The following is a 51,845-nucleotide window of genomic DNA, read 5'->3' on the forward strand; positions in this document are numbered from 1 at the left end:
GGTGAGCGGATTCACCAAAGAGAGTGGGGAGCAGAACAGGAAGCTCTACAAAGTACACTGCTGAGGGACACAGTGGGGGGGGAGGGGTCAGGAGAGGTCTGCCATGCCATGTGGTCACATCCTGGGCAGGGATTGAACTCATGGTGAAGTGGCTTTAGCTTCTTAGTGCTGTGTTTTAACTCACTGTGCCACCAGGGAGGGCCCCAAATAAATAAATTTACCTCTTATCTTAAGGAACTAGAAAAAGACCAAACAAACTAACAAACAAAAAAATACGAGAAAGAAAAAAAAATAGAGTGCAAATAAATGGAATAAAAATTCAAAAGTCAGTTCAAAAGTTCAGTAAAACTGAAGCCTGGTTATTTGAGAAAATAGAGGAAAACCTAGCTATTCTCACAAAGAAAAAGAGGAAGAAAACTCCAGTAAATAAGAGTCAGAAATGAAAGAGAAGTTACAATGACTTATCCAAAATACAGAGATTACTATGCAAAGAAGTTGAAAACCCTAGAAAAGATGGACAAATTCTTAAAAAAAAAAAAAAAGCCCCTGAGACAATAAGAAATAATAAACCTGAAGATAACAAGTATAAGCATGGAAATTGACAGTAATCAAGTCTTTTAGACTTCTAGGGGACTAAGCACATGTCATCTTCTTTTTCTCATCAAATACAACCAAAAGCCCTGGAGAGAATGCACAGGAATCTATATGAAGTCCCTAAAAAAGAATGGCTTAGGCAGCTTTGGGTATAAAACCCAAATCTGAAGACCAATCTGGCATTCCTGAACATCCCTGTGATGAGAGTGGTGGTGGCTGAACAGGCACCTGAACCTCTGAGAGAGGGAAAACTATATCCCTGTTCAGAGAGACTATGGGCCAAAAGGTTGGAAGGATGCCCACTGTTTCTTTTCTCTCATGATCTTCCTGTTACTTAACATGTGCTTAGTCCATTAAAGTGAAACTATAACCAACCACGAGTTTCATTTCCAATGAATTCATTCCTAGAGAATAAACTCTCAAACAGAAAATCCATGAGAAGATAAAGAATTTTGACTAAAAGTTTCATATTCACTAATTAATGCAATCACTTTTTTTTTTTTAATTTATACTTACAGAACTGGCGTACAGGCCAGAGATGTGGTGGTGAGAGGATTCACCAGACATGATGGGGAGCAGAACAGGCAGATCAACTGAAATATACTGCTGAGAAGAACAGTGGGCGGGTCAGGAGAGGTCTGCCATGCCATGTGCATCAGCTCCCTGGCTGGGGATTGAACTTGTGCTGCAGTGGCTTTGGAGAGCTTCATAGTGCTGTGCTTTAAACAAGTTGTGCTACCAGGGAGAGCCCAATTAATGCAATCACTTTTTACATAACTTTTATCAAAATTTTAAACATACATAAATGTTTAAAGGATAACTAATGAACAGTTTTATAAATAGCAGACTGAATATTTTATATATTTATTTGAAAATATGCCATAATTATCATTAATTTTCAACTTGGAAACCTGCATTTATCTCCTAGGAGAAAGGGTATAGTCCTATATATCTCAACAACCTCTTTACCTAATAAAAATACCATTTTTTTCTCAAATTTCCCCAAATATCTCCCCACACTCCAAATGTCTTTATTTTTTTTTCTCAATCACCTTTGCATTTGATTACTGTCTCTTGAGTACCTTAATCTAAAAAAGTCTACCTTTTTTAGTCTTACTATACTAGCTTTTAAAAAAGTTCAGGCCCTCCCTTGTGGTGCAAAGTGTTGAAGTGCAGCATTATGAAGCTATCTGTAGCCACTGCAGCACAAGTTCAATCTTCGGCCAGGGAAGTGACCCACTCGGCATGGCAGGCCTCTCCTCTCACCTGACGAAGTATATTTCAATAGATCTGTCTGTTCTGTTCCCCACTCTGTATCTAGTGAATCCTCTCACCCCCTCATCCCTGCATCTATGTCCTACATCCCAGTTCTTTTATGTATAAATAAATAAATCTTTAAAAAATAATAATTTTAAAAGTTCAGACCAATTTTGCAATGTTTTAAACTCTGAGTTGGTCTATATCCATGCAGTATAATTCAACTTGTTCTATTCCTTGTATTTCTTGTAATTGGAAGTTAAATCTACAGATTTAATTAGAGTTTTGGTTGAGCATTTTAGGCAAGAAAATATCACAAATTATATATCACATGTGCATCTTATCAGCCTTAATATCAAGTTGTTCCACTAAAAGTAAAACTTGCTGAACAGCCAGGTCACTATTATAAAGTCCCATATTTCCTTTGCAATTGGTATCTGATCTTTTCATACCACATAAATAATACACTTAAAATTCTTTCACCTAATTAGTCAGTGTTACCATCCACTGAATTTCCCTAACTTAATTATATTAGACTTATAAAGTAGTGATTTTTCTAAACCCAGTATAGTTGTATTGTAAGTTTGTAGTATTTTCATACCCTGCCCCACTATTTTTTCATTATGGGCTTGGTTATTTTATTTGTATTTAGCATGTTAATAACCAATTACAGTAATGATTCTTTTTGATGTTTATATACTCCAAAATTTGACCAGTGGGAACAGCTTCAACTTGGCAAATTACCCCAAAGGAGGGTCTTCAAATGCTTTGAAGCAAAATGTTTCATAGAAAGACATTTCAGGTAAACCTTTCACTTTACAGTTTCAAGTAAGAAATGAGTTATTTCTCAGGTCCTCTTTTTTAATAGAGAATGACATTTGGAGACCAAAAGAAGCAGACTTAGCATGCTCACTGCTATTGGGTAACTGTCGGAGACCAGCTCCAACTTTTGAGGTGTCTGGAGGCAACACAGGCAGGACCCTAAGATGGGAAGGCGTAGGCGTGCAGAGATTCCAAGAGGGGGAGAGGAGTGGGAGTGAGGAAGACACGGGAGTCGGAGTTGGGTACAAATCTTCCTGCTCTGCCTTCAGCAGAGGTTTATTTTATACATTTCCAGCAGGCAGGGGGATGGCATTAGCATACGAAAGGGGTTAAGATCACAATCACCTTTTTTCTTTTTTTTTTTTTTTTTTAAGATTTATTTATTTATGCATACAGGTACAGGCCAGAAGCTCAGGGGTGGCGAGAGGCCTCACCAGAGACAGAGTGGGGAGCAGAACAGGCAGATCGACGAAGTACACTGCTGAGGGGAGCAGTGGGCGGGTCAGGAGAGGTCTGCCGCGCCATGTGGTCACCTCCGGGGCAGGTGGGAATCGAACTCATGCGGAAGCGGCTTTAGTTTCTCAGTGCAGTGCTTTAACCCGCTGCGCCACCAGGGAGGGCCCACAATCACCTTTTTTCTAAGAAAATGGTCTGGGGTCGCAGGAAGAGGAAATTTCTTGCTAATCAAGAAAATCGCTAAAAGGTTTTTTTTTAAATTTATTACAAAGTTTATTTTTACATCATTCTGCACATTTTTTTTTCCATCTCGATTGTAATCCCCGCGGGTTTCCCATCACCAAATCACCCCTGTGCCACCACCATAGTCCCGTGCATTTCCCTCCCTTCCACCCCCCATTTTTTATCCCATTCCCCACTCCACCCCCACAGAATGTCTCTGGTATATGGTTGTTCATTATTTTTGTTATTTTCTCTCTCTCTTTTTTTAAAGATTTATTTATTTATTCATACAGAACTGGGGTACAGGCCAGAAGCTCAGGGGTGGCGAGAGGCCTCACCAGAGACAGAGTGGGGAGCAGAACAGGCAGATCGACGAAGTACACTGCAGAGGGAGCAGTGGGTGGGTCAGGAGAGGTCTGCCACACCATGTGGTCACCTCCGGGTCAGGCAGGAAGTGGCTTTAGCTTCTTAGTGCAGTGCTTTTTCCGAACTCAAGCGGAAGTGGCTTTAGCTTCTTAGTGCAGTGCTTTAACCGGCTGCGCCAGCAGGGAGGGCCAACTGGCTAAAAGGTTTTAAGTAAGTTTTCTACTTTGAGGAAACTTGCTAGAAGGTTTCAAGTAAGTTTTCTACTTTGAGGAAACTTGCTAAAAGGTTTCAAGTAAGTTTTCTACTTTGAGGTCTAGGCAGTAGAAAGCATAATTTGCTCTGAATAGGAGACATAGGTGAATTTCCTTATCTAAAGACTAGATAGTAGAATCCTGAATGACTAGCCAGAAAGACTTTTGTGGATTGCTTTGACGTGTAGCAGGTAAAAAACTTGACTAGCTCTAAAACAGGCAACCTGGATGAATTTCCATATCTAAAGCCAGACAGTAGGAAGTTTGAGTAATTCTGTAGAAGCTGAATAGGAGGCTAGGTGAGATAGTAGAATAAGATTTGGGTTTTCCTCCATCTGGCAGTGAAAGACTTTGCAGAAACAGCCCTTTTGCTTTTATTGATCAGCCAATTGTTAAGTCACTTTTGACTTCAGAGTAATTTCTCACCCTGGTGCAGTGCTTGCTTGTCAGGGCAGGCAGGCCTTATGCAACTGAGGCAATCCAATTGTAGGCTGAAAGTTGCTCAGAATATTTTGATATTACGATCATACAAAAAAGGGAGGTCGTAACATAAGTTAGCGTGGAAAGTCTGATCTTTCAGAGCTTTTCCCCGAGCTACCCGGAATCTGTCAGAAGATAGCTGTCGCATAGCTTGTGTCAGGTAACCAAACATGTTTTATCTTGTAAAAGGCACTGATTAATGTTAAATATCAAGGTGGTTTAAAAGCTTCATTTGTTTTATAAATATACTTAAATATATACAAATACTTTCTAAAGAACCAAGACAATTCAAGACAGACCAATAGAGATTATGTGAATGTTTGAGTTTAACTCTGTGTCTCAGACAGAAAGTTCTGACTCAATTTAATAGAACAATTTGAAAATGTTGTCAATTGTTAAAGAAATACACAATAAGAGGAAGGAGGGCTTGGAGAGATAAACAGAACTTAAAACATGAGAAATATCTGGATAACCAGTTTAAATGGTTGACTAAAATATTAAATATTTTACAAAAGAATTCTTTACAAAAGAATTCCTAAAAGTTATATAACAAAAGAAAGAATCATTGTTGTATAATTAGGAATGCATAATATGCCTGTGGGTCAAATATTAAGATTAAAAGGCATGGAACCTGTTAAACATTAATGTAAAACTAGTGAAATTGCAATCATGTCCACCAGTTTACAAAAACAGTACTCAGAATCTGAAATTAGAATTAAATATATAATTATCACAGAAAACCAGATTCTAGTCTGGAATCCACCTAGGAAGTTCATTTTTATTAGTAAAATTATTTCAATTAGTAAGAGGCAATAAGTGAAATCTTTCCTGGGTCTAATGAGCTATCAGCTACATAGTCAGATTGCATCAACTACATACTTTCTGCAGCAGATATATGACCATTTGCACAATAGACTCTCCACTGTTACTTTTAGTAGCCACCTTCTACAATAGTAAAATTTTATTGAATAATGTAGAATCATGCCAAGAAATACAGAAGACACCTCATGTATGAATTTCTAATTCTCAAAACTAAATTCTAATTCATACAACTACTTTTGATAATCAAACTTTTGGAAAATGTATATACATGCAAATGTGCATTATGTAAAACTTGCTGGTGAGGCAGTTTATATAAAGTGATTATTTCCATATGAAAAGAGAATTCCTTTTCATCTAAATTTTTTTTTAAAGATTTATGCATATAAGGTCTGGGGTATAGCCTGAGGTGCAGGGGGTGAGAGGACTCACCAGAGACAGAGTTAGGGAACAGAACAGGCAGACTGACTGAAATATGCTGCTGAATACTGCTGATGAGAGCAGTGGGCAAGACAGGAAAGGTCCTGCTGTCCCTGTGGGTGACTTCCCTGCCTGGGGATCCAACTGCTGCTTCAGGGGCTGCTGATGGCTTCATAATGCTGCATTTTAACCCCTTGTGCCACCAAGGAGGCCCCATCTAGCTTCTTTTTCTGAAAAAAAACAAAACAAACAAACAAAAACACTTACTATGTTTGCCTGACACTTTAGAAAGGTCCCACTTATTCATATTATAAATAACTCAAAAAGATTTTTTAAAAGAAATTTTCAAGAAATGGAATAAAGTATAATGAATGAAATCATACATTCCACATTTTTATTTCATTAGTTTTTAAAAGTTTTCACTTTATTACCTTTAAAAATTGCCTCTTAAACGTTGTTTTTGAAACCTTCAGATTTAATGGTTCCTGCAAATTTTGAAAATTCAGTGCTCTTCATGTTTTCATTGATCAATTTTATTGTTAGCAGTAACTGACATCTTTTGAAGTGAAAACACACTTTAGGGCCCTCCCTGGTGGCACAGTGGGTTAAAGCACAGCCCTAAGATGCTAAAGTCACTTCCACAAGAGTTCCATCCCAGTCTGCGGGGGGGGGGGGGGGGGTGAGGGGGTGACCACACCCACAAGGTGAGCCACAGGGCAGCTCAGTAGACCTCTCCTGACCCACCTGCTGCTCCCCTCAGCAAGGTACTTTGAAGATCTGCTTGTTCTGCTCCCCACTCTGCCTCTGGTGAATCCTCTCACCACCCCTGCGCCTCTAGCCTGTACCCCAGTTCTGTATGCACAAATAACTAGAATTTTAAAAAATAAATAAAACACACTTTAACAGAAGTCAATGTCCCATTAATTAGCCCAATTATTCTCGGAATTTTGTTGAGAGAGGAATTAAACCTTTTAGGACCTATCCCCCCCCCCTTTCTTTTTTAAGATTTATTTATTTATGCATACAGAGCTGGGGTACAGGCCAGAGGTTCAGGGGTGGTTAGAGGATTCACCAGAGAGGAGTGGGGTGCAGATCAAGCAGATCTTCGAAGTACCTTGCTGAGGGGAGCAGCGGGCGGGTCAGGAGAGGTCTACCCTGCCATGTGGTCACCTCCCTAGCAGGCAGGGATCAAACTCATGCTGAAGTGGCTTTAGCTTTTAGTGTGGTGCTTGCTTTAAATCTGTTGCACCACTAGTGCAGGCCCTGGACTTATACCTTTTAAGAACTCTCTGCTAGGAAAGAGTTATCAATAAAAGGTTTCCCTTACTCCTTCAATTCCCAGACTTTTTCTTATGAACTTTTTTACATTTACAAAAGTTTGCTCTTTAACTATAGGCTTTACCACATTCCATACATTTAGAGGGTTTCTCTCCCATACGGATTCTTTGATGTTCTGTTAGGAATGAATACTGGCTGAAAGCTTTGCCACATTGACTATAGACGTTTTTCTCCACTATGAATTTCCTGCTGTCTATAAAGTTTGGACTTGCGCTAAAAACTTTCCCACATTCCCTACAAACATAAAGTGTTTCCCCACTATGAATTTTCTGATGTTCACACTACTTGAAGTATTTTCCACATTCACCTCAGTGGTAGTTCTGTTCAGAATGAATTCACCGATGTTCAGTGAGGGTTGGAATTTGTGTAAAGGTTCTCCAACATTCCAAGCATCCTGTATGAAGTCTCTGATATACATTTAGGTATGTACAGTGGCTATAACTATTACCACATTCACTACATTTATAGGGTTTCTGACCTGTATTACTTCTTTGATGTCTATGAAAATTTGCTCTACAATTAAAGGCCTTTTCACATGTGCAACATTTATAGAGTTTCTCTCCTGTATGCATTCTCTGATGTACAGTGAGAGCTGAACACTGGTTAAAAGCCTTACCACATCCTCACATTGATAGGGTTTCTCTCCAGTATGTACTCTCATATGTTTCATAAGGACCAAACTGCTGCTAAATGTTTCCTCAACATTCATTACATTTGTAAGGTTTTTCTCCAGTAAATTTCTCTGATGGGTAAGAAGGGATGATCTGTAGACAAAAGCTTTACCACATTCATTACATTTGTTGGTTTTGCTCCAATAAGAATTCTCTAATGCCTATAAAGTTTCGACTTGGCACCATAGGCTTTCCCACATGCTCCACATATATAAAAATTTTCCACAGTATGAATTTTCTCATGTTCCTTTTAGTATGAATATGAATATTGGTTGAAGGTTTTCCCACATTCATTCTGTATCCAGTATGAATTTGCTGATGTTCAACAAGAACTGTATTTGTAAATAAGTCTTTCCCCAATTTAAGATTTGTATGATTTACATAGGCACTGCTTTGTGTGTGTGTGTGTGTGTGTGTGTGTGTGTGTGTCTACTACCATTTACCAAAAATGTTTCTTCTATTTCTCCTGTTCTCAAATTCTAAAACTTCTCCAAACATCTCCAAATCTGGTTTCCTTATGACCAGACTTAATAGATTTTTTCTTTATTATTCTCTGAGATGTTCCTTTTACAAAAATATCCTGTCTGAGAGTCAATACTTCTATTTCAGGCCAACTCTTGAGATGTGGGAAGAATCAGATGAATAATGTCTCTGCTAGAAGAGATAAAAATGTATTAATGGGACAAGCAATTGGTAATAATGCATAAAAAGAGATTTTTATTTCACCTGGTCTCAAATATGGACCTACATGTGGAGAAAACAAGGGTGTAATGGAAGAAAAGTAAATAGGCTAAAGAGTGGTGACAGAGAATGTCACTAAAATAAGGTTAAAGAGTGGTGACAGAGAATGTCACTAAAAACTAAAAGACTGTTACATGAGAGAAGTAATGGCAGTTACAGAAGTTGGTAGAGCAAAAGATGTGTGAATCAGAAAAAAAAAGTCTGTTGATTAGCTTAAGTAGAGTATTACAAATTATTTCAATTTGTCATCATCTTCTATTCTTATTAAACAAAGCAATGAACCAGGTAACCTGTCTTTACTTTCTCTTTCCTATATGTTTTTATTGGGAAGTAGGGGAAGGGGGGGGGATTGCATGTTTCTACTTAAACTTTATATACACAATAATTTTTAAATATTTGCAGCATTTTTGATTTGTATGTATATATGATCTCATCTTGTACTGTGTGACCAGATCACACAGTAAAGGGGAAATGTTCTGTTGGAAAGGGAGTTCAGGTTTTAAAACTGACAACAGCACTGAAATATGATCATGCTGATATCTGATCTTAGTTTAAGATGCTAATTACAAAGAGGAAAATATGGAGTAAATTTAGTAATGTGCAACAATTTATCTCATGTTATTAGGAGAATAACAATTACCTTGCTAAACTTTTCCCCTCTTTATTTGTTTATGGTAAATAGACATATGCAATTTTTCTAGTAATCTGCAACCAGAAGACTAAACTCTCTTTTGGAATCTTTTGAAACTAATTAAAATATGCAAGAGCAATGAAGTCGTTAAATAATGAAGTTCTGAAACATGCCCAAGCATCAAGCACAAATCTGATTCTAAATGAAAATATTTAGCCTGTACTGATTCTACCTGATTTAAAAACCTTTCTTTTATTCAATTCATGATTAAATACAGATTATAATATTTAGATAACTATATGTATAGCTTTTCTATTTATGAGGAGGTTATGTCCCAATAAACCCCACCCAAGTTGCAAACACCCTGTTGAAATGCACTCAATACCTAACATAGTTTTGCCTAGCCTACCTCAAACACGCTCAGAATTAGCCTACATTACATTAGCCTACAACTTACATTAGCCTACAACTGAGCAATCATCATGAGTTGCACCTCAAGAGTTACTGCCTTTTATTTCCTCACCAGAAGCAGGAAGCACAGATACATGATGTTTTGAAGACATGATAGGACACAAAACACAAAATACAATATTAAGCAAACACTGACAACACAGTACACTGTAGAATATCTTGTTTGCCCTCATGATTGCTAAGTGGGAGCTCTGGTTTGATGCTACTGGCCAACATTATGACACAGTATCATAAAACAAATGGCTAGCACAGGAAAAGATCAATATTGGAAGCACAGTTCCTACTTAATGCACAATTCTTTCATATCATTGTAAAGTCACAAATGTATAAGAAGCAGCATGGTAATAGGGGCTGTCTGTACTTAAACTGTATAACTTTAAAAAATGTAACTGGACTATATGTTAAAGTGAATTCAATTTTAGTAATATATTTTATTGACATTAAATAACATGACAAACAGGCTATGAATCTATAAAATTATGGACTGTTGGGACCAGTCCCAACAGGCTGTCAAAGGGCAGGGCCTTTAGGTGGGAAGGCATCGGTGAGCGCAGATTCCACGAAGGGGGAAAGGGGAGTGGGCATGAGTAAGAAACAAGAAGCAGAGTTGGGTACAAGTCTTCCTGCTCATTGTCTCAGCATGACTTTATTTATACTATGTAGCAAGTAGTTAATTACAATAATGCATAGGATAAGTTAATAAGAAATCACCATAAATTGTCATAAATGTTCACAAGGAAGAGGGGAACAATGCATATTTTCCCTGACACTTTATAGTATAATAAATTATACACATTTGTGATAAGTTATGTATATAGATGTTTAACTGTAACTCAAGGGAAGAGGGGTATGGGGGAAGATGAGCTGTTAGCAAAGGATTGTTAGGGGTCTTAGGGAAGGAATAAATTGTGTTAACAGAGTCATCAGTGATTGTCTAAAGAGAAGCTAATAGCTAGCTTAAGGCTGGCAGAGAGTAGTTAGGGATTGTTTAAGAACAGGGTAACAGAGAATAGTGATTATTTAAAAGGAGTAAATTAAGAAGAAGCTATACAGTCATGCATCAAGTAACACATTTGTAAACAAGGTTAGAAAATTGTCCACAAGTCCTTTTGCCCTGGGAGTCTTATCTGAGATTTGCTTTTTGTTTCAAAACACCGAGGAAGCTTCCCAGAAGTCTTTATGCCCTGGAGGTCTTATTTCTCTTGGGGCTTGCCTTTTGCCTCAGGAGACAGAGGAATTGCCCACCCTGCTTGCCTGAGCCAGGCAGCTGCCTTAGGAGGCTAAGGCAATCCAGTTGTAAACTGATGGTTGCTCAGAATATTTCGATATTATGATTATACAAAAAAGAGAGGTCATAACATAAGCTGGCAAGGGAAATTCTGATATTTCAGAGCTTTTCCCTTCCATCTGGAATTTGTCAGTTGACAGAAGTTGCATAGCTTATGACAATGGACTTTACTTAGTGATGTCCATGGAAACCAGGGATTTTTTCAAGGATCATGTAGTGCTATTTTCTGTTATTAATTTTCCACAGTAAAACTAATTTCCCATGAAGCAACTTACCCTGCCACTCTAATTCCATTTCTCTGCAGAGAGACTTAATTAAGCCTGAACTGACCATCTGTTTCTCAGAATTTCAAAACATATTTTACTTTTTATCACTTGACTTACCCATATAAGGTTTGTGAAAATATTGCAAAGCATCTTTTAAGGGAAAACATGCTATGTCTTATGATCATTTGTTAATTCCTTACTGTGCATAAGACAAGTGAGCATGTAGAAAGTCAATAAAAAAAAAAAAAAGGACTGGGCATTGTAAGTTGAAAAAATTATGAAGGGCAGGTCAAAAAATGAAAAAAGATTCTCTTATCTCATACTTGACTTCTGAGATTCAACAATGATTTATTGAGACAACAGTGAATCACTGGTAATGAGAATAGGTAATAATGACCCAACAGTAACAGTTCATTTCTCCACCATGTAAGCCACCTTGAGTGTACAATTCAAGTTTGAAGTTCGTAAATTCAAGATAGCACTATCAACTGTATTAGTAAAGAACGGTTTTATAAAGAAAGTTGGGCAATAACAATAGTATAGATTTCAACAGAAAAAGAAAAGAGGATTCTGAAGTTGAACATTTGATAAAAGTCCTATGTGGGAGAGATTTAACTAAAGAAGGAAATCCAGGTTGAGTTCCTGAGCAACAGGAATTTAGAATAGTAATAATATAGGTAACAGAAAGTGTTATAAGTCAAGTACTAAGTAAAAAGTCATTTTTGGCAAAGTGGGCCACTTGCATCAGAGAAATGACAGAAATGAACTGAAAAATTATGTAGCTGCAATGGGTTTAGCATGACTGAACAGTTGATTTGAGCCTCAGTGGCACTGAGCTAGCAATAGATTGACTTCAATTAAATTTAAAAAATATATCAACTACATACAATAAAGTACATGCTAAATGCACAGAATTCAAAGACCTGGTGTCTCCCTTAAGTATTTGTGATCCAAACTTAAATAAATATTACCCAAAAAAACCCTGTAATTTGGCCCTCCCTGGTGGCACGGTGGGTTAAAGCACAGCACTGAGAAGCTAAAGCCACTTCTGCATGAGTTTGATCCCCGCCTGCCCCGGAGGTGACCACATGGCGCAGCAGACCTCTCCTGACCCACCCACTGCTCCCCTCAGCAGTGTACTTCGTCAATCTGCCTGTTCTGCTCCCCACTCTGTCTCTGGTAAAGCCTCTCACCCTCCGCATCTCTGGCCTGTACCCCAGTTCTGTACGAATAAATAAATAAATCTTTAAAAAAAAAAAAACCTTGTAATTCATTACGATAGACTCTGTAATGGATATGTTTTAAGTATGCTGGCTGAGATTCTGGAAAGATAAAGAAAACAGACCAGATGGATCTTGAAAGATAAGCAGATTTCTAATTGACAAGATGAAAGAGATAATTTCAGTTAAAGGAATAATCCAAAAATGTAGATTTGGATAACATGTGAGTGGCACTAATAGGACTGAAAAGGAATATGCAGACAGGCTATGAAGTAGATTTAATGTCACATTAAATGAGAAAACAATTTTAAGGCATAGAATGGACATCTGTATTTATATCATCTTCATGAAAGGTGAGGGAAGCAAGGCTCAGAGTATGTAACTGTTCCATAACTCATGAGACTTGTAAGCAGTAACAGGGAAAGCTGAAGTTAGGAACATCTAAATTCAAACCATGATATTAAATGCCATAATGTACTATTAACTATTCTGAGAAAATTTTATTTCAATAAAGGTGAAAATAATCTGCCTGGAAAATGAGTAAAAAAGACATCTTAGTTGAAGGCAAGACTTATAAGCAAATTATTGACAAGTCTGTATCACATGGTGAAATGACACTGGTGACCTGTTTCTGTCATTGCATTTCTACTTTCTAACTCTGTGACTAAATTATTTTAAAGTCTCAGATGGTCTGTTTTTTTTAAAATATAAAAACAAGTACTAAATTTGATCATACTTAAGTTTTAAGTTTTGTAACACCCTACAGGGTTTTTTGTTTGTTTTTGTTTTTTTTTTTAGATTTAGTTATTTATGCATACAGAACTGAGTGAGGTACAGGCCAGAAGTGCAGGGGCAGCAAGAGGATTCATCAGAGACAGAGTGGGGAGCAGAATAGACAGATCAACTGAAGTACACTGCTGAGGGGAGCAGCAGGTGAGACAGGACAGGTCTGCTGCACCATTACCTCTGGGGGCTGGGACCAAATTTGTCCTGAAGCAGCTGCGGCTAGCTTGCAGTGCTGTGTCCTAGTCCATTGTGCCACCAGGGAAGGTCACAACCTACAGTTTTATGATAAGAATCAAATAGATTAGACTACACTAGAAAAATGGTTGGCGAGCTATGGGTCTTTGGTTCAAATACCACCTGTTTTTATAAAGTTCTACTAGAATAGTTACATCTATTGGTTTAAATATTGTCTCTGGCTGCTTTTTACAGTACAAAGCAATGTGACTACAACAGACCGTATGGTCCCTGTAGTAAAAATAATCACTACCTGACCCTTTATATAAAATTTACCAACTCTAGCCTGTAAGTGCTGACTCATTATAACAGAGGGCTAAATTCCAGGTGATAAAAGGGAACCATAAATTTAAAAGTCAGACATAAAGGAGAATGACAAAACTTTGAAAATTCATGGTTATGAAAAGAAATGAAAGCAATTATAAAGAATGCAAAACATGGCAGTAGAAGGTATAACACTTAGATATGTCACACATGAGTGTGTGTGAATGCAAACACAAAGAAAACTATTGGGGTGAGAAGTCAAAGATGGCTAGAGAAATGAGAGAGGATGTAAAAACAGGAAAGTGTCCAAGAATGCAGGGAGTGGTACTGGAAGCAAGATGTACCACTCAAGACTGGCACTTCATGCTCCAAAGAAACCACTACAAATAAGGCTTCTGTTATGTGGTCCTGAGCAACAGGGTTCAGAATTTCCAGAACACTGCCTCCTCATGACCTACTCATGTATAAAAAATTCTGTGCCCATTTCCAGTCATTCACTTACCTAGAGTATCTTGCAAGCTTTCTCTCTCCACCATTTAGGGATCTTCTTTTTGCAACAGGCAGATTACCTTTGGTGTTGAAAATGGAATCTCTGCTCATGAAGAGGGAAATGATGCTTGAACAAATGCATGAAGGGCAACTTCAAAACACACACACCAGAACCTACAGGGCAGAGAAGGCAGCACTGGCACTTTTGAGGGTAGAGAGGCTCTCAGAGGCTGGATCAGGTGATAGGTGTTGGGTTCAGAAACAATAGAGGACCCTAGTTACAAAAGCTCTAAGATAGGGTCCATAATCTAAACTGGAATCTAGTCATTGAAGTTGGAATAAATTTTGACTGGGAAATAAGAGTGAGAGGAAGGAGAAAAGAAAGAATGAAAGACAATGCAACACAACAAAAATGTGCATTTTCAACTCCACAGAGATTCAACCATTCTCAGGGGTGTAAAGTGCTTAAATGTGTCACACAAGAATGTGTGCAAAACCTTTAGACTCAAAACCCCAGAAAGGCTACTCTAAGGTGTTCTGACAACAGTTTTTTCTTCATTATAGGAAAGCCTCTTTACTAAGGGAGACCTGGGTGCCATAGTTCTCTGGTATCACTTCCTGGGATAAGGTTCTCTGGGCAGAGTCCAGGCACAGCCACTAGTATTGGCTGAAGAGCATGGCTATGTCCCTAAATATCATTGACTCCTGTAAGGACAACCCCTTCCTGCTCATACCAGAACACCTTCTTCACTGGAAGACTCCAGGGAAGGTGACAGTGGGATGTATAACAATCAATCCTGAAATTTTCAAATCAAGTATATTATTTTTGGAACCCATCAACTATTAATTATTTACTGAGTACCCAGTGGGAACAAAACCTGCTTAAACAGAAGTGGGTAAAGGACAAAGTCCCCCAAGTAGGGAATTAAATCCTAGCCTAGGATCTGTCAAATAACTAAGCACAAACATCTATCTCCTCACTCCCACTCAAAATTCCAATTAAATGGGAGAAAAACAAATCAGAACATATTTTGAGCTATTTTGGAAAACTGGGGAAAATACCATCAGCATGTCAAAAGCATAAAGGAATTTCTGAGTCATAATATTAGTTAACAATTATTAATATGTAACATATTATGATAGGAAATTTTAAATATAGTGTGTCATTTAGTTTCAAAGAAATCCTATGAGGAAGATACTAAAAGCATTTTCCAGATGAAGGAACACTTCAGAAAGGTTCAGTAAATCTCCAAAGTAAAAAATTAGAATGTGGTAGAGCTAGGATCAAAATTCAGGCAGATAGCTAGACTATCCTGTCAGATGCATTTCCACTGACTTTGAAAACTGAATGAACCAAAAGGTATGCAAGACTACAGAGGTGCAAGAGGGAACTGTTGAGAAAATAAGTTCTTCGAGATCCCAAGTTATACTTCCAAATGTGAGAAAACAAAGACTGGGCAGGCAGCAACTTTGTATAAAAAATTAACAAGCATGAAAAATGGTTCAGTGCTTTTGGGAACAATTTTACTGAGAATCTAGAAGAATATACTAGAATATAATAAGATCTTTTCCTTGAGTCTTCTTGGGTGTTTAATCACTTTCTAACATCAGTACTATGAACTCCTCGAAGGTAGAAAAACATGTTTTCTCTTGTATTCCCAGTGCCCTGCAGTGTCCTAAATATAGTCAATGTTCAACAGAGCTTTGCGAGGCATTTCCACAGCCATGGATCATCTAATGACTAAGATACATCCTGAGACCTATGTAATATCATCTGTAAAAAATAATTTTTAGCACTTCCAGAGAGAATGAAAACTTTTATTTGGATCAAGGCTAAGCACTGCAGCCTGGAAAACAGTTTTCAAGTGAACTTTAATCCATTAGAAAAGGATTAATAATGGCAAAAAATCTTGAGGACTTTCCAGTCACATAAAAAGTTGTCAAAATAATGACTAGTTAATGACTGGCTACTATATTTCTAAGCAGATATGTGTACTGCTTAGGTTCTTACAGGATGTAGTCTTTTTTCTTAGATGTTCTTTTAAACATTTTTTCTTTTCTCTTGGGTGGGAATGGCTTAAATGTCAATTATCCAATGGCTCCCTTGCCCTATTTTTAGGCACACTATTCAAAAAGGGCTTCTTTTTCTAATTCTCCCTTCCATTATGGTATATATAGTCTACTACACACTTAGGATATATGTAGGGGCCACAATGATATATGTGCTCCAATATCATTTAACACGACTGTATATCCCTCATGAAAACAAAGATTATCTAATACCCAGCACTCCTCACCAAGCAGCTACTGTAACGAAAGTATATTCAGAGGTGACACAATTTTTGATCAGTGAGCTTAGACATTCCTTAGCAGTCCCTCAATAAATCCAGGGTCCAAAGAACAAGGCTGTAGATTCTGTTTTAATTAGGAAGAAAATTATCTGGACAGAGAATGGAGATATGCTGACATCTTTGAACTTAGAAGATAGTTTGTGAAAAAGACAAATTTCACTTTCTGTCAAATGAGCAGGAAGCAAATGCATGGCTATCCATCCCTTCTTAGTTCTCCACTGAAGGGAGTGCAGAGTGCTGAAGAGGTAGTTTGGAGATGAAAAAGGTGTCATGTGTAACTGGTGTCAAAGAATGGCTCAGAGAAAATTATAACCACTACCAAGTCCACTGGGACAAAATAAAACCACTAACATAAAGTAAAAAAGCATGATTATCAAGCCAACAAAGCTCTGAGTCAATTTGCAACTTCCATCTCCTCCCTGTATTATTCAATCTTCTAATTTCTACAAATTGATGTTTCAACATCCATGTAAGGGTCTATTCTAGGTCTAAGTAACTGTGACTCACCCATAGGTACATGAACTCCTTTGACAAATTTATACTACACATTCTAAGTCACAATGAACATGAATTTCCAGGGGCTGCCACTTTCAAACATATCTGGCCAATCCTAAATCTGTCTTACCATACCCCTTACCTTCCTGAAACCATATAAAGGCACTTGTGCCCACGTCCCCTCTCCCAGCTACATGATGGACCCAGGCACTTCTCCTGTCACTAATGTGTTCTATGAAGGGAACGGTGACTAAAACAAAACTTGTAAACTTTCTCCCCATCTGCACTTGGCTTTAAAATACCTCACCCATATTCACAAAACACTGCCTCATACAAGATGCACATCAGATTATTCCAGTGCCTCTCCTAAACACAAATTCACAGGGGCTGCTTCTCACCATCCACAACTAAAAACAGCCCTCCAAAACCCACACACAAACCTCTTGGGGATGTAGTAAAGAGGGTTTGTGGAGCAGCCAGACAAGTGTCACAGAAAAGTCTTGGCCACAACTGCCTGCACTGGTTGCTTGAGTTTGCATTGGGCTCTGGAACATGCAGCAGCTGGCATCAGAGCTCAACACGTTAAATTTGGGCTATCGGCTCAGGTTGCAGAATGAGACAGCTGCTGTTGAAGTAATCAAAGACGAAGTCTGATGTACACCTTCACCAGGACACTTGAGAGTTTTACAAATACTTTTTTTTTTTAAAGATTTATTTATTTGTGCATACAGAACTGGGGTACAAGCCAGAGGCTCAGGTCTGGTGAAAGGATTCACCAGAGACAGAGTGGGGAGCAGAACAGGCCGACCGACGAAGTATACTGCTGAGGGGAGCAGAGGGCGAGTCAGGAGAGATCTGCTGCACCATGTTGTCACTTTTGGGGCAGATGGGGATCTAACTCATGCTGAAGTGGCTTTAGCTTCTTAGTGCTTGCTGTAACCTGCTGCACCACCAGGGAGGGTCCACACAGTATTTTTAATCCTCAAGGTAATACTGAAAAGCAATGCTACCCTGTTTCCAGATGTAAGGGAGTCAGAACTAGGGAGATATAAGAATGCCCCAAAACCCAAAAATGGTGAAACGTAGAAGCAAGAAGGAAATCCTGATTCTAGCTCGTGACCCCAGTTAATGTAACACTGATGTCTAAGTGTCTCAGTTTCTTCATCTGTAAAGTGGGGGTAGTGTGTGGCCAAACTGCCCCACTACCTGAGGATCAAATGAGTTAACTGGATGACATGATTTAACTAATCCAAGATGCTAGATGCTAGTACATAGCACATGAAAGTTCTCTGTAGGAATTGGCTATTGTATGTTTCACTTAAAAATCACAGAAAATTCAACATAACATTGGAAGTCCTAGCCAGAGCAACAAAACAGGAAAAAGATATACAAGGAATCCAAATAGGGGAAGAAGTAAAACTATTTTTATATGCAGGTGATATGATAATTTACATGGAAAACCCTAAAAAATCTATAGAGAAACTAATCAAAACAATCAACTAGTTTAGTAAGGTAGCAGCATGTAAAATCAACACACAAAAGTCAGAGGCCTTCTGTATGAGCTCAATCCCCGCCTGCCTGGAGATCCACATGGCGCAACAGACCTCTCCTGACCCACCTGCTGCTCTCCTCAGCAGTGTACTTCATCGATATGCCTGTTCTGCTCCTCACTCTGTCTCTGGTGAATCCTCTCACCCTCCGCATCTCTGGCCTGTACCCCAGTTCTGTATGGATAAATAAATCTTAAAAAATTTATGTTGATCCCTAACTCCAAAGGTGATAATATGTAGGGTTTGTGGAAGATAATTGGCATGAGGCCCCACTTCCTTCTTCCCTGTGAGGACACAGTGAGAAGGTATCAGAAATAAACCAAGGTTTGACAGAACACTATCATGTTGCTATCTTGGCTTGGATTTCCCAGCCTTTAGATTAAGAAATGAGTTTCTGTTTATAAGCTCCACAGCCTCTGGTATTTTGATAGAACCCAAATGGACTAAGATTTGTTTAGTAAATCTCCCACCCCCAGTAACAGAATTAAAAATCATTGTGTGGCATTGTGTTACCATTAAATGACTGTAAGCTTGTGTGGTTGGTTTTTCTTCTTGTAATGCCCCTATGGACCTCTCCCCCTATGGCATTGCTGTGGCTCAGGTATTAGGCATGTAGGGCAGGGAGGGCAATGTTTAAAGAAAATTAAATGTGGACTATACCCAAAAACCCAGAAACACTTGCCAGAACTAATACAGCCTGGGGAGAGCCAAGAAAAGCCCAGAGGGGTGAAAGGCAGCCATAGCCATCACCACCACAAACTACAGGCAAGCTGATAAAGCTCAACAAGTACTGGTGGGGCAGAGGAGAAAGTACATTCTCAAAATTGTCAGGTCTTATGCCTTATCCCTCCCAAGAGAAGGGTCAAGCTGGAGAACACCACAGCATTTCTGACATAATGCTCTTCCCAGTCCCAACCTTCCTTAGCGGACACAGCTACACATTGGAGCACAGGATGGGGACTTAAAAACTCGGCCTAAAGCAACACCCCAGGGGCATCGGCATAGTACACCCCAGGAAGGGATACAGTAAGCAGTTCTCATACCCCATTTAAGACGAAGCCCCATCTTCCCCAGCAGTTGCTCTCCTAAAGGACTCTGCCCATTCAGAGACCACTGCCTGGGTATTCTTTTAGTTTGTCTCCAAATGACATTTGCTAATATTAAACAGGCACAACTTTGGATTATTTCATACCACAGTCAAGGGCTAAGGGGCCTCAAAATCCAGTAAGCCCCAAACCTGACGACATAGGTGTGTTGTCTGATTTTCAATTTTTGTATGTCTATTTTTTCAAAGTTTCCTGATGGTTCACTGAATGGCATCTTACAAATGTAAGAATCCCCAGGTACTAAGTAAGTAAGCTGTCATTGATTCGAAAGGTAATAAGTCTATGGGAAACTCACCAGACACTTCAAGCTGACAGGAGTCTTAAAACAATAGCTCAGAACTTTGGTTCTCACAAATTTTAAACAAGTAATCTGATAATTCTAAAAGACAAACACTGAACTGCTTTGCTTACTCCACTTTTTTTTTTTTTTAAGAGTTCCTTGGCAAAAATAGGGAACAAACACCCTTTCAAACAGAATGGGCTTTTGATTCATTAAGCACTTGTCTAATGATAAATGTGGCAACACTAGATGGTGATGGCCTTTGTAGAGCTCATAATTTTAAATTTTACTTGTGAAAAATTTGTTCAGTTTTGCTTATTCTCGGTTTAATTCTAAAATGGGTTAAACAACATAACAATCCATTATGGGAAAAAGCATCTGAACTGAGAACCTGAATTTTTCTGTCTACTGGCCTTCAAAGGGTGAGGAGGATAAGCATACCTAATGGAGAAGGAGAACCATACAGGTTGAACTCATACAGTTCATTATACCTCCTGGGTGATCATCCAAGCTCCTTATTGTTCCTGAGTATTTCTGGAAACCAGAGTGCAAGGAAGTAGGCATAACTTGGGAGCCAAGAGTTGTACTCCCTCGCAATTTTAAACAACATTTGTCAGTAAATTAACTTGCAAAAACAACTGTTGTCTCAACAGTGTTTAATTCTCAACACAAAGGTAAAAACTTTTTAAGGAAAACTGAAATACCATGCATTGTGTTATTTAAAGTGAAGTGCCTTTAGTTCTGACACAGTTTAAAAGGAATAGGGAGAAAATGGGCAGAACTGTAAACCTGCATGGAACAGTGACTTTCTTTTCAGATGAATCTTTTAGGAAGGTGAAGAGAATCCCAAAATCTTAACAATCACCAAATACAGAATTTGCTTTAAACTATTAAAAAAAAATTTCACTGTCTGTGAGGTAGTTACAGGTTACCTGCTTACCTTTCTTTCACAAGACATGTTCCTCAGTAGAACTATAGACTATTTAAATGTAGTTTCAAAAAAAACTTACTACTGAATTTTTCTATTGGCCTTTGAAGTGTGAGGAGGAATAAGCCTTGCTGATGGAGAAGAAGAACCATACAGGTTAAACTCATACAGTTCATTATACCTCCTGGGTGATCATCCATGCTCCCTATTGTTCCTGGGTATTTCTGGAAACCAGAGTGCTCAAAGGAAGTAGGTGCAGCTTGGGATCCTGAAATCTGAGACTTATGGCTTATTTTTACATACTTCAATATGCTCCTTCAGGGTGCCTGTGAAAGCTGGTGACTATTATGTATTGCCAGAAAGAAAATATAAACTTACTAAACTTTATGAGTTTATCAAATCTCAACTGTACAGTCTTCTTCAGATGAAAAACATTTTACAGACCCTTTTGCAGTATTCCTGAAGTTATTCCATACCACGGAGTCTCTACCATTTAATGAGGTCTAAATTCTGAATTAATAGTTCTTCCCAAGATGAATCTTTGACATTAAGTATGGAATGAACTAGTTGGAAGATTTGCCACATGCATTTATGGTTTTTCTCCTGTATGAGTTCTCTGGTGATTTGTAAGGGATGAGCTCTGACTAAAAGCTTTCCCACATTCTTTGCATTTATAAGGCTTTTCTCCCGTATGAATTCTTATATGTGTCATCAAGGATGAACTCTGTCTGAAGGCTTTCCCACATATTTTACAATTAAATGGTTTCTCTCCAGTATGAATTCTCTGGTGCTGAATCAAAGCTGAGCTTTGGTTGAAGGCTTTTTCACAATCATTACATTTATATGGTTTCTCTCCAGTATGAATTTTTCGATGAGTATTAACTGCTGAGTGGGAACTGAAAGCTTTTCCACATTCTTTACAATTATATGGTTTCTCTCCAGTATGGATTCTGTTGTGTATATTAAGCCGTGAAATCCAGGAGAAAGCTTTCCCACATTCGTTACATTTGTAGGGCTTTTCTCCAGTATGAATTCTTTGATGCTGTATGAGAGCAGAACTTTGGCTAAAGGCTTTCCCACAGTCTTTGCATGCATAAGGCTTCTCACCAGTGTGAATTCTCTGATGTATAATAAGGGCTGAGTGGTAACTGAATACCTTCCCACACTCATTACAATTAAAGGGTTTCTCTCCAGTGTGAATTCTATGGTGTCTACTTAGCCGTGATATTGAAGTAAAGGCTTTCCCACACTGGCTACATTCATACGGCTTCTCTCCAGTATGAATTCTATGGTGCTGAATAAGAGAAGAGCACTGGCTAAAGGCTCTTCCGCATTCATTACACTTATAGGGCTTTTCTCCAGTGTGAATTCGTTGGTGATTATTAAGGGATGAACTACCTTTAAATGTTTTTCCACATTCATTACATTTATAGGGTCTCTCTCCAGTATGCATTCTCTGATGTCCAATGAGGGATGTAGTGAAACTGAAAGCCTTTCCACATTCACTACATATATATGGTTTCTCTCCAGTATGAACTCTCAGGTGCTGAGTTAGAGATGAGCTTTGGCTGAAAGCTTTTCTACATTCTTTACATTTATAAAGTTTCTCTCCAGTATGGATTCTCTGATGCTTACTCAGGGAAGAATTGTGGAGGAAGACTTTCCCACAGATATTACATTTGTAACACTTACGTACTGTATCAATTCCTAGTTGTTTAAATAGTACTGAAAACTGTTGTGAATAGGGTTTCTGTCCTCTAGAAACAATTCTGGGTTTTCTAGTAAGTGATGGCTGTAAACCAGTATTTTGTGCAAGTTCAATATCTGTAAAGCTCTTCTCTTTGAAGGAGGTTTTTTTGATGGTAACTAGTATTTTCTTGACAGGTTTGTCCTTTTTGCCTCGTTGTCTTTGCAGTTTGTTCTCATCTATGTAGGTTTTTCCGAAACTCAGGTCAAAAAGACTGTCACCTATGAGTTTATTCATTATTTTCTGATTTTCTTCTTTGGAAACTCTGGTTTCAAAGAGATGCTCCCACTCTAAAATAAACAAAACATGTCAGTCTCTCTTTTACTGGAAATAAAGAAAAGTGATAGTAAAGTATACAAGGCTAGCTAACAAATATGTCTTTGGAGTCTTAGGAAAAGACAGTAAAAAGGATGGGAGGTTCTCCTAGATGGGAAGGATGTGAAGAAACCTCTATGCAGGTTGGCTGAGGAACTCAAAGGCACTCTTTTATTAATTAAAGAAGGTGGCAGGGCTTGTCTAATAACAGCACAGTTCAATGAGATAAAGCACATTACTACATCATCAGCTTGTGCTATTCTTCAGCTTAATGTCCTCAATTAGCCACCAGTGCACTCAAGGTAAAGCCAAGAAAACTGCAGAGAAGATATAAATAAAAACTGGAAAGGCTGTTGCCCTAAAATATTTTTGAAACATACCCTCAATTACTGCTGTTTGGGACTCACCTTAGACCTATAAATAATGTGGTTAACATTCACTGACTCACTTAAGACAATAATATAATATTTACTAGGTACCAACCATGCATCAAACAAAGGTCAAGGCTGGATTACAGAGAATCAGTGAGGCAACAGTCAAACTTCCATAAACTTCACATTTTACTAGTAGGTTTTGACAATAGCCAAGTAACCAAATTAAAGTAAGTTCTACAAATGAAAAATATGAAAACAATGGCAAAGCCTACTAAGAGCAAAAAATTGATTTACTAAACTAGGATATGAGAAAATAAAGGCAAGATCTACATAAAAGCTGACCATGTAAAAATGTGGGTACAAGATGATTTCAGTCAAAAAGGGCAGCTGGCCCTCCCTGGTGGCGCAGCGGGTTAAAGCACAGCACTGAGAAGCTAAAGCCACTTCCGCATGAGTTCGATTCCCGCCTGCCCCGGAGGAGACCACATGGCGTGGCAGACCTCTCCTGACCCGCCCGCTGCTCCCCTCAGCAGTGTACTTCGTTGATCTGCCTGTTCTGCTCCCCACTCTGTCTCTGGTGAAGCCTCTCGCCGCCCCTGCACCTCTGGCCTGTACCCCAGTTCTGTATGCATAAATAAATCTTTAAAAAAAAAAAAAAGGGCAGCTAATTTGAAGGAATATATTTTGGGCATTCTAGGAACATAAAGTGTGGCCTAAGCAAGAGTGAAAAAGGGGAGTGTGCTACAAGGAAAGAAAAGAAGTGTCAGTAGTCATACCAAGTGTAAAATGATAAGCTATAGGAAAGTGTTTGGAATTTCTTCTAAGGATCACGGGGAATTAGAAGGGTTAAGATGAATAAGCTTTGTTTACAAAAGGTCACTGTGGTTGTGTGAGAATGGACAGTAATGGGGTGGAGGTAAAGAAAACAAGGCAGATAGCAAAGCAGCCAATCTGGAGGTTGTCCAATGTTCCTGGATTGAGATGATGGCATTTACATTAGCATAATAGTGGAGGTAAGAACTTTAGGGTATTTTGGAGGTAGTGATGACAGGTATCTTTACCTCTGAACACTGAAAGAGAGCAATCAAGGATCACACCTCATTTTTGTCTTAGGCAGCTTGATGGAGATGGTGCCATAGTATGATATGGAGAATAGTGACAGAAGAGTACATTCTTGAGAGTATTTTTTATCTACTTTATTATCATTTAGGTTACAGCACAAGAAACTGAATAATAGATTCAAAAGGAATAAATATACATTATAAAAGGCCACTTATTTTCATAACTAAAAAGGAAAACAAAAAATTGGGAAAATACAGAAAAATACAAAAATGAAAGCAGATCATTCGTGAATATATGAGATAAATATAATTACTGGTAAATGTAAAGTTTAGTGCACAAGAATTTTTCTGTATATAAAAAAAACCCTTTTACTTAAAAAAATGAGTTGCAATTGAGCTTTCCTCTTACCTCCACTTCACTTAAAAGAAAAAAGTGGGCCTCTCTCCATGTCAGTAACTGTAAGCTGATAGCACCACTGTGCTGACTGTATCATATACCAATGCATTTACACATAAAAAAAAAAACCCTTCTGAGGCATTAGCTATCTTTCTTCCCATTAATATTTCATATGATGACAGATACACATTTACCCCATACTGCAATTTTTCAACAATTATGGGATTATTTTAAGATAAATTTATAAGTCAGAGTATGATTTTAATAAAGCCATACTATCCTTCAGAAAGATTATACCAACCAAAATCCCACTAAAGATACTGCTTATCACTCAGAGTAGCAGCATAACACTGGGTATGTATTCCTAATATCTGTAAACTTAAAAAGGAAGAAATGGAATCTCATTGCTAGTTTGAATTTCACTAATGATAATGAAGCTGGAGAGTTATATAAAAATTCTGTGTGAATTGTCAATTTACAATACTTACCTTTTGTATCACAATCTTTTGTACTGTAATTATTTATCTTATGAACTGTTTCACTTTATACTATTCATTTATGTTACATAGTCTGAGTAATAATATTAACTGGATAAAAACTGGAAACTAAAATTTCAAAAAAACAAATTGCTTAATGAAATATGATTATATTACATTACTAAATAGTTGGAATAATTCTTTCAATAACACAGACCTCTATTAGGGGAGCCTGTAGCACTGAAGGACATTCCAATTCAAAAAAAGTCTTGAAAACAGTATGTATAGTCAAACACTGTTTCCTTCTCGCTTTCTACATGAGTCTGTTCATCATATAAAAGTATACTTAAATATTCATAGTCTAATAGGATAAGTGGAAAAATATTAAGAAAGGTTTATGATGGTAAAATTTCAGGTAAATCTCCTGTACTTCCTAGCTTATCTCTTTTTTATAATACCATGTATACTGTATATAAATTTAAAGTAATTTTTAACTACTTGAAAGTCAATATGATAATAAAGATTTATGTGCTATTGCTAACCAAACAATATATTGTTTAGTAGCTATTAAATAAGAGGGGGATTTAAAATGAAATCAAAAATACCTTGTATTTAATGGAAATGAACATACAAGTTACCGGAATCTATGGGTTGTAACAAAATCAGTCCTAAGGGGAAAGACAATTGCCATACAGGTCTACATGACAAAAAGGAAAAAAAAAGGAAAAGAGAAAAGCACCCAAAAATTTACTGTCATACCTAAAAAATAAACAATAAATAAAAGAGCAAAATAAACGGCAAAGGAATAGTTTCACTGAAACAAAAAGTTGACTCTTCAGGAAGATAAAACAGACAAATCTTTTGCTAAGCTAACAGAGAAAACATTAACAAATAGAAGTAGATATGAAACAAAAATCACTACATAGTACAGAAATACAGAAGTAGATATGAAACAAAAATTACCACATGGTGCAGAAATACAAAAGATTATAAGACATTGCTATAAACAACTATATGCCAATGAATTAGAGAACACTGAAGAATTGGACAGATTTTTAGATCAATATAGTTTGCCAATACTAAACCAGGAAGGAACAGAAGAACAAGACAAAGCACGCATGGAATTGAAACAGCAATGTAAATTCTTTCAAAAAACAAAAACCTGGAACTAGGTAACTTTACAATTCAATTTTATCTAGTTTTGAAGAACCAATGCCCAAGGTACTCCAATTGTCAAAAGATGGTGTTCCATAATACATTTTGTGACATTAACATGACTCTAATACTGAAATGGAAAGACAGAACAGGAAAACTAATATCCCTGATGAGTACTAATGAAAACAATCCAGCAAAATACTACCAAATTAAATTCAACAATATTTACAAGGGTTATATACTCCAGAGAAGCAAAGAATAACTCAACATACATAAATCAATGTAATGTAATATATAACATCAATAAAAATAAAGATAAAAAATGTAATATCCACAGAGGCAGAGAAAGCACTTAAGAATAAAAGGATCCTACCATTAACATAGTAAAAGTCATATATCACAAACCTAGGTAGAGTCAATATAATATTTAATGGTGAAATACCTAAAGCTTCACTCTTAAGATCAAGAACAAGACAAGGATCCCCACTATCCCTTCTGTTTAGCATAGTATTTTATTGGTCACAGCTTTCAGTTAAACAGAAATAAAAGAACTCCAAATCAGAAAAGAAAGGAAGTAATCACTATTCACAGGTGATCTTGTATCTAGAACACCCAAAGGTAAAATCAAAAGGTTATGAGAAAACAATAAATCAATACAGCAATGAGGCAAATTACACACAACATCAGCATACAAAAACCCACAGCATTTATATATATATATATAAGGAATGAGAAGAAATCAAGAAAATAACTCCATTTACTATTGCCTCAAAAAGAATCAAGTACATCAGAGTTAGCCTAAATAAAGAGGTGAAAGAGCTAAACAATGAGATTTCAAGATGTTATTAAATAAATAGTAGTAACATAAAGTGATGGAAAGATATCCTATGCTCATGCATGTGGAGAGTCAATATAATGCAAGTTACTATCCTGGCTAAAGCAATATGTAAATTTGATACACTTTCCATCAAAATACTCACAATATTTTGCAATGAAAATTAGTCAAATTCATATGAAATCATAAAAGGCATCAAATAATAATACTTAGGAAAAAGGAAATGGAGGCATCATGTTACCCGACTTAAAACTTTACTACAAAGCAGCAGTCTTAAAAACAATATGGTATTGGCACAAAAAATAGATACATAGATGAATGGATGAGAACCAAAGTCCAGAAATAAATCCATATACACAGCAGTAACTAACCTATGGTAAAGCAGCCACAACCACACAATGGGGAGAGTCTCTTTAATAAGTGGTGCCAGTAAAATTGGAAGGCTACACATAAAAGAAAGTTGGAACACTCTTAAATTTCACGCACAAAAATAAATTCCCAATGGGTTAAAGATTTAGATATAAAACCTAAAAATGTAAACTTATAAATTTAAAGATTTAAAACCTGTATATGTAAACACTGACAATATGTTCCATGACATGAATGATAAAATTGGAGACTCAATCACTGTAGCAGGAGAAAGAGAAGCAAAAATAAACAACTGGAATTACTTTCAGCACATAACTGACAACATGTAATGAGTTTAAAAAGATATCCTTCTTAATGGTAGAAAATATTCACACAATATAAAACTGACAAGAAGTTAATACCCACAATACATAAAAAATTTTCACAGTTCAACAACGGAAAAACAACTCAATAAACAGGCACAGATAATTCACTAAACAGGATAGCCATGCCAATAGAAAAGAATGTTCAGCATTGCTTGACACAAGCTATGCAACCTCTATCGACTGACATACTCCGGATCGAGAAGGAAGTACTCTGAAAAATCAGACTTTCCATGCTAACTTATGTTACGACCTCCCTTTTTTGTTTAATCATAATATCAAAATATTCTAAACAACCTTCAGTTTACAACTGGATTGCCTTAGCCTCATAAGGTGCTGCCTGGTTCAGACAGACAAGCACAGCACCAGGGCGAGAAATTCTTCTTGAAGTCAAAAGTGATCTTACAATTGGCTGATTGATAAAAGCAATTGGCTGTTATTGCAAAGTCAATATTGAGGCAATACTGGAATATACTCTTACTGCCCGGATGGAGGAAAACCCAAATCTCATCACTCTACTATCTCACATAGGCTTCTATTCAGTTTCTAAATAACCACTCAAACTTTCTACTATCTTGTCTTTATATGGAAATTCACCAAGTCTCCTATTCAGAGCTAATTAAGTTTTCTACCGTCTAGACTTCAAGGAAATTCACTTAAACTTTCTAACAAGTTTTCAAAGACCTTTACTGTAATTTGATTTATAAGAAATTTCCTCTTCCTGCCCTCACTTTACTTTACCCCCTTGGATGTCTCAATGAGAATAAAAGCCATTAAGTAGTAGATAAGGTTTAGGGACTTTATTTTGGCTAATCTTCACTGTGGTAAATATAGTAATATTAGCCTTAAACTTTGTGAATCTATGTACCTGATTTAACCTTGATAGACTGATTTTTAAAAAGTTATAATCTCAACTAAAGGTCAAAACAAGGTGATCATAATCTCAGTCCATTTCATATGCTAATGTCATCCCACTGCTTGCTTAAAATATATAAAATAAACCTCTGTTGAAGGCAGAACTGGAAGACTTGCACCCAACTCTGATTTCCGTGTCTTCCTCACGCCTGCTCCCCTTTTTTCCCCCTTTTTTAGAAATCTCAGCTCCCCGATGCCACTCCCACCTTGAGACCCTGCCTGTTCTGCCCCCCAGTAATGCATAGTCAGGGACAAAGAGTCTCCAACACTTGCTTCCAATGCAAGTTAAAACTACAAAGAGATATAATCTCACACCCATGAAAATGGTATATTGAAAAGATCCCCCAATAAGTGCTGGAGGAGATGTGAAGAAAGAGAAACCCTATCATAATGCTGGTGGGAATATCATTGATGCAACCATTGAGGTGAGCAATCTGGATTTACCTTAAAAAACTAAAAATGGGCCCTCCCTGGTGGCACAGCAGATTAAAGCACAGCACTAAGAAGCTTAAGCCACTTCTGCATGAGTTCGAGTGCCGCCTGCCCTGGAGATCCACATGGTGAGGTAGATCTCTCCTGACCCGCCCACTGCTCCCCTCAGCAGTGTACTTTGTCGATCTGCCTGTTCTGTACCCCACTCTGTCTCTGGTGAATACTCTCACCCTCCGCATCTCTGGCCTGTGCCCCAGTTCTGTATGAACAAATAAATAAATCTTTAAAAAAAAAAAAACTACTAAAAATGGAAGTAAATACTCTATGATTCAGCATCCCCACTCTCAAGCATCTTGGCCAAAACACATTAAACCATTAAGATAAACACTATATGCTATACTATGTTTATGGCTGCACAATTTATAATAGCTAGGGCATGGGTACAGCCTAAATGTTTATCAACAGATGACTGGATCAAGAAAATGTGGTATATCCACATTGTGGAACACAATTCTGCCATAAGGAAAGATGCAATGCAGTCATTTACAGCCAAATAAAGGAAGCTTAAGGGAATAATTGAAGTAAAGCAAGTCAGAATGTCATAAACAAATACTAGACATTATCATACAGATGATCTAATGAAAATACTTCATCATTCTTCAAATATTCCAGTTAAACCAAAAGGGAAACTTTGAAAACAGAGTTCATGAATGAAGACTGAGCTGAAAAAGAAAGCCTGTTTCCTGTCATCCTGAAATAAATGCTGGATAAGAAACAAAACTCGAGAGCCATCCTCTGATGTCAGATACAGACAATATTCTAAATAAACAGAAATCACAGCTGATGATGTAGGTCACAGCCTAGCAGTCAATTTTGAAATTTTTCACATGAAAGATTTAGAAAGATGGCACAATAAATGTGTGCATACCTGCCTAAAATAATTACCATGTTGTTATCAATGTTCACTCTCTCACACATGTGTACGTAACTAACATACATAGGCTTTTTCTTTTCGCTGAGTCATGTACATTTCAGATAAAATACGTAATAGCAAAAAAAAAAGGTAGAAGGAACTGAGAAGGATGTATCGATAGTACAGTGAAAACTTCAAGGAAAAAAAAAATAAGAAGCTATGACTCACCAACCTTTACACATCTTTTATGCTATATAAGCTGCACTCAAATTGCAGGGACATATGACAAAGGTACACCCACAAAGGGTGAATTCAATTCTCCCTCTGAATCTCATGCAATAGTCTAAAAGTCAGAGAGGCTATGCCCTTTCTAGCATCTCCCACCAGGCCTAGTCAGTGCCAGCTGGTTAGAAAATGCTGTGCCCATATCCCAATAACTCTGTCACTCACCTAGACATGTACCTTGAAAAACTCCTTTTTTCACCATGCAAGGATCTTCCCCTTGTTGTAACTGGAAGATAATCTTTGGTTTGGAAAACAGAATTCCTGTTCAAGAAGAAAAAGAATATAAGTCTGCAGAACAGACACCAGTGGCCTTTCTGGCACAGAGCTATGTCCTGGGGTAGTGGGGCTGCTGAAGGAGAGAGAATAGTTTGTTCTAAGAGGAACTTAAAAGTGGATTTTCAGGGAATGGCCAGGACATGTCTTAGGAAGAAATTTAGGACTGGTTGGCATTCCTCTAAGCTGGAATTGCTTGTGAGATCCAGGACACAGCTCAAGAGACAGAAGATGGGAAAGGGATAGAAAAAACTGCCATTATCAAATCAAATAGCCAAGACTTCCCCAGCAGCTCGGAATAGCAGCTGCTGCTCCCCTGGCCCACCTGAAGGCTGCACTTCGGCAAGCTCCCACAGCAGATTCTCATCACAAAGAAAAAGTCTCACCCAGAGAGACTAGGGTGCTGTAGTTCTCCAGCATCACCTCCCGGTACAGGGTTCTCTGCGCAGAATCCAGGCACCGCCACTCATCCTGACTGAAGAACACGGCCACATCCCTGAATGTCACAGACTCCTGTAACAGCAAACCCATTCTTACTTACTGTGGACCATCCCCACACTAGATGACTGTGTAGTAACCCTGTCACCACACAAGATCCAGAGAACAAGCTGAGTGCTTCTTGCTCAGTAATGAATATATTGTGTACTCTCAGAAAGGTTAAGCATAACAGCGACAGAGGAAAAGCACTTGAAATTAAACCTGAATGATGGAGACACAGACTTTTAGATTTGATCTAAAATATTCAATAACCTAGAACAAACTCCCAATGTACAGGTGAGACATGGCAATCAGGTTATAGGAGGTTCTCAACACTCACATCCAGGAAGGAATAAGTGTCATCTCCATGGGTCATCTTTGCATCCTAAGGGACAGAGATCAGCATTCCAGTAGGCAATGCTCTCAGAAAGTAGACCACTGTCCAATAGTCAGGTGAAAAGGCCTGGACTGGGATTCACCCTCTCTACCCCAGAAGCCTTTGTTCCTCCACTTCTTTCCCACTTCATTGCACTACAAGATATCTTGCTGAAACCAGTGGTCCCTTTCTTTAAGTATTAAGAATCTTTTATTTTGTTATTATTTTTTAAAGTTATTTATTTGTGCATACAGGAATGGGGTACAGACCAGAGGTATGGGGAATAGAGGGTGTGAGGAGTGACCAGAGACATAGTGGGGAGCAGAACAGGAAACAGACAGATCTACTGAAATACACAGCTGAGGTTAGTATTGAGCAAGATAGGTCTGCTGTGTCCCATGGGTCAGCTCCCTGACGGGGGATCAAACTTACGTTGCAGTGTCTGCACACAGCCTCACAGTGCTGCACTTTAACCCCTTGTACCACCAGGGAGGCCTTTTTATTTAATTTTTTAAAAAATATTTATTTATTGGCCCTCCCTGGTGGCGCAGCGGATTAAAGCACAGCACTGAGAATCTAAAGCCGCTTCCGCATGAGTTTGATTCCCGCCTGCCCCGGAGGTGACCACATGGCGCGGCAGACCTCTCCTGACCCGCCCGCTGCTCCCCTCAGCAGTGTACTTCGTCGATCTGCCTGTTCTGTTCCCCACTGTGTCTTTGGTGAAGCCTCTCACCGCCCCTGAGCCTCTGGCCTGTACCCCAGTTCTGTTTGCACAAATAAATCTTTAAAAAAAAAAAATTTATTTATTTATGCATACAGAACTGGGGTACAGGTCAGAGGTGCAGGGGCAGTGAGAGGATTCACCAGAGACAGAGAAGGGAACAGAACAGACTGACAAAGTACTGAGGGGAGCAGTGGGCAGGCCAGGAGAGGTCTGCTGCGCCATGTGGATCACCTGTGGGGCAGGGACTGAACTCATGCTAAAGTGGCTTTAGCTACTTAGTGCTGTGCTTTAACTGCTGCACCACCAGGGAGGGCTGAGAGCCTCTTATTTTGATAGCAAACCAGGAAAGACCAGCAAACAAAATAAAAATTAATCTAACTTTCTACTACCAGAAGCAAGTTTTGTTAGCTTCTTGCTATAAGGCTCTTCTTACTATAAGGCCCTTTCCATATGCTAATATTGTTCTAGAATGTTTTTCAAAATGAAATCTTCAGCAAAAAACTATATCCCACTTGTACGGGAACAACACTTGCCACCCCAAAAATGTCTATTTGGCATAAGGGTTATTTTGGGCTTATTATTTTTAAGAAAGGAAGGCTCAGAAGCTTTTCCTTATCTCTCCCTAAACTCCTAAAAGGATTTAGATGGAGCCTATTCCAGGAAAAGAATTCTCATCAGAGATAACTACACAGAAATTTCAATAGGTATGGTAGGCTAGGGGAAATGAGCAAGACCTGTTAAATCCCTTTCTGTGTTACTTTGTTTCTGCATAGTATGGCAAACATTGAGGAAACATTTGCTTCTCTCATTTTCCTACCAATGGACTTTCCTACCTTTGAAATTCTAGATTACTATCAATTTCTTTCTAGCTGGACATATAAAACCCAACTGCCAAATAGTTACAGATCCTCATGTCTTTCCGTAGTTCCCATTCATATAAAATTAGTGTTTTCTCCTGTTTGTCTTATGTCAATTTAAATATTGTAAGCCACAAGGACCAAGGAGAAAAAATTCTCCTACCCTCAGTTCTGTCACAGTTGTCAGGGCTTTCACTGGCTGGACACTGCATCCTCCAAGATAGCAGCTGCTAAACTGGGATCTCTGACAAGACCTGGCAGAAGGTGAGAATTCTTACCACCTTTGCCTCCAGTCCAGTGGAAATAAGGATGATTAACAGTAATTTTTAGACATGCCAAAGAAACAAGGAGAGAAGGAAAATTCTTCCTCTCCTAGACAATGAATTTCTTTACCTGCTATCCAGTATTGCACTGTCTGGATGAATCAGTTTATTTTAACTCATCTACTCATGGACATTTAGATGGCTTCCACTTCTGTAACTCTAAAAATGCTGGATTAGGGATATCCACATCATCATCAAAAAATAAATGCAAAATTTATTTTTTTATCTATTGTGTGACTAATTTATCACCTCACTGTAAATTGCAAAATTGCAATGTATTCACCTAGCTTTGTAGGAATGAGCTTTCTGTCTTTGCAGGATTGCATGCATTCTGGTATTTTGAGCTATGATAATTCTATTTGTCTACTACCTTGTGGAGAGGTTTTCTGGGCTGAGATGAGACTAACTTTCAAATTATTACCCCAAGTGCTATGACAAGCAAAGAAGGAAGAGATCATTGTGGATTAGATGCTTCCCACTTGTAGGAAAACCACCTACCACAAGTTTCAACTTCTTTTCCTTTCACCATCAATGTAAGTTCTATACTGTTTTTGAATCTAAACTAGTACAGTACTAGGGAGTATCTCTGACTTTATCTGCTGACTCAGAGTTCTTTTCTCTTAGATTTTTAGAAAATCAGCTGGACCCTTGCCAAGTTCTATACCCATTGATAAGTCCTCAGTTTCTTGACGGAAAACGCTAGGCCTTTTCTCAGCTAATCTCAGCATTCTGTAGAAGAATTTTTCCACTTTTCTCTGTCACTACCCTCCAAAGGGCAAAAACTAACGAGGATCTTTCACTGAGTTCTGGCTGTGGCAGTAGCAATGGGTTGGTGGCCTGCTCAATTCCTAGTCCACAAGTACTTTAAGTAGGGAATTACAATGAAACTGGTTCTGAAACGAGGAAAATTACTTCCTTCTAGAGTGTACCTGCAAGGCCCTATGAAAAGCTCAGTAATGAAAGAAGCAAGTTCACTACCTCTGATGCCAAAAGGCAGGTGAAGAGAGAAGGCTTTACTCACCTGAGCCTGGACTGGCAGCAACCTTGTGACCATTTTCCCTTCCTCACTGCCCCTCATGGATAAGGTACCTAAAAGAGAAACATACTGTGAGGTCTCTCCATTCTGTATGCACTTTGCCCTCACTAGGTGTAAGAAAAAGGAGTTAAAATAGGGCTATCCTTCACTTTCCATACAAGAGATAGCTTACAACCTTGAAATACTGTTCATAGCATCTATATAGTAAACAACAGATGGGCCCTGTGTTTACAACAATGTATCAGTTGCGTGTGTCTAAGGGCACCTAACAATGAAAAAGGGGCTAAGCAGCAGAGTTGCTGGTGTGCCTCACACAGAGTTGGAATCAAAGGCAGTTGTCTCTGCCTGCCAAAGTATACTGCCCCATTTTGGTATAAACAGCCTGCAAAAGCCAAGGATTTGTTAGAACTGACAATGAACCTACCTGACCTAGGATGGCTGCACAACATTAGGCCAACCCTGGTAGGATATCATATTCTAAATAGCCTGCAAAGGGAAGACAGAGTCAGTCAGGGCAGCACTGGCAATCCAGAGTCAGAGAGGCCCTATGCGTAGTTGCCCAAACCAGGAGTGGCTAGTGTTGGAACCAAAGAAAGGTATGCTTGTGTGGCATGATGATTACTTTGTACTGAGCAAAACTGGACACAAGACCCAACAAGAAAGATGTTTGCTTAATTAGCTCCCTAAAAACAGGAAATCGCTGGGAAGAAGGAGACAGTCTTACAGCTTCCTGTCCAACAGCACCAACATACGTTCAGTCAAAGGACCAGTACCTTTCAGCCAGCGGTTTATAACCATGTAGTGTACAGTAACAGTCTCACTGAGACACTCCGTAAGTGGCACAATTTCCCCATACACCTGAATTCGGGCTTTTAAAGCTGCAGTATCATTTGAAAAACTGAAAGAGCCAAACCAAACTAGGTCCCAACCGACCTCTTCCCTTCTTGGCAGATGTTTCTGGGAAGGGGAGTCATCAAAAGTTACTAAATGTAACAGGAAACATTATGTACTCATCTTCCTTTTGCCACAACCCCCTAAAAGCCCAAGACTCGGGAGAACAGCGTCAGTAGTTAGAAATGAATTTAAAATCTCGACAAAGAGGAATAACTACGTAAGCAGACACAATTAGGCTAAAAAGGGAAATACTGAATTCACTCTCAGTTTCACTTTTGGAAAACAATGCCAAATAAGCCAGGCTCAGGAAAAAAAAAAAAGATAAACGCTCAGCTGAAACACGGGGTAAGGTGTGGGGTCTGAGGGGGAGCACCAACATGACAAGTGGAAATCGCCCTAAGGTTCACGAACCCTGAAATAAGGTACCAATCGCTGCAATCCGGGCGGCCGGGGTCACGTCGCCAGGCTCCCGGCCCAACACCCAGGCCCCGCCCACGGGCAAGCGCAGCCCCGACTTCCTGCCTCAGGACGACGCAAGGCGGACCCACCTCGGCGACGCCCCCTTCAGCCCGCGCACCTGTGGAGGCCGCGGCGGCTCCCAGTTGCCCCTTCGCGGGCGGCCGGCCAGTCCCAGAGCCGCACCGGCGAGCCCCCTCCGCCAGCATCCTCTACCGGGGCTCGTCGCCACCAGCACGCCAGGCGGCGCAGGGGTTCCCGAAAGGCAGAGCACCTGTGCAGCGGATATGTTTCGTCGCCGCCGCCAGGCTGTGTGGGGCAACTGCGCCCGCCCGTGACAGAACCCGCGGCCGCAGCCGAGCGCCCCTGTGCGCTGTTCAAACTGTTTCCCTGACGTCGCCACGCGCCGCCCTCTACGGAGACGGACAAGGGCCAAGAAAACGCGGCTGCAGCGAGCGGACGTGCTGGCACCTGCAGAAGCCTGTCAGTTGTACCTTCTAAAGTCTTAACAAGACAAGGACATAACGGTTGTATCTTTTGTACGCTTTTTATTCGTAATTATAACAATGGGAAGGAAAAGTGAGCAAGTATCCAAAAATGAAGACTGACAGTTACTGCCTCTTGGTTAGAGAACACACTGTGAGGCTCTTTTTAACACCCTTTTAAATTTAAAAAATGTCTGCACTTTGTAATCTATGCAATACATGCATTTAACTGACACTCATACTGGGTAGAAACAGAAACCCAGTATTTTCCTGATAGCCACTACTTCTTTTAAATGATCCCTTTAAGGAATCAAGGAAGCTTGGTAAATAATGTGAAAAAAAAATCTGGGGTCACAGTGTTAAAGAGTATGACAAACATTTCAAAGTAAAAATTACTAAAGTGTGAATTGAGCTGTTAGGCCCTTATGCCCCTCTGTCTGAGTCTCTGACAAACCCTGGGCCTAGAAAGGAGGGCAGGCATGTAGCATTCCTGGTACCAGCTCCTGGAACTGGCTGAAACCAGACCCTGATATCAGCTCCTGACTCAAGACTGAGACGTCTGTTCTTAGAAAGCCGTCCTTGAGCGCTGTGAAGCTTGTTACTCTTTGAATTTGCACCGGCTATGACATGTAATGGCCGATAAGGGCCTATATATTCTCTGATTCCTATGGTCTGGGTCTTGGTCTCCCTGTGTGGCCTGCGTGCCTGTAGGAAGGCTTGACCCCAGCTAGCTGGCTTAATAAACTCTGCTTGTTTGTGCATCTCTGGTCCTGTTCTTTGTCGCGGGGGACAACCGGGTGATTTCGGACCCTAACAGAGCCATTAAGGAAATGAAAAGCAAAACCATAGTGAGATACCACTTCATATCCATTATGAAGACCTCTATAGAAATGAAATAAAGCAATACAGGAAACAAGTTTTTATGAGGTGCTAGAGAAATTAGAATCCTTATGTTTTGCTGATGGAAATGTTACACACTGCAACCACTGTGGGAAATGATGGTTTCTCAAAAAAATTCACTGCTGGATATAGTTCCAAAAGAAGTGAAAGGACTCATTTATTGTTGTTATTGTTATTAGTGTTCTGTTAGTTATTTACATGTTCACATAATTGGTATTACATTTTTCTATTCCATATGTGCACATGATTGAATCACCTGTCACCAACCCTGCAGTTGATATTCCCTACCAGTCTATTCACCCCTATTCAGTCTGTCACCCCCCTTTTCCCTCTGGTAACCAGTAAATTTTTCTTTACATCTGTGATTGCTTTTTGCTGTATTTTGCTGCTATGTGCTTTGTGGTTATTATTTTCCACAGATAAGTGACACTAACTGATACCTGTCTTTCACTTTCTTATATATTTCATTTAGCACAATCACCTCAAGGTCCATCTTTTTATTTTGAGAACAGAAAAGGTGAATTTTTAGAGATACATTGCTAAAAGAAGCAGTGGGCAAGACAGGAGAGGGGTCTGCTGCTTGGGGTCCATTCATCTTGTACCAAAACAAATATCTAAGTGGTATTCCACTGACTATAAGTAAGCCCCACAATTTCATTACTCTGTCCTTGGGTACTTAGGTTGGTTCGATGACATAGAAATTGTAGGAAATTCTGCTATGAACATAGGAGTATGTCTTTTTTGTATTAGTGTTTCAAAATTCTTGGGTAAATACCTGCCAGAGATATTGTTGGATTATAGGTGATTTCCACTTTTATTAGTTGGAATTATCTCCATATCATATTTTACAAAGGCTGCACCATGTTGCACTCCCACTAACACTGTATTAATGTACACTTTTCTCCAATTCTTGCCAACATTTGTTATGTCCATTCTTTGTGACATAAGCCATTCCCACAGAAGTGAGGTGATACCATCTTTTAATTTTCCTTATAATAAGTGATGTTAAACAATTTTTCATTGTCTCAGCCCATATTGTTAAGGGGAAGGATGTCCTAAAAGAACTCTGCAGAGTCTTGTGGGCCCCACCCACCTACTCCAGCTTTCTGGAATCCACTCCTTATTCCAGTGATTGGAAAACTACAACTCCCAGCAGTACCAAGGGGAGAACTGTGAGGACCAAAGGGCGGAGCTAAGCAGGCATTCTGGGCCTTTGGGGTATAAATAGGGAGCGGTTTTCCAACTGTCACTCTGGAGAGGTAACGGTTCTCTCTCTCTAGAGCAACTGCTCAGACTATGACTGGGCTAGTAGTAGCGTTAGTTTGGAACTAAAGCTCCAAATTAGCTGCTGATAAAGTATTCCAGTTATTTTGTTTCCCACTCTCTTTCCTTAGGTTGTTTCCTTTTCCTTTTCCCTTTTTTAAAAATAAACCCATTATCCTTTTTTGTGTGTGTCTGCAGAAAATTACATTTTGAGCACACACACAGGCAGCCCAAGTCCACTCTGGGCTACCCTGTTACAATATGAATGACTTATTTAGGAAAAAAAAGTCTATTTGAGTCTTTTGATCATTTTTGAATTATATCATGTTACTGTTGTTGGATAGTGTAAATATTTTATGTATTTCAGAAATTAGCCCTTGTTAGACATGTGATGTGCAAATATATTCTCCAGTCTATAGGTTACCTTTCTGTTTTTGTAATGGTTTCTTTTGAGGAAAATATAAGCTTTTGAGTTTCACATAGTCCCACTTATTCAATTTTGCTTTTGTTTCTTTTGTTATTGGGGTTGTGTCCATAAATACATCCTTGCAGTTGATGTCCTATAGTGAAAACTCCTATGTTTTCTTTTACATATTTTATGGGTTCAGTTCTTATATTCATGTTGTAAGATGGACTATCCATCTAAATTTTAATGCAGTATGAATTGATTTTGGTATATGGAGTTAATTATGGAATAGTCTTCACCCCCTCACCCCCCAATTTGGTTATCCATGCTTCCCAACACCATGTATAAAAGAGATTATGGCTCTTCTCAAAAACTATTATTAGTGTGTGTTAATTTCTGGCCTTTGTATTCAACTCCATTGGCCTATTTCTGTTTTTTTTCTAGTACCAAACTGTTGATTGCTGTTGCTGATTGTTATAGTTTAAAGTCAAGATGTGTTATACCTGCGTTTTTCTTCTTTTCTATTGGGAACTTTTGGCTGTTCAGAGCCTTCTGGGGTCCCATGCAAATTTTATACTTTGTATTTCCTGGAAGAAGTCATTGGGATTTTGATAGGTATTGCTTTGAAACATTAGGTTGATTTAGGCAATGTGGTCACTTTGACAATGTTCAGTCTTTCAGTCAATGAGCAGGGGATTTCTTTCTACTTCTTTGAATCTTCTTTTAGTCACTTTAACAGAGTTTTATAGTTTTCATCTCTTTTGTTAAATTTACTCCCAGATATTACATTCTTTTTGGTGCACTTGCAATGTTTTTAAAAATTTCTTTTTGTTCTATATAATTCTTTGTTTATATTTAAAAATGTGGCTGATTTTGATTTATTAATTCTGTATTTTGCCACTTGCCTGTATGCATTTATTATTCATAGTATTTTGTTGTTGCCTTTTAGAGCCTATGTACATAAACATGTCATCTGCAGATTGTGGTAGTTTAAGTAAGGTAGATATTAGGTCCTCTCTTTGAAGTTTTCATAGAATTCACTGGAAAAGACATGTGGTCCTGGCTTTTGTTCTTAGGGCAACTTGATTACTCTTTTAATTTTTGTGCTTGTGATTAACCTATTTAAGCTGTTTATTTTGTCCTGGTTCAGTCTTAGAAGATCATATGATTATAAAAATGTTCATTTCTTCTAGGTTCTCCAGTTTGTTTGCATAGAAGCTTTCATAGAGGCTCAGTCCTTATGATCTTTTGTATTTCTGCAGCACCTGTTGTAATTTTGCATCTCCTATTTATTTTTTTAACAACGGACTAGCAACAGACTTAATCAATTTTGTTTATTTTTTCAAAGAACCAATGGTTGATTTCATTGATGTTTTGTTTTTGTTTTTATCCAGATGCTCTCTATTGAGGTAAGGTAAGTTTGTATCCTTCTACCTGTCTTGGGGGTTATAAGATTAAATTTCTACAAATATATATTTTCACACCCTGCACACAAACATTTACTTAATAATCCCCTACCATGTTTCACTGGACTGCTTATCTTCCTCACTCCCATTCTGTAATGCCAACCCACCCCCCACTCTGGTTTCCTCAGTATTGCAGACTCTGATATTAAGAGTTTGATATTGGCTTGGTTTTTGACTGACTCTTTAGTAGGTTTCTCTATATTCCACATATCGATCACACCAATCAGCATTGTCTTTATATAACCTATTTTGTTACATATTACCCTCTCCAGTTTCATCCATGTTAATGCAAATGGTAAGCGTTCATCCCTTTCATGGATTGTGTATGTGTGCATACATACATGTATACACACATATGTAGATACATGGCCTGTGTGTGTATCCATATACACACATCACTTCTTTCCCAACTTGTACTCCATTTGTATTTTTCTCTTGCCTGATTGCTCTAGCTAGGAAGTCCAATATTATATTGAATAATAGTGGTGAGAGTGGACATCTATGTATTGTACCATATTTTAGAGGAAAAGCTTTTAGTTAAAGGAAAAGCTTTTAGTTAATAACCATTGAGAGTGATGTGTGTTTAGGGTTTATCATATATGACCTTTATTATGTTGAACAATATTTCACTCATCTTCAGTTTTTGAAGATTTTTATTATAAATAGATGCTGAATCTCATGAAATGCTTATGCTGCATCTATTGATATGTATGATTTTTATTTTCCTTTTGTTGAAGTTATGAATTACATAGATTAGCTTTCAGATATTGCCATACTTGTATTCCTAGAATAAATCCCATTTGTTCATGGTATAAATTTTTTTTAATTAAGTTTGCTAAGATTTTTGCATCTATGTTTATCAGAGAAATCGGTCTGTAATTCTCTTTTTCGGTATTTATTTGTCAGGTTTTCGAATTAGAGTGATGTTGGCCTATAAAATGTGTTTGTAAGCATTCCCTTTTTCACGTTTGTTTTTTTTTTTAATTTTAATATACTAGTTTATTTTTACATCATTTTGTGCCTTTTTCCATCTCAGCTGTAATCCTTGTGGGCTTCCTATCACCAGATTACCCATGTGCCATCACCATAGTCCAGTGCACTCCCCGCCCCCCCCCCCCCCCCGCCACTTTTTTTTAAAAGAGTGCCATTTTGTTTATAATTTTCTGGTTCTTCCTATCTTCTTACTCATTTCCCCCCTCCCTTTAATTTAGGTAAGAGAGTCGCTTTCAATATTTCCTGTAAGGGCAGGTCTGATTTTGGCAAATTTCCTCCATCTCTGTTTGTCTGAGAAGACTTTTGTATTTTCCTTGAATTTGAAGGAGAATCTTGCAGATATAGTATTCTTGCCTGGTAATTTTTCTCATTGATATTTTGAATATGCATTCAGTCTCTCCTTGCCTGTAGGGTTTCTTTCTAGTAGTCTTTGCTAGTCTTAGGGAATTTCTTTTACATGTCATCTGCTGTTACCCCTAGTACCTTTCAATATTCTTTCTTTCTTTTGAGTTCTTGACTATATGTCTTAGTGTAGGCCTTGTTCCATTTAGATAACCAAGTGTTCTTTTGGTTCCATAACTAAATATATTTATTTCCTTCCCAAATTTGGGAGGTTTTCCTCTATTATTCCTTTAAATAAATTCTCTGTTTCCTTCTCACTCTCTTCCCTTTCTGGAATACCCATTATTCTTATGTTGTTTTTCCTCTGAAGTTAGACATGTCTTGAACTGTTTATTCTTTTTTTATTTCTTCTTCCATGTGGGTCCTTTGTATATTATTGTTACAGGTAGCCCAGAGTGGATTGGGCCGCCTGTCTGTGGGGCCTCAGCCATGCGCTCACAACTGCAGGTACACACAAAAGGGTCAATAATGGGTTTATTTACAAAAGGGGAAAGGAATAGGAAACAACACAGGGAAAGAGAGCAGGATACAAAGTAAGTGCAATACCTTATGGCTAGGCTGACTGAACACATCAAGTCACGCGATCTGGAGAGCTGCTTCCCCAGCGAACCCCAGCCAGCAAGAGACAGAGTGCGAGATGCAGTCGTGGCCTTTTTATCCCCCCAAAATGTCCCAGAATCCATTCCTGCTAGCTCCGCCCTGGGGTCCTGCAGTTCTCTCCCTGGTACTGCTGGGAGTTGTAGTTTTCAATCACTGGAGTAATGTGTAGGTCCAGAAAGCTGGAGTAGGGGGTGGAGTCCATAAGACTCTGCAGAGTTCCTTTAGGCCATCCTTCCCCTTAACATTATGATTTTCAAGGTTACTAATTGAGTCCTGTATTTGGTGTAGGCTGCTTTTATAGACACCTGTAGGACTTCTTTCAGCTCCTATATTGATCATTGTACCTTCTGTAACCCCTTGTTTTCTTATTTGAATCTTCAACTTCTAATTTCTGTTCATTAATTGTATTTCTTAAGTCATTTATTTTTCTGCATTTTCTGGATTTTATACCATTTCTTTAAAAATTCGTTGTCTTGGGGCCCTCCCTGGTGGTGCAGTGGGTTAAAGCACAGCACTGAGATGCTAAAGCCAATTCCGCATGAGTTTGATCCCCACCAGCCCTGGAGGAGATCCACATGGCTGCTGCTCCCCTCAGCAGTGCACTTTGTCGATCTGCCTGTTCTGCTCCCCACTCTGTCTCTGGTGAATCCTCTCACCCTCCAATCTCTGGCCTGTACCCCAGTTCCATATGAATAAATAAATAAATCTTTAAAAAAAATTCGTTGTCTTGGCAACTTTGATATTTCTGTCTGATAGGAAGATAAGATCTTCCATATCTTTGTGATTAGGTTCTGGAAAGGTATTCTGTCCTTGTGACATGTTCCTTTGAGATCTCAAATTGCCTTGTGGTCCTTTGCTACTAGCACTCAAGTCCTTTGTTGTGGACTCTGTTCCCTGTGATTACCTGTAGTTTCTGACTGTGAACTCTAGATAAAATCCCAGAGGTTGTGGGAGAGGGAAATGTGTGGTTATTGTCTGTTTTTCTGAAGCCTAATATCCAGAAGCATCCTATTGAAAAGCCTATGAGGACAGTATGGCTGTTCTTTTCCCTACCTTGTGGCTAGATAGGCTCCCTTGCCTGTGGCCTCTCTGTGAACAGAAGGTTGTACATGGGAAGGTGGAGCAATAGGCATGCCCCAGTCTTTGAAAAGCCCACATTCTAGAAGTTCTCTGTCAAAAAGTTTATGCATGCAATATGCTCCATGGCAATGCTGAACAAGTCACAAAATACCCAACTTTACCGTGGTGCCTCATAGGCTCCCAGTAAGTGAAGAATAAAGGTTGTGATAAGGGGAAGGATGTCCTAAAGGGACTCTGCAGTTTTGTGGACTCCACCCCCTACTCCAGCTTTCTGGACTCTACCTCCAACTCCAGTGATTGGAAACTACAATTCCCAGCAGTACCAAGAAGAGAACTGTGAGGACCCAAGGGCAGAGCTAAGTAGGCATTCTGGGACTTTGGGGGTAAACAGGTTTTCAACAGCGCTCTCTCTCTCTCTCTCTCTCTCTCTCTGTCCTCCAGGAGGGAGCGGCATTGGCTCCCGGGACCATGTGACTAGGGGCTATCAGCTAGTTTGTTACTAGAGCTCCAAGTCAGTGGAGCTGGTAAGATATTCTAGTTACCTTGTATCTCTCTCTTTCCCAGGGTTGTTTCTTTTCCTTTCCCCTTTTTGTAAATAAACCCATTATTGACCCTTTTGTGTGTGCCTACAGTACAACTAAATTTTAAGGGTGGGGGTGAGGACCCACAGACAGGCGGCCTAGTTCACACTGGGGTGCCCTAAACAGTTGTTGGCGCCCAACGTGTAATTTACACCCGTGGTTGACCAGCCCAAGTACCTTGCATTGGTCACCGTTAAGCACATTAGGTCTGCAGCACACATGCCTTGTTTCAGTTCAAGAGAAAACTTTTTGCTCTCTGTATTCACCTCTTGCTGATGTTTACCACCATGCCTTTGACCAGTTTTATCCCTTACTTAGATTTTTTCAGTTTTATTCTAGCCTTAAGTCTCAATACCTTTTCCCATTGAATATCACTACCAGTTTATAAATATCAATAATCTGTTGAAAACTGGGGCAAATACTGTTGCTTTTGTTCCCCTCTATGGGTGGCTTCCAAGCCATTCCTGTTTTGCTGTCTTGTGCTTCTGGGCATCTTCTTGATACTTTGTATCAATATCATTTTTACATTTTCCACTCTGTGAGAACAAGTGGAGGGAGCTCTGCTTCTTCCACTGCAAACTTGCAACAAATTCAGGTCCTTACTGAAAACATGCAGCAGCAAATTAACAGGCTCTTAATTCAGTTATAAATAATATGAAAAATGAGAATTAGATTGCCCTTGACTCAAGCTATGCAAGCCCAGGTACAAGGTGCCTTCCATAAATTAGATATGGCCCAGGATCGTATTGTGGCACAGAGAAGGAATAATAAGCCTTTCCCTGAGGACTGCAGGAGGGCGAAGTTAGAAGAGGTGGATTATTACTTGCTTAACACCTTAAACACTTCAGGACAGAATTGTTCCTTGCATAGCACTGCCCCTCCTATGGAAACTCCTAAGGCTTCTCCGGAAACTCCTAAGGTTCCTGTGCAAACTCCTAGGTCTTCACAGCCTCCATTGCCTTCTGGAGAAGAAACTAACATGCCTTTTCCTTCCCATACAAGACAAGGCACCCTTTCTGGAAGTAAGAATCACCTTGAAGCAGGGCAGTTCCCTTTTAGACATATGGCAGTGGGTGGTTTAAATGCACAGCCTGTTGGGTACTTTTGGTCACACAATCCTTTTAGCACAGCAGACCCCCTAAATTGGGGGAGCTCTGTTCCTTCTTATAGGCAGGACCCTAAGAGGATGGCGAACTTGTTTGCCTCCATCTTTCTCTCCCACGGTCCTAATTGGGCAGATATCCAGTCAATGTTACAAACTTTATTGACTTTGGATGAGCAAAGGATGGTTTTTAAGAAAGCCAGAGAGGAAGCTGATCGCCTTTATCAACAGGTTGTCGAATCCCCAGAACCAGACGTGGCTATCCCGATGGTAGATCCCTACTGGGACCCCAATGACGGTGATATGGATATGTTTGAACTCTATAAAAAATGTTTATTGGTAGGGCTGCAGAAAGGGATTCCCAAGCAAAAGAATTTTAATAAACTTCTGCAGCTTGAGCAGAGGGCTAATGAGGATCCATCAGAGTACCTTGAGCAGATTATTCAAACATATGCCAGACACACGGATATAAATCCTGATGTCCCAGAAAATGCTTGTCTGATCACTATGGCATCCATTACCCATAGTGCCCCAGACATCAGGAAAAAATTAGTAAAGGTGGATGGCGTTACCGAGATGAGTCCATCCAGTTAGGAGACCTGGCATTTAGAGTATATAATAACCGAAAGGAAAAGAGACCTAAACCGGCGACTGTTTTTGTACAGAGGCAACATAGAACAGAGTGTCAGGGTAACAACAACAGAATGGCAGGTGGACCCATGAGACATGAGCCTCTAGGAAGGAATCAGTGTGCCTGCTGCAAGTATGAGAGACATTGGAAGTATGAATGTCCCAGATTATGGGTCAACAGGAGACGTTATTATGACAGGAGACGAGGAAGAAGGTCAGTGGCACCTCATCATGATTCACGCAGAGGTTATAGGAGAGAATACAGAGTACACGGGATCCAGACCTAGGAAGGAGGAAAGGAGACAGATGATGGCTCAGAGCAGAGACCCAGATGCAGAGAGGAAGGAATACAAGCAGGACACCAGAGATCAAGGGAGGACTACGAGGAGACAAATGAGGGTATACACCAGAGATTCAGAAGAATAAGGGAGCCCAGAGGCTCCACTAGATCCAAAATGGTCCACTGAAATACCCTTCTTGTGAACTTATTGAGTGCCGCGTCCGGCTAATCGGAGCCGAGTCCGGCGAGGGACGATGAGGTTAAAGAAAACACAGGACACCAAGGTTCTTCATCCAGGAGTCTCTCCTTTATTCTCCGCGACCCCTTTATATATCATTAGACAGCAGGAATGGAAAATTACCGAGAAGGCGAGAAGGGAGGAAGTGGGGAATTTCTCTTGGCACACCTCCTGCAACTGCCAGATGCAGACACTCCCTTACAAGGGAGTGTGCTAAGGCAGAGAAAGGGTCAGGCCGTCCCTGTGGCGTCTTAGGCAGATAAACAGGATAACCACAAGTCTGTGTCACCTGGCCGCCTTGACACGCACAACAGGGGGCACATCCCCCGGAGCCCCGGGGGTAATGTGCTAACTCGGCATCAACAATTGAGGACCTGAAATATTTAAGAAAAAGACAAAAAAATAGTAGAACATCTTTTCTAGCTATGTAGCAGTATACTTCAAAATACACTTTCTGAAGGACCCTGAGATGACAGGTATACTCTAACTTTTTTTCCTTTGGAAACATTTTGGAATATTAATTTGACATCGTGCAATTATGTTAGCAGTATTTTTTAAAAAATTATTTTACTACATAATAAGGCCTTCAGTCTTCTTGATATTTTTTTTTGTAAATTTTTTCTCCTATTTCTGTTTGTTTTATTTTTTAAATCATTTTTGGCCTACATTAGTAAAACTGCAATTAAATATGATTCCACATGGCATAACTAAGAATACTGTCTTTGTCTATGTGTTGAATGTCTGTATGTCTTTTACTTGTGTTTAATTGTCTTGGCCTCGAGGTGTTTTAAATTCGTTTGGATGGCGCCTATTGCTATTGTAAAGAAACAAAAGAAATTGTAATCCTTATGGTGACTAGTTTGTTTAAAAAATTACAAAACAGGTATTGGTATGTATGTATATATTTTTGTTTCTTATTTGAGGTTCAAAGTGTCACCCAAATTGAGGTTTGGAATAACTAAAGTTTTTTTGGGGGGGGGGAAGAGCCTCTAGTTATAAAATAAGGAAAATAGGAAAACTACATGGCTTTGGTTTTTATGTCAACAGTTGTCTTACTGAACTGAGCCAGAGCTTTCATGAAATTGGGATTGTCTTTTCTGTTATTTTTTTTCTTCTTCTTCTTCTTCATATTTGTGACAAAGCTTCCCAGAATTCCAAATTGAATTGAAATTTGGTAGTTTGTCATTCGGTTCATTGAAGGAAGTTTTGTGGAATCTCAGTAGAGCTCCTGAGTCACTCCACAAAATTTCTCCTTTTCCCCCTGGGAAAGGCATTCAGATCAATTTGTCTAATTTGGTATACATACTACAGTAAAACTGGGAAGGAAGCATTGTCACTTGGGAAAAGGTAAACCTTGCACATAAACACAACTGTTAACCTTGTTTTTCTAACACATGTAAAAAAGGTATTTTTTGATACCTATGTAAATTAAGACTGTTGATCATTGTCTTGTCATATTAGTCTGGTATTTGCAGAAATTGCTTCTGGAAAAATTTTTGATATGTATTTGATATGTGTGTAAATTTTGAATGTTGATCATTGTTTTGCCATACTATATTTGATAGTCTAGTGTTTGCAGAAATTGTTTCTGAAGAAATTTGATACTCTGGTATTTGCAGAAATTGTTTCTAAGGAAAACGAAAACTTGTTTTTTGTTTCCGGCAACAGCTCTCAACAAATTCTAATTGATTGAACATTTGATATTCCACAACATTTTCCACGAGAACCAAATACAGTGATTCTACTGTGTTGTTTGAAATACTACTGACATTTTGGTTTATTTAATTCAAAGACAGTTTTTTTGCTTTGACTGCCCAAAATCTACAATAATATTCCTTTTTTTCAACAGAGCTAATTTTTGTTTCTATTTCTTCACTCCCCTTGATAACTAACACAGCATTAAAACTGTAGTAGTATGGCCCTCCTTGGTGGCGCAGTGGGTTAAAGCACAGCACTAAGAAGCTAAAGTCACTTCCACATGAGTTCGATCCCCGCCTGCCTCTGAGGTGACCACATGGTGCAGCAGACCTCTCCTGACTAGCCCACTGCTCCCCTCAGCAGTGTACTTCAACGATCTGCCTGTTCTGCTCCCCGCTCTGTCTCTAGTGAATCCTCTCACCCTCCACATCTCTGGCCTGTACCCCAGTTCTGTATGAATAAATTAAAAAAAAAACAAAAACTGTAGTAGTAGTTTTTACTACTCATGAATCTGTTTTTGTATAACTTCAATAAGCTATTTTGTATGCATAAACTATAGAAATTGGCAATGTGCTTCAGTGGCTTCGCTTGGCATTCTCCAGGGACTTCAAACAGAGCTGAAAGAAGAAGATGAGCGTCTGCTGCTTTGTTTGTAGGGTTCCAGGGACCTCCAAAGAAGGTGAGGAAGCTTGCCTCCATTGGAAGGCCTAGACAACCCGGACTGGACAATACTGAGCCCTGGTAACCTCGAGAAGAGGTGACCCCAGGTGGAATCTGCCAGAACTGATGTTCCTAAAGCCTACATCAACTGGACATCGACTGTTTGCTCTGACACTATGGACTGTTCCATCAAGGCCATCTAAAAATTGCTCTTTGGTTAGTCTACCCTGTGATTTTATGCAAAAATAGAAATATGGTTAAATGTTAGCTTGAATTTGTAAATATGTTATACATTAGTAGATTAAGTTGGAATCAGGGTTGAGAGAACTTGTTTTTACAGAAGTTAGACCAGTTTTTGAAGATTTTTGCTTGTTCCTTTTATTTTGATATACATATATTGCAACATTATTTTTCTCTTCACCTATATGATGGACTATTTCACAGTAATGACCATCATCCTTGGCATTCATGAACACTGCTGGTGACTGCCGCTGCTTTTGCATATGCTGGAAACCCTTGAAGACTTCACCCTGTGATCTGTGCCACCATAGATATGGTGGTATGAAATCAAAAGAGGGGAATTGTTAAGGGGAAGAATGTCCTGAAGGAACTCTGCAGAGTCTTATGGACTCCACCCCCTACTCCAGCTTTCTGGACCCTACACCCTACTCCAGTGATTGGAAACTACAGCTCCCAGCAGTACTAGGGAGAGAACGGCAAGGACCCAAGGACAGAGCTAACAGGAAGGAATTCTGGGACATTTGGGGGATGAATAGGGCGTGATTGCATCTCTGTCTCTCTGTCTCTCTCAGCAGCTCTCCAGACCTCATGACTTGATGTGTTCAGTCAGCCTAGCCGTAAGATATTCCAGTGACTTTGTATTCCACTCTCTTTCCCTGAGTTGTTTCCTATTCCTTTTCCCTTTTGTAAATAAACCCATTTTTGGCCCTTTTGTGTGTACCTGCAGTATAACAGAATTGTGAGCGCGCCGGTGAAGCCCCACAGACAGGCGGCCCAGTTCACTCTGGGCTACCCTGTAACAGTACTGCTGGGAGTTGTAATTTCCAATCACTGCAATAGGAGGTAGGGTCCAGAAAGCCAGAGTAGGGGGTGGAGTCCACAAAAATCTGCAGAGTTCTTTTAGGACATCCTTCCCTTTAACAGATGTAGAATCCCCAAAACCAGACATGGCTATCCCAATGGTAGATCCCAGCTGGGACCCCAATGAAGGGGACATGGACATGTTGGAGCTCTATAAAAATGCTTATTGGTAGGGCTGCAGCAGGGGATTCCCAAGCAAAAGAATTTTAATAAAATGCTGCAGCTTGAACAAAGGGCTAATGAGGATCCATCTGAGCTCCTTGAATGAATTATCCAAACATATGCCAAACACACGGATATAAATCCAGATGCCCCAGAAAATACTTAAGCGTCTGATCACTATGGCGTTCATTACACACAGTCCCCAGACATCAGGAGGAAATTAGCAAAGATGGATGGTGTTACTGGGATGAGTCCATCCCTTTAGACCTGGAGATCAGGTCTTACTCAAAAGTTGGCAGAGCGGAGATGCACAAAAGCCAACCGTCAGAGAAATGGACTGGTCCACATGATATTTTACTGAGCACACATACTTCTTTGAAACTTGTGGCATAAAATCCTGGGTACATCACTCCAGAGTTAAGAAAGCCCCAGATGGAACTGACATAGAGATGAAACCCCATTGGTTTTGTGAAATTATTGAGGACCTGTGATATTTATTTACAAAAAAGACAAAAACTGAAATGGTAGTAAATGGTACACTTTCTGAAGGAACTCTGAGATGACAAACATGTTCTAACCAGTGTTTTTCCTTTGGAAACATTCAGAAATATAACGACATCATGCAATTATGCTAGCAGTATTTTTTTAATAACTTGATTTTACTACACAATAAGGCCTTCAGTCTTGTTCTTGATATTTCCTTGGAAATTTTTTTCTTCTATTTCTTTTTGTTTGTTTTTAAATCATTTTGGCCTATATGAATAAAACTGCCATTACTTATGATTCCACGTGACTTAACTATGAGTACTGTCTGTGTCTATATGTTTAATGTCTGTATGTCTTTTATTTATGTTTAATTATTCAGATCAATTTGTTTAATTTGGTATACATAGTATAGTAAAACCGTAAAGGAAGCATTGCCACTTGGAATAAGGTAATAAACGTAACTGTTAACCTGGTTTTTCTAAAACATGTAAAAAACGTATTTTTTATATGTATTTGATATGTGTGTAAATTGTGAATGTTGATCATTGTCTTGTCAATACTATATTCAATAGTCTGGTATTTTCAGAAATTGTTTCTGAAGAAAACAAAACAAAACAAAAACTTTTTTTTTGTTTCCAGTAACAGCACTCAGCATATTCTAATTGATTGGACTTTTGACAGTGGGTAAATATTTTCCAAAAAAAAAACCAAATAGACCGATTTTACTAAATTTTGTTTGAAATACTGCTGACACTTTTGTTTGTTTGATTCAAAGACAGTTTTCTTACTTTGAATATCCAGGATCTACAATAATATTCCCATTTTATTTTCAACAAAGCTAATTTTTGTTTCCATTTCTTCTATCCCCTTGATACCAACACAGTATAAAAATTGTAGTAGTAATTTTTACTACTCATGAGTATGTTTTGCATAACCCCAAGAGGGAATTTTGCCTGCTTAAACTAAAAAATTGGCAATGTGCTTCAGTGGCTTTGCTTGGCATTCTCCAGGAACTTCAAACAGAGTTGAACCAGGAAAAAAATTATCTGCTGCTTTGTTTGTAGGGTTCCAGAGACCTCCAAAAAAGGTGAGGAAGCTTGCCTCCATTGGAAGGACTGGACAACCTGAGAACAACATTGAGCCCTGGTAACCTCGAGAAGAGGTGACCCCTGAATCTGCTGAGACTGACATTGTTCCTAGAGCCTATGTAGTCTGTACATTGACTGTTCACTCTGATACTATATGGACTGTTCCAACAAAGCCAACTAAAAATTGCTGTTTGGTTAGTCTACCCTGTGATTTTATGCAAAAATAGAAAAATGGTTAAAAGGTAGCTTGAATTTGTAAATAGGTTGTGCATTGTTAGATTAAGTTGGGATTAAGGTTGCGAAAACTTGTTTTTAGAGAAGTTAAACAAGTTTTTAAAGATTTTTGCTTGTTCCTGTTATTTTGATATATGTATAT

At 38.9% G+C, this 51,845-nt stretch overlaps 1 protein-coding gene across 4 annotated transcripts; it reads right to left on the reverse strand.

The window, feature by feature from the left end:
• Nucleotides 1-14,171: 14,171 nt before the first annotated feature.
• On the reverse strand, nucleotides 14,172-36,179 carry ZNF879 (zinc finger protein 879). Of its 4 annotated transcripts, none has more exons than XR_001146119.1 (6): nucleotides 35,970-36,179; nucleotides 34,484-34,551; nucleotides 31,092-31,218; nucleotides 30,598-30,693; nucleotides 21,175-22,833; nucleotides 14,172-14,189 (listed from the first exon to the last, which is right to left on the reverse strand). XR_001146119.1 is itself a non-coding variant. In XM_012733281.1 (6 exons), exons 2-6 carry the CDS (start codon nucleotides 34,945-34,947, stop codon nucleotides 21,386-21,388), a joined length of 1,764 nt encoding a protein of 587 aa, XP_012588735.1. In that variant the 5' UTR covers nucleotides 34,948-34,984; nucleotides 35,970-36,041; the 3' UTR covers nucleotides 20,455-21,385. The 4 variants fall into 4 exon arrangements, 3 of the variants coding, with proteins under 3 accessions (XP_012588735.1, XP_012588734.1, XP_012588736.1); XM_012733281.1 differs by lacking the exon at nucleotides 14,172-14,189 and adding an exon at nucleotides 34,923-34,984 and having other exon boundaries at nucleotides 20,455-22,833; nucleotides 35,970-36,041; XM_012733280.1 differs by lacking the exon at nucleotides 14,172-14,189 and having other exon boundaries at nucleotides 20,455-22,833.
• Nucleotides 36,180-51,845: the final 15,666 nt, after the last annotated feature.

Source organism: Condylura cristata, unplaced genomic scaffold (genome assembly GCF_000260355.1).
Source record: "Condylura cristata isolate star-nosed mole 26May11 unplaced genomic scaffold, ConCri1.0 scaffold00040, whole genome shotgun sequence".
NCBI lineage: Eukaryota > Metazoa > Chordata > Mammalia > Eulipotyphla > Talpidae > Condylura > Condylura cristata.

Bases quoted from the DNA above. Each gene is read 5' to 3' on its own strand.
- ZNF879 (XM_012733280.1), bottom strand. From the start codon at position 36,057: ATGCTGGCGGAGGGGGCTCGCCGGTGCGGCTCTGGGACTGGCCGGCCG. The intron at 30,694-31,091 runs GTGAGACTTTTT...CTTCTTGAACAG, and splicing joins CAGCACCCTAGTCTCTCTGG to GAATTCTGTTTTCCAAACCA. The intron at 22,834-30,597 runs GTGAGTGACAGA...TGTTTATTTTAG, and splicing joins TTTTCAAGGTACATGTCTAG to AGTGGGAGCATCTCTTTGAA.